The sequence below is a fragment of the Ipomoea nil genome, unplaced genomic scaffold (genome assembly GCF_001879475.1).
Source record: "Ipomoea nil cultivar Tokyo-kokei standard unplaced genomic scaffold, Asagao_1.1 scaffold2115, whole genome shotgun sequence".
NCBI lineage: Eukaryota > Viridiplantae > Streptophyta > Magnoliopsida > Solanales > Convolvulaceae > Ipomoea > Ipomoea nil.
The window spans coordinates 321727-393815 of record NW_017618543.1 but is presented as its reverse complement, the minus strand read 5'-3'; the positions used below and the strand labels follow the sequence as shown (position 1 = coordinate 393815).

The 72089-nt window shown below is 36.7% G+C and overlaps 5 protein-coding genes, 1 long non-coding RNA gene and 1 pseudogene across 11 annotated transcripts; 3 read left to right on the top strand and 4 right to left on the bottom strand.

Annotated features, from left to right (window-relative positions):
- Positions 1 to 17188: 17188 nt before the first annotated feature.
- Positions 17189 to 17925, bottom strand: LOC109148484 (annotated as a pseudogene).
- Positions 17926 to 20878: 2953 nt separating this feature from the next.
- Positions 20879 to 53810, top strand: LOC109148488 (bifunctional epoxide hydrolase 2-like). 3 transcript variants are annotated; one of them, XM_019296237.1, is made up of 5 exons: positions 20879 to 21054; positions 41238 to 41716; positions 44522 to 44686; positions 44827 to 45324; positions 53581 to 53810. In XM_019296237.1, exons 2-4 carry the CDS (start codon positions 41240 to 41242, stop codon positions 45313 to 45315), a joined length of 1131 nt encoding a protein of 376 aa, XP_019151782.1. In that variant the 5' UTR covers positions 20879 to 21054; positions 41238 to 41239; the 3' UTR covers positions 45316 to 45324; positions 53581 to 53810. The 3 variants fall into 3 exon arrangements, with proteins under 3 accessions (XP_019151782.1, XP_019151781.1, XP_019151783.1); XM_019296236.1 differs by lacking the exon at positions 20879 to 21054 and having other exon boundaries at positions 41124 to 41716; XM_019296238.1 differs by lacking the exons at positions 20879 to 21054; positions 44522 to 44686 and having other exon boundaries at positions 41134 to 41716.
- LOC109148490 (bifunctional epoxide hydrolase 2-like) lies at positions 21024 to 24831 on the top strand. Its single transcript, XM_019296239.1, has 2 exons — positions 21024 to 21531; positions 24219 to 24831. Exons 1-2 carry the CDS (start codon positions 21055 to 21057, stop codon positions 24702 to 24704), a joined length of 963 nt encoding a protein of 320 aa, XP_019151784.1. The 5' UTR covers positions 21024 to 21054; the 3' UTR covers positions 24705 to 24831.
- Positions 53052 to 53552, top strand: LOC109148482 (bifunctional epoxide hydrolase 2-like). The gene has a single exon (XM_019296232.1). The coding sequence runs from the start codon at positions 53052 to 53054 to the stop codon at positions 53550 to 53552; it is 501 nt and encodes a 166-aa protein (XP_019151777.1).
- Positions 53811 to 54490: 680 nt separating the features above from the next.
- LOC109148481 (uncharacterized mitochondrial protein AtMg00810-like) lies at positions 54491 to 55006 on the bottom strand. The gene has a single exon (XM_019296231.1). The coding sequence runs from the start codon at positions 55004 to 55006 to the stop codon at positions 54491 to 54493; it is 516 nt and encodes a 171-aa protein (XP_019151776.1).
- A 2471-nt stretch (positions 55007 to 57477) lies between these two features.
- Positions 57478 to 58509, bottom strand: LOC109148480. The gene is made up of 2 exons (XM_019296230.1): positions 57886 to 58509; positions 57478 to 57831 (listed from the first exon to the last, which is right to left on the bottom strand). The coding sequence occupies exons 1-2, from the start codon at positions 58507 to 58509 to the stop codon at positions 57478 to 57480; spliced, it is 978 nt and encodes a 325-aa protein (XP_019151775.1).
- Positions 58510 to 60812: 2303 nt separating this feature from the next.
- LOC109148491 lies at positions 60813 to 66744 on the bottom strand. Of its 4 annotated transcripts, none has more exons than XR_002048802.1 (5): positions 66101 to 66744; positions 65758 to 65908; positions 62602 to 62699; positions 62334 to 62454; positions 60813 to 61133 (listed from the first exon to the last, which is right to left on the bottom strand). It is a non-coding gene; the product is annotated as an uncharacterized LOC109148491 (long non-coding RNA). The 4 variants fall into 4 exon arrangements; XR_002048803.1 differs by having other exon boundaries at positions 65758 to 66155; positions 66269 to 66744; XR_002048801.1 differs by having other exon boundaries at positions 62602 to 62712; positions 65758 to 66744.
- Positions 66745 to 72089: the final 5345 nt, after the last annotated feature.

The following is a 72089-nucleotide window of genomic DNA, read 5'->3' as shown; positions in this document are numbered from 1 at the left end:
AGGGTGGAAAAAGACACAATACATGGGAAGAAGGTCAATACATTCTAGAGGGTTTGGACTTAATTTCTCATGCATTGCCCTACTTGTTTTCACATGATTATGTGTGCCTTGTTCTTGCTTGGACCTTTGAGAATGCCCGCCATCTTGCGGCATTTCTCACTTCTAAGGTGGATCACATGGTCTCGTCCCCATCCGTGTGTGTTTTCAAATGTAACACACGTTTTCGTCTAGCCAAAGATGGTAAACGTAGCGTTTCTTGGGAGGCAACCCAAGTAATAAAGTGTTTTCTTTGATTTTTACAACATTCTTTATGTTTGTAGTTGCTTTGTAGGTTTGTTTTGGAGCTAACTTTTCAGGTTAAACACTAAGGAAGCATCAAATGAGCTGAAAACAAAGTCCACAGAAAATGGGAAGCCACAATGAGGTCACAACACACGTTGTGACACTGGCCGAATGATCAACGAAATAGGGGAGAATCACAATGCCACGTTGTGATCCACGTTTCAAAGCAGAAGAAAAAGAGGGAATTCCAGAAAGTTCAACGTGCTAGCAACGCACGTTGCAACCTGCATTGTGATGAAGGCCGAAGGTTCAACGCACCCTCCAACGCAGCAGCAACGCACGTGGAGAAGAGGTGTGACACCCCGAAATCCAAATTCAATTAAGGGATTAATTAAGTAATTCATCCTATTTCAATTTGTAATTTGATTCCTTAAATTCCTGAAATTTAATAGTTGGGGACTAGTAATTGACTAGTCAACCCCAAAGTCAAAGTTGTACCTTGAGCTTTGAAAGGAGTTCCCTTGTTCCTTACAATTCCTTATGTTAGTAAGGGTATTATTGACCTTTCACTTGTTGTTAGTATTGTAACCTAACCTAGTAGACCACCTTCATTTTCTCCTTACACTTTCTAAAAATCTAGCTCCACCTTCTCTCTGAAAAGGTGAGTAGCTTCTCTTCCAAGCCAAGTTGGAGCCTTGCCAAAACTTCAAGAGTTGCTTCCAAGATTAAACCTATCATATATTTGGGCATCTAGGAGGGTAAGATCTAAGTTCATCTTGTGTTTTTGGTTTTATCTAAGGTGTCTTTTCTTAAAGATAGGATCTTTATGATCTTTTTGTGTGTTCTTGAAGTGGGTTTGGAAGGTGAGCCTAGTGAGGAGCTTATTAAGGTGTAAAGTGAAGTCTTTAGTCTACAAGAGGTAACCCATGCTCTACAAAATCTATTTTGCTTATCTATATGAATATTTCTTGGATTCTACATGTGTTTTGCTATGAAATGTGAGTGTTTATGCATTGTCTGTGAAAATGCATATCTAGAGCTTGTGTTTAGGGTTCATGTGTGCCATTGCTTGGCTATTCCTTTGATTCAAGTCATTTTGTTGTATTTGGTGAGATTTGGCACGTTTTGGACTTGAATTTGAGTTTGGAGATGAAAATTCGCGAAGGGATTTATTGTGGTACAGGGGTGTACCCGCGGGCGGAACGGCGGGTAGGGGTCCAACCCGCCGCCCACCCGCGGGGTACACAGGTTGGACAGCCTGTACCCGCGGGTAGAGGCCAACCCGTGGTCCTACCTGCGTGTACGTGTTGTGATGGTGGCGGGGATTTGTTCCCCGTGATTCTTTTGACTCGGTATTTGGTCTTTTGACTTCCCGATGTTCTTTTATGGAACTATTTGAGTGTCTTCTTGATGTTTCGTATGTCTAGAACTATATGGTAGGATTCCATGTAGGTTTTGGTGTCTTGAATCGTGCTAAGTGTTCAACATTGTGTTTCGTTGAACCGTGATGAGTCTTGTGTGTTCTTCAGAACTACGTTTGGTTTACCCATTTGATAAGCATGCTAGTTCGGTGTTTAAATGCTAGCGTGTATGTTGTTTGTACCTTCCGATTGGTTGATGATAACTTGTGTTATTCATCGTTGTTGTTGTTGGACTGTGATCCATTCCTTGATTGAGCATGGTTTCATATCTTCGTTGTGATCCGTTGATTGATTCCTGTTGAGGTGTGATGTGTGTGTGGCTGTACCTGGATTGCACGATTATTGGTATGAGACACTAGTCACCAAGGTATTGCAGCGGTCCTTGTGGTGGCCGTGACGTGATTATGGAGTTTGTGACCTTTGTGTAAGGTTCACGTGATTCTTGGGTGGCATGTGTTGCCGTGTGTGTGATCGGTACCCTCGTGTACTATGAAATCGGTGGTTCTGTTGGAGATCTGTTGGAGAGGGGACGACGGTCCTCGGAGGGAAAAGGTTGGACTTGGTGTACAGGGGTCCTGGAGGTAAAGGTTGGAACTAGATATAAGGTTGGGGGTAGCCATAAGGTTGGAACCGAGCTTAAGGAAGGCATATCAACTCGTGATGGGTGATGTCACGAGGGCTTGTGTAGCCGTTGTTGTGAGTTCTCTTCTTGTGACGTGTGTAGTCACAAAGGCATGTGTTGCCTAGGCATGTGTTGCCATCGGTCTTGTCTTTATCCTTTGTGTTGTGGTTATCCTTTGTGGTTTTGGGATGTGTTCCCGTATCCTTGTTGAGAGTGTTGAGTCTTGTGTTGACTATTACTCTTGGTTTTGCACTTATATATATGTATTCCGTTTCGAAAATGGTTTTACAAATGTATATCTTATCTATGTATGATATTTCACATGTATTGGTGGGTTACCAGCATTATTCGCTGACCGGGCATCGTCCCATGTTTTATTGTGTTCTTTCAGGTGATGTCTAGACGAGTGCGCGGTCTAGTGCTTGCTAGTATATCTTCTCCCTCTTTGTTTTGTGGCCTGTGTGCCAGTTAGATGTAGCACTTTGAGACTATGGGTTTAGATGTAATTGCAGATGTTGCCGTAGCGTTCATCCTTTTGGTGAACGTGACATAACACCCCGTGTTTCGGATTATGTTTATCTATCTATCTTTCAGTCTTCCGCTGTGTTTGTTGTTTAGTTCAGTTATCTGCATGTTTAAGGCTTTTAAATAACATGTTTTTAGGGGGTGTTACAAAAGGAGGAAAAGAGGAAAATTCCAGTAAGTTTAACGAGACTCACAACGCACGTTGTGAGCCTCGTTGTGAAACAACTCGAGAGCTCAAATCGAATGGCAACGCACGTTGCTACGTCCGTTGCGACGTCAGAATTCAGGAGTCCACCTTTAAACCCTACCTAAACCCTCATTCTCCCATTCTATTATCTCAACTCACCCAAGAAAGCTCTCAAAACACAAGGTAACCTCTAACCTTGCTACTTTCTTCCTTCTTTGAAGAAGTTTTCAAAAGCAATTTTGTGTAGATATCTTCATCATAAGGTACAAAGCTTATAATCTCTATTCTCCATTGATGAATCTTCTAAGCTTTCTCTCTTTAAGCATGCATGCTAGCCTATGTGGTGTTATGTGTGATCTTGCGTTTAGGCATGTCTAGAGCTTGTCATTAGAGCTTATTTGATGGGATCTTGATGTTCCTGTGATTCTTGTTGTCCTTGCATGATTAGAAATTGATTCTTGAATCTTGATATGTTAGGAACATGTATTTAGGATTTGTTTGTGTTGGTTTCTTGGCTTAATTCCTGTGGTTCAAGTCCATATTATTGTTGATGTGTATTGGGATGTATTTGGACTTGGTTTTGGGTGTAATTGAGGAATTCCCGAGTTGGGAAAAGTGTCAAGTTACCATTCTACCAGCGGGGGTCGATGGGGGGACGAACCCCCACCTGACCACCCGCCAGTTTTTGCCTGCCGTACCAGTGGGTGGCCGGCGGGTGGTTGACCACCCGTCGTGCACTCGCTAGTACATGGCCGTACACCCGCTGGAACGGGCGGTGTGTTGCGACGTTTTACCCCGTTTTGTGTTTCTCTGTGCTCCGTTGTACCACATTTGATGTTTATGAGTCTCGTACGATGTTTCTAAGTACCGTTTTACGAGTTATGTGTGTGCGGTTATTGTTGTAGTTGAACTGTGATTGTTGTTGCTGTTGAGCCTTAATTATCATTGTTGATTGAGTGTTGTTAATCGTTGTTATCACAGTGCACCGGTGGTTGTGATGGATTTGTCCATGATGGGAAATGTGATATGATTGGTGGAAATGATTTGTTGGCGGTTAGCACAATGAGTGCTCGGTCATTGTGCTATAGCCACAGACCACCCTTTATTTGCTTACTAAAGGCATGGATCAAGTTTTAAGCACTGGGTGCCATGTCTTCGTGCTAAAGGCAAGACCCCTTGATTATTGTGCTATAGGCACAGATCATGTGTTAATGGTACTGCGGCGCTATCAGATCGGTGGATTTGTTGGAGGCAGGTTGGAGGGGAGCATGCGTGCTCTGGAGGGATAAGGGAGGCGTTATAAGGGTGGCCTGGAGGTACAGGTTGGAACTGAAATAAGGATGAAGAGGAGTAAATGTTGGAACTTGGTATAAGGTTGGATAATGGATGTGCTCTCTATTGAGTACTTGTGGTGATTCATTGTTGTTGAGCTCCTTGTTGTCGTTGTTTATTGTTATTGAGCTTTGTTATTATCTCATTGTGCGAGCTTAGGTGCATGCTAGTATCACTATGGAGTCAACTTGTGGTTGTGTCTTGAGTCTTGATCTTAGTTTTAAAGTTAGCGTTGCTTAGGGTTATATATATGTATTCCAGTCCCAAAATGATTTCCTATACTTATACTTATTATACTCGATAGGTGGGAGTGGGTTACTCAGCCTTATTTGCTGACGGTTGTTACACCATATGTTTTTCAGGTACAGATCAGTAGCTTCGGAGTGCGCTAGATGGATGCAAGGACTTAGCTTAGATAGTTTTAGTCTTGGTAGATGACCTGCGTGCCTTGACTTGTATTTTGGGTATTGAATTTGAATTATATTATGTTTAGTTAGTTAGCCTGTGCATCTAAGTTCTCAAGCTTGGATGTGGCATAGCACCTCGACTTTTATGCTTAGTTCTGCTCTGTTTGGGTAATTAATGATAGATTCGTCTTTATTTTGTAAGCTTTAAATGTTTTAAAAATTAGGGGTGTTACAACTACCATAAAATACTAGTGTTTGTGAGTGAACTAGAGAAAATAAGACTTCTTGAGAAGAAACGGACAGCGTAATGGTCTTTTATTACGTATGAAAAGAGAGATCCCTTACATGGGGACCCCGTGAGGGTATTTATACAAAAAGGATGAGCTTTCTACAAGGAAAGTAGGGCAAATGTGGAGCCGAATCGGCTATGGAATCTGCTATAATTAATGCAATAAATACTTAAACTGAGAAAGGAAGTTGTTCGCTGAATAAGGAAAGGAATCTTCGGGGAATCCGCTGCTAAATGCCTCTGGGCATGCACTTAGTCGGGGACGCACCGACTGCCTGACGAGGTAACCCGGCTAGGGAGGCTGTGATACTCAAGGCAGGGACACACCGACCGCGAAACCTGGTCGCCGATCCGAATCCTCAGAGAGAACCCAGCTGGGGACACGCCGCCTTCTGCGCCTGGTCGCGCATCCGAGTCCCTAGAAGGGACCCGATCGGGGACACACCGACTACCGAGGCTGGTCGCCCATCCGAGCCCGCTGAGAGAACCCAGCGGGGACGCACCGGCTGTAGGGCCGGGTCGCGTTACTTGAGCCAGCCGATCTTTCGCCTGGCACGCACTCGTCTGCTGGTCTAGACTTCCGGGTGCTTCGCGTGGCGAATGGGAAACGCGAGAGGAGTCCTTCCTCTTGAATCATCGAGTGTTATGTCGCACTCGAGCTTGACTGCTTTGCCATACCCTCTAAACCGGGTGCCTGATATGGGGTATCAATCATATACTATTAATAAAAACAAAATCCTCTATTTTAACTTCCTGTCCAAAATAGTCTTATACTGTTAAGGTTTGTCTAATATTGTAAAATAGTGCAATACAATTCCTAATAGAATATATTGTTTCCTACTCCAATTCATATAATATAGAATGATTTTTTTTTTTTGAAGTCCATATAGAATGAGTTTAATATTAAATAGATTGCATATATAATATAATATTAAAACAACTAATATATTAAAATTAATGAGTTTAATAAAGAAATTAATTGCACTAATAATTATTATTAGTTTATTTATAATTAGGTATAATAGTATCAGACCCAGGACTATGTGATCTAATGGTATTCGGGTTGGACTTTAATTTGAAAAGGTTGTGAGTTCGAGCCTCAGTGGAGGCGTTATTGGTTCTTTGTGTTTCAGTAGTATGAGAACAATGTGATAGAGCCAGAGCCAGTAGTATGAGAACAATAGCACAATATTAATATATTTACTTAATAATTATTATGCTAATTGAGGAATTAATTACACAGACATTAGTATAAAAATAATAGTATGAGAACAAAATAAATTATTATTCTCATTACTCCATGTAATTTATATGGTAATTTTATATTAATTATGAGAACAAAATAAATTATTATTCACATTACTCCATGTAATTTATATGGTAATTTTATATTAATCTTTCTATAATTTTTTTATTCATAAGGTGTAATAGTATAAATTATAATAGCACAATATTAATATATTTACTTAATAATTATTATGATAATTGAGGAATTAATTACACAGACATTAGTATAATTGACTAATAATTATTATGATAATTAACTTAATAATTACCTTAATAATAGTATAATTACAATTAAACATAGGTTGTTGAAGTCATTATTACAATTAAATCTATGATAATATATATATATATATATATATATATATATATATATATATATATAGGGTTGCATTCACATACAAACCCCCTTAAAATACAAACTTGAGGACAAAATGTAGCCATAGGATATGATTAGATGGATGGATTAGATGCAATGAGAGTAATTAATTGGAGATTCCGTTTGATTGTAAATAAGGGCAATAATGGAAATGGTTATACAACGTAAATAAGGAATAGGGGATATTTAGCAAGAATTAAGGAGGTTTAAGTATGGTAGGACTTAAACACATCTCTAGCAACGCCTCCTATTTTACGAAATAACTCCTGGCAATATTTTGCATCGTGCAATCAACGAAGATAACACAGACACTATGGACGACACAAACCAAATGAATTTTGATGCCAACACAAACTCAATGGACGGTGCAAATGCAGGTAATTAAGCCGTAAAACTGAGCACTATTATCAGAATTCAATTGACTAATTATGAAATCTGTGCGATTTGTATGTGCAAAATTTTCTGTTGGGGTCAAACGTAATGCATATTACACTGGGGCGGAGGTTTATGAAAATGGTGAATACAAATCCGCATGATAGTGAATGGAGGGGGGGGGGGAGGGGTAGGTGGACGTTTTGAATAGCATGTGCACACACTATTCATCGGATGTGCATATATTTTTTCTTTATGCATAGATACCCTAAATTACAGCTTCATCACAAAATATGGTAATGGTGGTCATAGATTCTTGATGATACAGGCGAACAAAGTCCACCAAAATTTGGTAAACCTATGCACGTTAGATTATATTAAGGTTGTAGCCACGACACCTTATTTGGAATGTGCACACGCATTTATTCAGTTGTACACACATGCAGCATAGGATGCCGCATAGAAAATTTGAAAGAACATGTGTGCATTTTTTGTTATTATTTTACTGATTATAGTGTCTGCAAAACAATCAATGTTGCCAGTGATTTATAGAGCAAGTAATGTTAACGCAATAACACTGTTGATTTACAGGCGATGACCATATCAGAGAAGGAATAACGGACTGCGACATGGTCATATTACCAGATGGACCGAAACAGTGGTTCCCTACATGCAAATACGAAATCACACTGTATGTCGGCCAAGAATTTGAAACATTAGAAGAAGGAATAGAATTCTACCGTGCATATGAAACCATTGCGAAGTGTGAATTTTATTAAGATATGAGGGTAGTTTAGTATTTTTTTTAGTGCACACATTAAACGTACAAAGTTTTCTAAAGTGTGAATTTTATTAAGATATATGTGCACATGGTTCACCCGCAAAGTGCACACGTTTAGTGTGAGATTGGAATGAAATTGTTCACTTATTATTATTATTATTATTATTATTATTATTGTTATTATTATTATTATTGTTATTATTGTTATTATTGTTATTATTATTATTGCATTAAATCATATGCTTTAAGAAACTTATGTCGTTATCAATTTATTTACTGGAAACCACCAAATTGGTCAAATAGATATTAAGTAAGGATCACACACACATACACTAGTGTGCACACACGAACGCCTAATCAGTAGGAATATGAAAACGAAAACTGAATGCTGTTTCGACATGCATGCACACATGTGTACAACAACATTCACACGTCCTGCAAGTTGCATTCACCATAAATTTAGAATAATTAAACTTGTACTAGAAACGGGCACGATGTTATTAAGGTGCACAGAACCATAAACTGGAGTGCACAAATGAAAGTTTAACTGGTTGGAATATTAGAACGTAAAGTGAATATTATTTAGATATGGAGTTAACAAGCTACACCATAAAGCACAAATCAAAAGAAACCTTGGGTAAATTATCAATCCTTTAAGTACATTTATCAATGTCATTTAAATTTTATTTGATAATTATAAACGGATGCAATATGCACAATAATAATAATAATAATAATAATAATAATAATAATAATAATAATAATAATAATAATAATAATAATAATAATAATAATAATAATAATAATAATAATAATAATAATAATAATAATAATAATAATAATAATAATAATAATAATAATAATAATAATAATAATAATAATAATAATAATAATAATAATAATAATAATAATAATAATAATAATAATACAAAAAATACACTGGACATAATAAAAAAGCTCTCAAATAAAGGCAATGAAGCAGACATCCACTACAAAAGCTTTACACTACAACAATGAATGTCCCAAAAACAAAGAATAAAATCTGCCACAGACAACCTCTACTGCCACAATAGCTCAAAATTCATTCGGCCGAAGAGTGCAAACAACCATGGCATAATGTCAAACATAAATGACCAAGTTCAACCACCAATATAGATAGAGAATCAACCAACATCATTACTCAAAATGAAATAAACAATTGACTTTGGAAATAATTAATAAGATTAAAAAAAATGCACTGCTACTCTGCAAGTAGAAAAGCCAACCAAGGTTGAACAACCATCACCAACCGCCCCACTTAGACAGCGTTATCTACCCCGAGACCCCCTCAACCAGATTCTTTCGAACATCCCCCTACTGACGCATATCCCTGCACCACCACACACCTCCCAAAAGACCTAAAATTGAGCAAAAATATACTACACCAGTACATAAAAAGGAAAAAAAGAAAACCCCCAAATCTATTACACCCGCCGTGAGCAACCGTAAACTCCACCCCCCCCCCCCCAACTCACACACAAATCGCCTGATGAAAGAAACACACATGAATAATCACCCTCCCCCACCAAACAACAAACAAGCCAAAAAAACCCGAGGCTAAAAACAACAAAAAAAAAAAAAAAAAAAAAAAAAAGCAAAAAAAAAAACAAAGGACAAATGGGCCTGAAAAATTACCTCGACCTACATCCCAAGATGATGGTCCCCGCCGCTTGGCCCTATTGCGGTCGCCACCGGCGACCATCATCCGGTTGCTGATGAAGAACGCGAATCAATGGCGTGGGAGAGCCTTCGCAAACGTACGGAAACGAGAGCGAGAGAGACTGGAAAAGACGTGGAATCTGATGGTGATTGAATTTGCCTAGGATTTGATCCTATTAAACAATAATAAAAATCCCAAAATACCCCCCTAACATAAAACATGCGAACGATTATTTTTAAATCACTATAAATAATTAAATAAATCCTCGACATCCAATCCCAAAATCCAACGATCTAAATCAGTCCACACGTTTGTATTTTAAAAACTGTTTGTATTTGAATATAATCATATATATATATATATATATATATATATATATATATATATATATATATATATATATATATATATATATATATATGTATATGTATCTATGTATGTATATGTATCTATGTATGTATGTATATGTATATATGTATGTATATGTATATGTATGTATATATGTATGTATATTATATTTGTTTTCTCTCGCCACCTTCGCGAGTAATTTCCTTCTTCTCTTTCTGAGAGTGGTTTCATCTGTTTTCTTCTTCCTCCGTTAATGGATAGTGCGACGTTAGCCATGGCATCCTTGTCCTTTGCAGATCTGGACGATGATGGTGATGTGCAGCAGATTGGTAATGTATCGTTGGGATCGGTACAAGAGAGTGATGAGTTTTTTGCAGTTGGACGCTTAGTGAGTGAAAGGCCGGCGAAGTTTTTATACTTCCGTGATACCATGGCGACTGTATGGCAACCAGCACTGGGCATGAATGTGAAGGAACTACCGTCAAAAAGATATTTGTTCCGGTTTTATCATGAAAATGATATCACTCGGATTGTGGATGGTGGTCCGTGGGCTTACGAGCAGAACCTTTTAATCCTTAAGCGTATTTCTCTTGAGGAGGATCCAGATTTGATCCCATTAGATCACACTCAATTCTGGGTTCAGGTTCATGGAATTCCGGCGGGGCTCCGGTCGGAAGCTGTGTTGCAAGCGATAGGTTGCTATATTGGCCGAGTGACTGAACTTGATGAGCGTAATTTTGATGGTACCATGCGAGTCTTCTTCCGGATTCATGTTGAGCTTGAGATCGCTAAGCCATTAAAAAAAGGTATGAGATTGAAACGTGACAGTGGTGACTGGGTTAGGCTGGACTTTCGTTATGAAAGGCTGCCGACATTTTGCTTTGTCTGTGGCATCATTGGCCATGGTGATCGGGTTTGTCCTTTGAAGGTGCAAGGCTTGAGCTTGAATGCAGAAAAACAGTTTGGTCCGGAGCTGCGAGCGGGTGGCCGGCGAGCTCAACCGACGGGAGGACAGAAATGGATTGCTCCTGAAATTACGGCGGAACGTCGGCAATGGACTGCGCCTGGCACGAAGTCTGATAGGAACGCGAAAGGAAAGGATCCCATGGTTCACGCTACAAATCCGCTTACCATTAATGTGACTAGTAAAAATATGGATGCTATGTATGGTAAGTCTGACAGCAGTGTGAATGTGATCGGACAGGGATATCTCATGGAATCTTCCTCACATGCTGTGATCTCTGATGATTCCCTTTCCACCGTTGACCCGAAGCGACGACGTACTGAATTATTTGAGAATGATACAGGTCTGTTGGACGCCCCAATGATTGTTGAGAACATGGATCCAAAAAACTTGATATTGGCGGGAACTGGTGTTGCCCAGTCCCGCCCATCCCAATGATTTCCATTTGCTGGAACTGTCGTGGAATTGGCAACCCACAGACAGTTCAGGAATTATTGGCCTTGGAGTGCAAGGTCAAGCCAATGTTTATTTTTTTAATGGAAACTAAGGTTCGTCGTGATCATGCTGAAAGATTGAGAACGAGGTTGAACTTTGATGGTCTTTTTTATGTGGATAGTGGAGGGTTAAGTGGTGGTCTTGCGTTGTTTTGGCGTGAGAAAGGGGTTGCTAGCCTCATTAGTTATTCTAAAAATCACATAGATGTTCAGGTACAGCTGCCTGGCAGTAATCCTTGGAGATTAACGTGCTTTTATGGATTCCCTGAAAGAAATCGTCGTCAACAATCCTGGGATTTATTGCGGTCCCTCCGTGACAAATCTGATTTACCATGGTTAGTTGCCGGCGATTTTAACGACATTGCGTCCCAAAACGAGAAGCATGGCCGGCATATTCATCCGCAACCCCTAATTGAAGGTTTCAATCAAATGTTAGAGGATTGTGGCTTAGTTGACCTTGGTATGAAAGGTCGTAAATTCACGTGGGATCGTGGTCGTGGTACGGAGAACTGGGTTGAAGAACGCCTCGATCGAGCAGTGGCCGGGGTTGACTGGTGCAACTTGTTTCCTCAAGCGACGGTTTATAATAAAGAAGTCATAACATCTGACCATGCGGCTTTATATATTGAATTGGAAGGTCATCGCATTGCTCGACAACGCCGTATGTTTATGTTTGAGAATGCATGGCTTACGGAAACAGGTTGCAAGGAGGTTGTTTTAAATGCTTGGAATGTTTCAGCTGGAAAAGTGGTACCTACACGGCTAGAGATCACAGGTAGTCACCTACAGAACTGGGGTGGTAATTTTTCCAAAAGGACGGAGAAGGAAATAGCTTCCCTACAGTCTCGGTTAGTTATGTTACGTGAAAAGCGTGATGCTGATTCGCTAAAACAATTCCGTGATGTAGATGGCAGGCTCCGGGAATTATATGGCCAGCTGGATATATATTGGAGGCAAAGAGCAAAGCAGTTTTGGCTCAACAAAGGCGATAGAAACACCAAGTTTTTTCACCATTATGCAACGGCTCGTAAGAGGAAAAACATGATAGCCAAGCTGAGGGATGAAGCTGGAGATTGGGTTGAAGGCCCTAGATTGCAACTGTTAGCCCAAAGATATTTCACATCCATATTCACGGCCAAAGGGACGCACATGGGTAATGAGCTGCATGGTTTTGTTCCAAAAATTTCCCCTGATGATAATTCTAACCTCCTTCGACCCTTCACTGTGGATGATGTCAAAAATGCTCTTTTTAGTATGGCACCGGATAAATCCCCAGGTCCTGACGGTTTTAGCCCGGCTTTCTTTCAGCATTTTTGGAAAGAAATTGGTGATGAAGTTGCTCGGTTTATTATTGATTGTACGAGAGGCAGTAACTTCCCAGAAGGTATGAATGACGCGATTATTACTTTAATCCCTAAGAAAACTGTGCCTTCTACTATGGGTGATTTGCGCCCAATTGCGTTATGCAACGTAACGTACAAGATTCTTTCTAAAATGTTGGCAAACCGAATGAAGGAGGTGTTGGAAAAGGTAATATCACCCTCTCAGAGTGCTTTTTTGTCTGGACGTCTTATAACAAACAATGTTCTTGTTGCCTCGGAGGTCATACACTATCTAAACCGAAAGAGAGATGGGCGTGATGGCTGGTGTGCACTCAAACTTGATATTGCCAAGACCTACGATAAAATGGAGTGGCCTTTTTTGAAGAAGATTATGACTAGAATGGGTTTTTCTGTTCAATGGATAGACCTTATTTTTAAGTGTGTTACTACAGTTCGATACAGAATCCGTGTCAATGGTGAGCTTACTGATTCTATCTTACCAACATGTGGACTGAGGCAAGGGGACCCTTTATCCCCATATCTGTTCATTTTATGTGCCGAAGGTCTTTCACATCTTATATCCGAGACTGTACAAAGGGGTTTTATTTCGCCATGTGTTGTGGCAAGAGGTGCACCGGGTGTTTCTCACTTATTCTTCGCCGACGACAGTCTGCTATTTTTCAAAGCAACAGTACCGGAGGCGAATGCAGTTAAGAGTGCTCTAACTTGCTATGAACGAATGTCAGGTCAAGCAGTGAATTATGGGAAATCTTGCATTATTTATAGCAGGAACCCGGCATTGGCGAGAAGGAATGAAGTGGCCTCAGTTTTTAATGTTGAGCCAGTAGGTAATTTTGACAAATATCTTGGTCTACCTATGGGGATAGGACGCAATAAAAAGGAAGTTTTTTCTTTTATTGAAACTAAGCTGCTTCAACGCGTGGGTGGTTGGCACAAAGAGATCTTGTCTAGGGCTGGGAAAGAGATTCTCCTGAAAAGTATAGCCCAAGCGTTACCAACGTATACAATGAGCATATATCTGTTACCGGTAACGTTTTGTGAACGTTTGGAGAGGATAATGAACAAATTCTGGTGGGAGTCAAGCAATAGACGTGGAGGAGGAATAAGGTGGATGTCCTGGAGTCGCATGTGTGAACGGAAAGTCGATGGTGGTTTGGGTTTTAAGAGGTTAAGCAGATTCAATGTCGCGTTATTAGCCAAGCAGGGTTGGCGACTTCTGACTAATCCTAACACATTGGTTGCTCGGTTATATAAAGCTCGCTACTTCCCCAAGTCGGATTTTATGAATGCTAATCTGGGAGCGAATCCTAGTTATTGTTGGCGATCCATCCTTGTAGGCCAAGATATTCTACGGCGTAGTTGTATCCGTTGAATAGGCAATGGAGCTTCTACGTTGGTTTGGCAGCAACCATGGTTGCCAAATGATGAGGATCCCTATATAACTACTGCTGTACAAAACTAAAACAGTGACATGCTGGTTAGCCACTTAATTCTCAATGATACTAAGGAGTGGAATATTGCTTTGCTTAACAGCCTCTTTGTCAGCCGTGATGTGGAGCTTATTAAGAAAATACCAATAGCTCCTTTGTATGAGGATCAATGGTGTTGGAGAGGTGATTTACGTGGAATATATTCAGTTAGCCAAGGGTATCGGCTTCTTTCAGGAGATGTGACTGGAGGTATCCAGTCTAATGCTTGGCAGGCTGTTTGGCAGTTGAAGATCCCTCCGAACATTCAAAATTTCCTTTGGCATTGCTTGCATGGTGCGGTGCCTACATTGCTAGCGCTGGCAGATCGCCGAGTTGAGATTGATACGGCTTGTCCTCTTTGCCGGCAGCATCCTGAGTCTCTAAAACACATCTTATGTGATTGCACGTTTGTTAGTCCACTCTGGCAGAATCACACGGACTGCCCTACTCCTGCAATGGACATGGATTTTGGGAGATGGCTTTCAGAACGGCTGGTGGCTGCTAATAAATTGGCTATGATTAAGTGTGCTGCTATGTTATGGAGTATTTGGCGAGGTCGCAATGCTGTGGTCTGGAATCAAAAAGCTTGGCATGCACAATCAGTTTTACTGGAGATGACTCGGACGCTAGGTGATTGGCAGGACATTGGATTGCCATCAGTTTCCCATGTGCAACCGACAACGAACTTAGGGACTCCTTTAGTTATTCCGGATGATAGCCATGCAATTTATGTGGATGCTGCAGTCTTCCCCGAGAGTGAGCAAGCGAGCTATGGGGTTGTTATTCTAGATAGCAATGGAGGTTATGTGGCAGCTAAAAATGGCCCTATACGATGTCTCAACGATGCACATCTAGCAGAAGCCCTTGCAATTAAGGAAGCGTTGTCGTGGGTAAAGGACTATGGTTTGCAGAAAGTGATCCTCTTCTCGGACTGTCAAGTGGTATGTAAGATGCTCAACCATTCTTCTATGAATTATTCCTTTGCGGGTTGTGCCATTCGTGATTGTTATGTTCTCAAACGACACTTTGTTTCAGTGTCTATTAACTTTGTTCCTAGATCAGCGAATAAGCTTGCCCATGTCTTGGCCAGGGCAGCTCGTTCTAGTACTGATTCCTCTATTTGGTTGGATTCTATTCCTTCTTGTATTGCTTCTTTGATTTAATAAAATTTTATGAATTCCTTTAAAAAAAATAAATAAATAAATAAACTTATACAGAGAATTTACATAATTACATTGATTTATTTTTAATTGTATTTCATCTATATTATAATTTTCACAATACGAATAATAACTAAGATAATTACATTTGGAAAATTTTAAATTTTGTATGAGTAAATTTAAACTCTAATTGAACACATTTTTTATATGATTATATAATGTATAGCTATTTTATTTTTCAAAAGTACATTTTTTATATGATTATATAATATATAGCTATTTTATTTTTCAAATGTTGTGCTTTTTTTTTTTTTTTAATAAAGGATGTTGTGGCATTAATTGTAACATTAATTACTTCCCAAACCATATAGCTTTATTATAGTTAAGATTACTTAATAATTATTATGGTAACTAAAAGATTAATTACACAAATATTAGTATAATTGATTAATAATTATTATGTTAATTAAGCTAATAATTACAAGAATATTAGTATAATTACAATTAAATATGGTTAGTTGAATTTTTATTTTTTTTTTGTATAATAATTACAGTTAATTCATTCATATAGAAAGGATGAGGGAAAAAAAAAAAGAGTAAAGACGATATGGTGGAAAGGAATAAACTTAATGTATAAAAGTATAATTGCACATATATTAGTATAATTAACTAATAATTATTATGGTACCAGGACTATGTGGTCTAATGGTACCTGGGTTGGACTTTCAAGCCGCAGTGGAGGCGTTATTGGCTCTTTGTGTTTCAGTAGGTCGGGATAGAGCTAGTAGCATTCAAAAAAATTGGCTCTTTGTGTTTCAGTAGGTCGGGATAGAGCTAGTAGCATTCAAAAAAAAAACCTAATAATTATTTATGGTAATTAAGCTAAACATGGATCCTTGGATTTATTGAGGGGGCGTGTTAATTTCAGTACTTGACATTAAAAACTAACAATTTAGTCCCGTAACTATGTAATTTTAACACATTTGGCCCCTAACAATTTAGTCCCGTAACTATGCAATTTGACATTAAAAACTAACAATTTAGTCCCATAACTATGCAATTTTAACACATTTGGTCCTGCCGGCTAAATATTGTCGAAAAAAAATGTAAACTATTTGTAATTATTTAATCAAAGTGGCAAAGTACTCATTTTATATTTTTTTAAAAAATAGGAAAAATCAACTTTCAGCAAGGCAGTAGTGATTCACCGGGAAATTTTTTTTGTTTCATCTCACTGCCTGAAGGGGGAGGGGATCGTCGTCGTCGTGTTTCGCGGAAGGAAAAAAGTTGAGAAGCAGAGTAAAGAAAGAGCAAAATGAAGTGGCAAAAGAGCAACACCACGAACGGCGGCGATGCGGCGGAGGTGGGGGATGCTCGGAGCGGCGCTGATGGCGGGATTTGAGGCGCGTGTTAGACATTTTTGAGGACCCAATAGCAGGAATAAGGATTCAGGTGAGATCAATCAGACAACAAACACTGTGAATAGTGAATTCTATTGATTTGTTTGGAGAAAAGGGAAAGCTTTATTCCAACGCCACCGTCAACGCCCGAGTGAGTGGAGAGAGGGGAGACTGGCATTAAAGTTCAGAGAGAGAGACTGTATATTTACAATTTTTGAACTTTATATTTACAATTTTAGAAGAGTTAATTTCAGCAATGGTCATTTGACTATAGTGATTTTTCAAATTTGGTCCTCGCCTTTTAATTTGGACGAATTAAATCCTTAACTATCAAAATCGTTCCACCATTAATTTTTCCGTGAACCTAGCGTTAATTACAAGTTAAGAGTGGAGGTAAAAATGTCAATTCATTTGTTGGATTTATATGAGCTTATGTTTGGGAGCTGTTGGCGACACATGCCGGAGCCTCTCCGGTTAAGTAGTTGAAGGAATAGGTGAAGTTTTGTACGCAAGGAAGTTGGCAACACGCTGGTTGGAATGACGCCGGTGAGGCGGTTGTGGCCAACATTCAGTTGCTCGAAACTCTTCATGCTCCCAACGAAAGACGGTAGCGGCCCCTAAATTTCGTTGAACCCCACATCAAACACCGTCAACTTCTTTAGCATTCCAATTTGAGGAGGCAAGATCCAGTGAGATTGCCATTCAAGAGAATGAGTTCGTTCAATGTGTTCCCCATTTTGGCAATACTGGATGGAATGCACCCCCCGAGATCGTTATTGGCAAAAACCAAGACGGAAACCGGTGAGTTGCCGAGATTCGATGGGATGTCGAAACGGAATCGGTTATCTTTGAGGAATAAAGCGTCTAGGTCATTGTCGAAGAGCTTGGAAGGCACAGGGCCCTCAAACTCATTCAAACGGAGGTCTAAAAACTTGAGAGAAGGCATTGAAAGCATGACCTTAGGGAATTCGCCTGCAAAGCGGTTGTTACTAAGATCCACCTCCATAAGAAGAGTCATATTTTTTAAGCTCTGGGGACCATACCGCAAAAGCGATTGGAGTTGAGGTGAAAGAGGGCGAGATCAGAGAGGAGGCCAAGATGCCCCGCAATGACTGCATGGTTGAGGTCGATATCGGCCACCACTCTCACAGATGTCGTGGGCAAAGGGGAGCAGTACACACGTCCGGTCCAATCCAATTAAGCGTGAAGTTTAAGGGGTTGAAGAGTATTATTGCCTTCCATGATTAGACCTACCGATGATTAGCGGTGGCAGGATGAATTGGGTCTAGCCGATATCCACCGCTTGTGCGATAGCGGTAGGGCTGGAGTTATAAGATCATTCGGTTGAGAAATGGATATACATCGGGGGGCTCTTTTCCTCCTGCAATGCTCGCCCATGTGCTAATAAAGCAGAAGCATGCAGCTTTGGTCGTCCACAACAACGTGGCAAATTGCGAAATTGAAGCCAAACTTTAAGGCACCAGAATTGCTTTGAGATCGTCTGTACCTCATCAAGCATGTTTACCAGCTTTGCATTCCTCATTTGAATTTCCTACCTCTCTGCGGTAGTGAGCTCGGTGATGTGGTTACCGTTGCTACTCTCAACTTTGGTTTGTCCCTCGCCGGCGGTTTCCAACATTGGAGTAGTCGCTAGCGATACTTTGGCTTGAGAATTAGCACATTTGGCTGATTTAGTGCTGATTTTATTCCTTCACAAACATTAACTACCTCCTTATGGAGCTCTTGCATTGTGCTGCCTTCAAATACTTAGAGCTTGCTTTGAACGCCGTTCAGGCCATTGGAACAAATGGGAAGAAGAGACCCATCATATGAATGCACACTTTTACCCCTGATTTTAACGTCAAACTAATAGTAAATTCACGAAAGGACTAATGCTGGAACAAATCTGAAAGTTGAGTGTCTTTTCGTCTAAATTAAAAGTCGAGGACAAATTTTAGAAAATCGCAATAGTCGGAGGACCATAGCTGGAATTAACTCATTTTAGAACTCTATATTCACAATTTTAGATCTCAATATATAAAATTGCAGAACTCTATATTCACAATTTTTGAACTCTATATTTGCAATTATAGAACTCTATATTCACAATTATAGAACTCTATATTCACAATTAGAACTCTTTATTCACAATTTCATAACTCTATATTCACAATTAAAGAACTGAATATTTACTCGCTGAATTGTTTAATAATTATTTTTTTTAAATCATTGGCTGCAGAAACGGTGCCACGTACTAACAGCACCGTTATTTTCACACGCACTGACTGCGTCGTTTTGGACCGGGATCCACCTTGCAGGGTGGACCCGGGTCCATGACATAACTATTGATGGATGGCATACAAGGGTCAGGTCACACGGACCGACCCAAGAAAGTAACTGGATCAAGAAAGTCCAAGAAGGATACACAGTACGGAGCAACTTAAGAGTTTGATATGGATAGGACTTAATATTCATAATGTAATAAAGATTTGGCTTGATTATTCCTATTGTAGTAAGATTAGGGCTTATTATTCCCAATGTGATAATATTTAACTCTCAATATGAGGCAGTCTAGGATTCTTATTGTTTTTAAGGTTTTAAGTCCAAAATATGTATAAATAAATCTGATCTCCATACATAGAAGAGAAAACACTATTCACAAGCAATATTAATCAATACAAAATACTTATATCTCTCCATATATTTTTACTATAACTTTCGTATATACTTGTTGTTTTGACCATAATGTTGGTCATTCGTTGACTATTCAAAAGTCATAAAAGCAACACCAATATTGATATCTTATGTGATTATAAAATTACTTATATTTATTTACTGCTTATGATTACCCAATTCAATAATAAATTTAATAAAATAAACTTATTAATTAAATTATAAAAAATAATGCAATTGAGTAGTATTACTCTTTAGAGAAAATATTTTTTGGCCCAAAGAAATGTTTCTATTTTTTAGTGACGCAAAATTTAATATTTACTAAATTACAATTTCACATGCTAAACAATATCTTTAATTTTATTTTATGACTAAAAATAATAATAATGTCAGGTGGGATATGCGTATTTAGCTCACATTAGAACCACATTTTAATGTGGGGCATGTCTAGCCTGATATATGTGGATTGAGACTCATTCACATTACTAGTATTACGACTGTTATTAGTATTAGGAACTAGAACAAGAGGTACTATTTATAAACTATCTATAAATATAATAAATATTAATATTTTGTTTAATATTGTTATCTGAGAATTTACGATATGCATTTCACAACAAATGAAATATGTAGGGGAAAAAATTATTATTGCCAAATATCGACAAGTGCTTACAAGATAAGAGTTCGTTATAGAACTAAGATCCCAGTCATATATACAACAATGTAAATTAATAGTTTCTTACGCTATATAATTTCATTACATAATGTTGCCCTCTATACTACCACCAGTAATCCAATTGGACATGACACACTATCAATACAAAAGAAGACGATGCCTTTATACTACCACCAGTAACCCAATTGGACATGACATACTAACAATACAAAAGAAGAGGATATGTACGGATGAAGGCAATGACAATGCTACCCAAAAGAGAATTGAGAAGATTAAGAGAAATTTCAATAAAAATAATACTCCGTATTTATTTAGAATATTTTTTTAGACTAGCGTTTTTACAAAGTTGCAAACAATTAATTTAGTGACAATTATAATCAATCTCAAATATATTATCTAACATAGAATTATTCATTTAAATAAATAAATTTAACATTCAATTACATATGCATGAACATCTCATGTATAATCTTGTATTGATATATATATTTTGAAACACTTATTCAAAAACAAATATTGGACATTATCTTATCCACCTAATGCCGGTGAAAAACTATTCACTTGCTAAACAATATCTTTAGTTTTATGCAGGACTAAAAATAAAAATAATGTCAGGTGGGCTATGCATATTTAGCTCACATTAGAACCACATTTTAATGTGGGGTCATGACTCATGTCTAGCCTGATATATGTGGATTGAGACTCAGCTCGTTCACATTGCCAGCTTGATCAAAAGGAAATCACTGCTTTTGTTTGGTTTTGCTTTTCATATTTTACTTTTTGAGAATTGTTATTCGCCAATTCAACCATATCCATCATTCTGACGGGACTACTCCTTTCGTTTCACTACAGAACAATGATGCTCTGATCGGTACTATAAAGCTAAGTGCTTAATTACATCTAATCTCCCATATCATAAGAAAGAATACGCAGAGAGAGAGAGAGAGATGGAAGGAATAGAACACATTTCCGTAAGTGTGAACGGAATAAGCATGCACGTCGCCCAAACCGGCCAAGGTCCGGTGGTTCTTTTCCTCCACGGTTTCCCGGAGTGCTGGTACACGTGGCGCCACCAAATGTGTTTCCTAGCGTCGCAGGGATACCGAGCCGTGGCTCCGGACCTCCGCGGGTACGGCGACACCACCGGAGCTCCCACCGACGACCCTTCCAAGTTCACGAGTCTCCACGTGGTGGGCGACCTGGTGGCGCTCTTAAGCGTCGTGGCGGCAGATGAAGAGAAGGTGTTCGTAGTGGGACATGACTGGGGAGCTATGATGGCTTGGGCTCTGTGTTTGTATAGGCCTGACAAAGTGAAAGCTTTGGTGAACATGAGCGTTTGTTTCACTCCAAGAAATCCAAAGAGCAAGCCACTTGAAACGTTGCGTGCCGTTTATGGAGATGACTATTATATCTGCCGATTCCAGGTTCTCCTTAATTCATTTTAACTTTTTAAGACAATACACAAATTAATTCCAAACTAACCAGTGCAGGGTACTATGGCCTATGGCCTACGGTATTCGACGACTAAGAGCAACCACACAAATAACTTTTACTTGATTTTTGGAACAGTACAAATAAAATGGATTAGTTTTTTATTAATGTGAGATGAGGTTTTTTTGTGCATTATTCTCCTGCAAAATCTTAAACTTTGTCAGAAATTCAAAAAAAAAAAACAAAAAAAAAAAGACAGAAAAGAAAGACAGTGAGACGCAAGTTAACTCGGCTGGCGCGTGTGGTAAACACGTCCGCTGAGGTGATATGATTGATAGGGCTGTTAACGAATCGAACATAAACGAACGGAGGTTGTTCGTGTTCGTTTGTTAAGGAATTTGGAGTGTTCGTGTTCGTGTTCGTTTGTTAAGGTTTTTGAAAATCATGTTCGTGTTCGTTTGTTAAGAGTTCGTTAGTGTTTGTTAACGTTCGCGAACATGTTCACGAATGTGTTCGTTAACGTTAACGAACATGTTCGCGAACGTGTTTGTTTACGTTCGTGAACACGTTCGCAAACGTGTTCGTTAACGTTAACAAACACGTTCACAAACATGTTCATTAAACAGCACGTTCACGAACATATTCATTTACGTTCATGAATACTTAATAAACAAACACCTGCACATGTTCATGATTACAATTCGTTCGCGAACAATAAATAATATATGTTCACGAACAATAATCAAACAAACAACACAACTACAAAACTAATATAATATAATATATTTTTGTGAACATGTTCACGAACATTATTAAACGAACGCAAACGAGTTTGTTCACGAACATTATTAAACGAACATAAACGAGCTTGTTCACGAACATTAGTAAACGAACACAAACGAACTTGTTCACGATCTCTTAGCAAACGAGCTTACAACGGTTCAAGCTCTGTTCGTTTATTAACCGAGCTCTAATTTTTGTTTGTTAATGTTCGTTTACCTTAACAAACGAACATAAACGAACGCTTACCGAACACGAACACGAGTAGTTTGCCGAAAGCTCTGTTCGCTAACACCCCTAATGATTGAGACCAGAGTGGCCATCAGCCGGCTGCCACTCTCAATTGAAAACTTTTTATGTTCTTATTTTTAATGATTTTATTTAAAACATAATAGCCATCCCAAACCAGGACTATGTAGTTTAATGGTACCTGGATTGGATTTCCATTTGAAAGATTATGAGTTCTTTGTGTTTCAGTAAGTTGAAAAAGTATATGAACAGATACTACAATGTAATAGAGCTAGTAAATTTTATTTCAAAAAAAATAATAGCCATCCCAGCTTCTTGTTTTCTTTAAAAAAAATAATAATTAATTTAGTTTTATTAACACTTATTTTTTTAATTTTTAATTTAATTTTATTCAATTTTTTAATTTATTATTGTTATTATATTTATAATTATTAATTAAATTAAAATTTCTTAATTATCAATAATATTATTATTAAATTTATAATTATCAATGATATTGTTATCAAATTTATAATTATAATTACAATTATAATTTTTAGAATGATAATAGATAAAGAAATAATTAAAATATAATGGAGTAAAATGGTGAGTCCACAAAAAACTGAGAAAAAATCTAAAACTAATGTGTAAAAATTTTGTGATTGAGTGAGATAGTTGATGATGAGATGGATATTAGGCCCACAAAAAAATAGAAAAAAAAAATCTCAACTAGTATGGATGTTCTAATTTTATTATATTTTCGTACATTTGATTTTCAAATTTAAAATTCTTCAGATCTAATTATATTATGTTTTTTTTTTTTTTTTATATAGATATGAGGTAGTCAATCATCAAGTTAACATAACCTAATTGATAGAGAAAATTAAATAGATACCAATTGGTAAAAATATTAGAGTTTTTTGGCCGTATCAAGCTAAAATCCAAGACCTTTGTAAGTAATTTTATACATGTACAATTATGCTCTCTTATCCCTTTCTTTGTCGTTGACTATGACCTTTTATAGTAGAAGAAATACAATATATACATAATAGAGTCTTATGGTAATTGGCGACAGGCGACCAACAGGTCGCTAGAGAAGGCATCATATTGGTTGCCTTCTCTAGTGATTGAAGACAGCAATCAAACTGGTCGCCTTCTCCGTTGACTGGACAAGGCGACCAAACTGGTCGCCCTCTTCGTCGACAGAGAAGGTGACCAAACTGGTCACTATCTCCATCGACTGAAAAGGCAACCAAACTGGTCGTCATCTCCGTCGACAGAAAAGGCAACCAAACTGGTCGCCATCTTCAACGATTGGTCCTATGTAAATTTTTAGAAGAAAAAATAAAAATCATCACATTTCTAATTCAAAACCATACATTTATATACAAAAGGGTCAAGATATTAAAGTTTGTATGATATTGAGCTTGGAAATGTGATGAATAAAAGCCATTTTCTATCAAAAATTTGGTCATAATGACTATACTTGACAAAAAAAAAAAAAAATCATGTACCAAATATGGCAAAAATAATACTTGAGGACGAAATGTTGAAATAACTTAATAGTTGTAGGAACAAAAATAGAATTCATTGATTCACTATGCAGAATTGGGGAAAAAATGAAAATAACTCTTTAATACTTGTTGTATTTAATGCACTAATGTTATTACAGGAGAGTGGAGAAATAGAGGGTGAATTTGCTGTAGCTGGCACCAGGAAAGTTGTTGAACGTTTCTTATCATACCACAGCCCAACTCCTCCTAAATTACCAAAGGGAAAACCAATTGAAGCCCCAACCCGGAGTTTGCCCTCATGGTTTTCCCAACATGATGTTGATTACTATGTCTCCATGTTTGAGAAGGCAGGCTTCACCGGTGGAATGAATTATTACAGAGCATTAGATCTTAACTGGGAGTTGACTGCAGCCTGGACTGGAGCAAAGGTGATGGTACCGGTGAAGTTCATTGTGGGTGATTTGGACATTACTTACAATTCTCCTGGCACCAAGGAGTATATACACAAGGGTGGCCTAAAGAAAGATGTGCCCTTACTAGAGGAAGTGGTGGTGTTAGAAGGGGTAGGCCATTTTGTCCATGAAGAAAAGCCTCATGAAATCAACACTTATATCTACGACTTCTTGCAGAATTTCTCTTCCTGATCGATGATGAACTTCCGTTTAGGATTCCTAATTATGAAATTGATGTATGTTTTGGTTAATTGTGCGTGCAGACTGCAATGGTATTTTAAAGGAAGAAATTAATGTATTCCATTATGGATTGTTGTGTGTTTCTGGACGTAGAATGAATATGACTAAGATTACTATATATATATATATATATATATATATATATATATATATATATATATATATATATATATATATATATATATATATATATATATATATATATATATATATAGGGTCGCACTCACGTGTGGAGACCCCTTCCCGTGTGGTCATGTGGCGATTTTCAGAATACACCAATAGTTAAGTAAGATATACACCATCAACCTCAGGAAATGCACCACAAAAAACGCACACAAATTAGGTATGTATCACCAACACCACACAATTAGGTGTGAGTAAAAACACTATACAGTGTTTGAAAATACATCATTGGGGTTGGTGAGTTATATGGTGTATTTTTTGGTGTTTTTTTGCATTTCATTGTGGTGTGTTTTCGTTACACCGTTGGTGCATGTTGTTAACACTGTTGGTGTATTCTGAAATTCCGTCACACGACCACACCTAACAACATAACCACATATGAACATTATTCTATATATATATATATATATATATATATATATATATATATATATATATATATATATATATATATATATATATATATATATATATATATATATATATATATATATATACCTACTAGTTTGACACGCGGCGATTGAGTTAATGCTCAATGTTTATAATTAAATAAATATTTGAAAGTATATCATATTAATGCTTATATATGAGAAGTTCATACATAAGTAATTTAATAACGAATTTGTTTATTTAAATATGTAACTCATAGTATATGAATACAATATAATATAGGAGATTCATTATAATTGTTTACTAGACTTTTTTAAAATAGTAACAAAGTATTTTTGTTGCAAAGGGTTCTAATATATTTAATGAATGCACATACAAAAGAAAATGTTTGGTTATTCAATAGTTTGAAACAACAATTTGTTCCAAACTACTGAAAATATAAACACTGCTGATAGATACCCCCAAAACGGACACCCGACCAGGAATGTGAGGCCAGGCGGTTAGATGTGAACGCGATACGACACGTAGCAAATGGGCAACACCCGAAATTCTAGGAAGAGTACTTGGAGACCATAGCCAGCCGGCTCGCAACGACCGACCACCAGGGAGGACGGCTGCCAACCCATGTGAAGGTCAGTCGGCTCTAGCAAAGTGGGCAGATGCGACAGCCGGTGTGTCCCCAACCGAACGCCTTACAGAATTCGGGCGAGCGACCAGGCTCCGTAGGCAGCGTGTCCTAGGCTGGGAACCATCCAGGAGATCAGTCAGGCGACCAGGTTACACGGTCGGGACGTCTTCGCCCGAGCACCGCAGCCCCCCGGGGTCTCTTCAGCAACTAGGATTGTGACACCCCGTAAATCCAGACACTAATCAAGGATTAATTAAAGAATTAATCCAAGTTTCCTTGCTAATCTATTCCTAAAAATCCTGAAATTTAATAGTCGAAGGACTAGATTTTGACTAATCACTTAAGTCAAAGGGTTGTACCTTGTGCTCCTTGAATTGTGCCCTTGTTCCCTTGTCTTTCCAACATTAGTAAGGGTAGGAATGTCTTTCTACCTAAGGTTGGTGATTCAAGCTAACCTAGCAATATTCTTTCATTTTATTCACCCTTCAATCTAAACACAAAAACCTCTAGCCTCTCTCTAAAATGTTTAGCTTCTTCTCCAAGCTAGAATTTGAGCCTCCAAGTCTTGCAAGATTGTCTCCCAAGATTCCTACTTTCTTCATCTTGAGCATAGGGGAGGGTAAGATCCTTGGTCTTTTGGTGTTTTTAACCTTCTTTTAGGTGTCTTTTTCTAAAGATAGGATCTTTGTTGTGTTTTGGTTTGTGTATGCAGTTGGTGTGGAAGAGGAGCTCTAGGAAAGGCTTTTTAAGGGTGAAAAGATGAAGTTATTAGGCTACAAAGGTAACTCATGCTTTACAAAACCTATTTTCTTACTTATATGATGATTTCTTGGCTTCTACTTGTGATTCTTGTGTTGATTTGTGAGAGTTGATGCATTGTCTTGTGGTGATGCATGTTTAGAGCTTGTTCTTAGGGTTCTTGAATGCCATTACTTGGCTATTTCTTGGGCTCAAGTCATATTATTGTTGTGTGTGAGATTTTGGGTGTTTTGGACTTGAACTTGGCCTTTTTGTTGAAAATCCCCGAAGGGATAATTTTGGAGCACAGGTGGTACCCGCGGGCGGAACGGCGGGCAGAGGCCTACCCGCCACCCCACCCGCGGGCGGAACCGCGGGTGGGGCCACGGTACATTGTGGGTTGTTGTCGGGGATTTGTTCCCCGTGATTCTTTTGCCTCGGTATTGATGTTTTGACCTCCCAATGTTGTTTTATTGGGCTATTTGTGAGTCTTCTTGATGTTTCGTATATCTAGAACGGTATGTTAGGAATCCATGTAGGATTTGGTGTCTTGAATCGTGCTAAAGGTCCAACTTTGTGATTCGTTAGGCTAATGGGAGTCTTGAATCTTCTTTGGAACTAGTTTTGTTTACCCGTTTGATAAGCATGCTAGGTTGATGTTGATATGCTAGTATGTGTGGTTTGTTCCTTCATATTGAGATTGCCAATTTGTGTTGACAATCATTTGGTGTTGGATTGGAATCCTTTGTTGATTGAGTATGGGCTCATGTCTTTATTGTGATCTCTTGATTGATTTCCTATGATATGGTCGTGTGTAAATCGTTGTACCCTTTGTTGATACTTGATTGAGGCTATTGTTGAGTCTTAGTCTTCTTGGTAATGATGATGACCTTGTGTGATTATGATTGAGATTGGTGGTTTGTTACTTGAGCGTTGCTCACGAGTTTGGCGGTTTTGTGATTGTGAAGTTAATGGTACCCTTGTGTACTGAGAGTTCGGCGGATAAGTAGGCGGTGCAGGCGGGGGAACGACGGTTCTCGGAGGCAAAAGGTTGGACTCATAAGTACAGGGTGGCAATAGGAGGTAATGGTTGGAACTGAAATAAGGCCGGGGGTAGCCATAAGGTTGGAACTATGATACTTGTGACATGTAGTTGTCACTGTGGCATGTAGTTGCCACTGTGTGAATGTGAATTCCTTGCTTATGAGCATGTCTTGATGTATTCTACTTTGTGATCAGTAGAATGCGTCCTGAGTTGTATTGTCTTTCATGTTTGTTGTCTTGTCGTTATTGTGAGGATGGTGATTCCTATTTCTTTTGAGAGTGTTTGATGAGTCTTTGAAGTTGACTTCTCTCCTTGGTTTTGAAATGATATATACTGTATTCCGTTCCAAAATGGTTTTGATTATACTTATCTATATATGTTATTTAACGCGTATTATGGGTTACTAGCAATATTCGTTGACCGGGTGTTATCCCCATGTTTGTTCCCTTGTTCTATAGGTTTTGAGTAGATGTCTGAGAGCGCTAGACGTGGATCGCTAGATAGTTTAGCTGTCTTGTGTAGACGTTATCTTTTGGTTGGCCTGTGAGCCTAGTATAGCGGCCTGTGTGCCTAGATACTTTATGTTTTGATGATTTGATTGTTTTTCCGCCTGTGCACATATGTCTGAGATAGGTGTGGCATAACGTTGTCCCGATTTTATATAGCTTCCATTTGCTTTATGTCTTGATGATTAGATGTTTTCCTATGCAATTAAGTTTTAAAAATATGGTAAAAATCGAGGGTGTTACAAGGATACTCCGCGATCGAGTACTCCCCCGAGGCGGTTACAGATATGTTCCGCGGAGATTTACTTTCCTCGTTTAATGCAAGTAGCTTCCTTTATTAATTTAGGCAACTAGGGCGCAATAAAGGTCAGCTTCCGTAGCTGATTTGGCCCTACGCGTCAGCCCTACTTTCTTTGTAGATTTTGGCTCTATGCTAACCCTACTTTCCTTGTAGGTTTTGGCTCTATGCCAACCCTACTTTCTTTGTACGGGTTTGTATTCTTGTATAAATATCCCCTTGGGATCACCGTGTAAGGGGATCGATTATTTTGGCTTCTCTTGGCACTTAAGCGGCCGAAGCCCTAGAGAAATAATATCGCATTATTCTCTCCACTATTTTATTCTTTACCCATCATAAACTCTCATTTATAGTATTTTACGGTAGTGTTGGCCCGCCGACCAGCACCCAAAGCCGTAAAACCAACAACTGCCATTTACAATATTTTCACTTAACGTTTTGAAAAATAACAAGAGCCAATTTAGCTAGCTCACTGCTTACCCATCAACGGATTGGCAAGCTTAATCTTTAAATTGGAGCCTTGAGGTTCCTTTTATACGAACCTCAAGGCTCCCATGTCACTTTTCCCACTGATGTGGGAAAAGTGGCAAAACTAAGGGGAGCCGAACGTTCGGCTCCCCGTGTGTTTTATTATTATTACTAACCGCTAACTACTGATTGCCAAACAAGGACATTGCGAGGTAGTTTCCCACTTCAAATTGTTGTGTGATTTGAATACTCTCTTTGTCGACAAATCCCCCAAGTAGTTAATATGATTGGTTTAATTATATTTTTTTTTAGTTTTTCCATGGTATTAATAAAATACTTGGTAAATAAATATATAGCATTATTTTGTATTATAGGTTTGATATTTAATTTAAAAAAGATTGTACAAAATAAGATAATAGATAATATAGTGAATATAATCCATTGATGAATTTGAATGTAAAGAATTTTTATATTGGAGAAAAATAAAGACAATATAACTAATAAAATTATTTCTCTTAATTAATTTATTGATAATGAATAATATTTTTTGATTAAAGACATTGTAGCGAATATAAACAATTGATGAATTTTTTTTTTGAAAGCTACTAGCTCTATTACATTGTAGTATCTGTTCATATACTTTCTCAACCTACTGAAACACAAAGAGCTAATAACGCCTCCACTGAGGCTCGAACTTACAACCTTCCAAATGGAAGTCCGACCGGGGTACCATTAGACCACATAGTCCTGGTAACAATTGATGAATTTGAATGTAAAGAATTTTTATATTGGAGAAAAATAATGACAATATAACTAATAAAATTATTTCTCTTATTTAATTTATTGATAATTAATTTTTTTTTTTTTGAATAAAGGCGCTGTAGACATATAATTCTAAATTAAAGAAATGCAAATGTATTTTTTTTTTTTTTTGTAGCTACTAAATTATTTAATTTTTAATTTAATAAGAGTAAAATAGAGTGCTAATTATGTCAACTTTGATTGGGATGAGGTTCGAACTTAAAACCGTTCTTATTGAAATCAATAAGTAAGTTAACGGAGAATATATTTTTTAATATATTCAATGGCACTGTTTGGCAAACCTAGCTGAAAAGTTATAAACTAGGAGCTGAAAGCTGAAAAGCTATAAGCTCGGAGTTGAAAATTGAAGAGCTGTTATGATTGAAAGTGTTTGGTAAATTAGCTTTTTGATAAGCTGATAAATATAAAAAGACTAAAAAGGACATCTTCATAAAATATAAATTAGTTTGTTTACATATTAAAATTTAACATTTTATCCTTTAAAAAAATTAACATTTTGAAATAAAACTATTAGCATAATCATGATCTAGCATCTCATAATGAAGTAGCAATATTGTTGCAAATCTCATAATAATAATAATAATAATAATAATAATAATAATAATAATAATAATAATAATAATAATAATAATAATAATAATATTTATGGTGAAAGTTGCGGATAAAAGAGAAGAGAAAAGTATTTTAATTGAGAAGGGTAATAAAGATAGAAAAAACGTTAGAAGCTAGGAGCTGATTTTGAAACGCTACCTAAAGTAGAGTTCCAAAATAAGCTCTTATTTTAAACTAGGAGGTTATTTTGGGAACATTACCAAACAGAGCTTATAGCTTATTAGTAGCTTAAAATAAGCTATAAGCTCCTAAATAAGTTCTGCCAAACAAAGTCAAAGTCAAAATTTTCTTAAAAAATATATTCTCGGTTAACTTATTCATTGATTTCAATGAGAAATATTTTAAATTCGAACCTTATCCCAATCAAAGTTGGCATAATTAGTACTCTATTTTACTTTTATTAAATTAAATTAAATAATAATAAAAAATAAGATTGTTTAAAATAATGGGTGTCATAATTACTTTTAGAGAGATAAAATTTTTATGACCCAAAGAAATGTCTCTATTTTTTAGTGACACAAAATTAATATTTAATCAATTACAATTTCACTTGCTAAACAATATCTTTAATTTTATGACTAATAATAATAATAATGTCAGGTGGGTTATGCGTATTTAGCTCACACATTAGAACCACATTTTAATGTGGGGTCATGTCTAGCCTGATATTTGTGTATTGAGACTCGTTCACATTATTGCCAGCTTGACCAAATTAAAAAGAAATCACTGTTTTTGTTTGGTTTTGCTTTTGATTTTTTCCTTTTTGAGAATTGTTGTTCGCCAATTCAACCATCCATCTATGACGGGAGTGTTGGAAAAAATATTGCTTGTAATCTGTAATACATTTGAAATACAACAAAATACAGAAAATAACAAGGAACAAAACTGGATCATTTGATATCTTCAGGCATGTAATCACTTTCCTATAAGCTTTAAATCTCCCTCTATAAAAGTAACAAGGTTCAAGATTTAATCTTATAGGATACAAGAAGATGAATATTGAAATTCTCAAGTTGCTTTGTTTGAGAATTTCCTGTTAAGATGTAGAACTGTGAAATATCCTAGTGTACTGCAATTTTGCTTTTGCTATCTCTTATCCAGATGATTCTCCAAATATTTATAGATGCAAATAAACCAGTTTGGAGAAGTTACCTGGAAGTTAATTATTTAAATTTAAAACTTAACTTCCATAAAATATATCTTAAATGATATATTTATCATAGGAGAATTATATTAATTACATAAATCATGTTCAACATGAATATATATGTAATTATGAACCTGTGTAAGGTTATGAACCACATGCAAATAACCGTGCAAATATATTTATTATAATTTTCTAGCACACTTGTGCATGTAAGTTTGGGAAAATTGGAAGCTCACATGCTGTGTAATCATTTTTCAAATGAAACAAACAATTCCCCTATATTGGGTAATAAACTCCAATGTTGGGGAATAAATCCCAATGTTGGGGAATAGACAAAGTCTTCCAACAAACTCATTCTCCAATTAACTTTCTACCAAACTAAAATAATATTTATAACTCCACAACTCCAAATATTATTTTAAGCTTTTCATGGTTGTAACACCCCCCCAAAAACACAAGGCCCAATTGAAGCCCTAACACAAGCAGATTAACAACAAAACTAGCACAGCAGAAGATAAACGGAAACTGGATAAAAGAAATCCAAAAAGGGGTGTTATGCCACGTATACCACACTAGGTAACGCTAAGGCAACAATCTGCAAGTGTATAATACTATCCCAATACATCAATCTAAAACAGTCTAAAAACATTGGCACACAGGCTACAAAAACACAAAGGTGCTAAGCTACCAGGCTCTAGACATCGCTCTCGTCTAAACATCACCTGAAAGATACAAAGATAAACATTGGGACGACACCCGGTCAGCAAATAATGCTGGTAACCCACCAATACCGTTAAGTATCATAAATAGGTAGATATAAGATATAAAAACCATTTTCGAAACGGAATACATATATATAAGTCAAAAGCCAAGATCACCAGTGAACACAAGACTCATCACTCTCAAGACCACACGGGAACACATCCCAAACCACAAAGGTTAACCACACACAAGGATAAAGACTCACCCAACGGCAACACATGCCAAGACAACGCAAGCCTCCGTGACTACACACGTCACGAGAGAAGATCACACAACGCCGACTTTACAAGCCCTCGCAACATCACCCATCACGAGTTGGTATGCCTTCCTTATGCCCTGTTCCAACCTTATGGCTACCCCCAACCTTGTATCTTCTTTCCAACCATTACCTCCAGGATCCCCTGTACACCCAAGTCCAACCTTATTCCGCCGGGACCGTCGTCCCCCACCTATAACCACCAACGAACCACCACCAATCATGGCAACACATGTCCGGATAACACATGTTATCCCCCAATCATGTGGACCCATCACTCAGGCCACAACTCCATAATCACGTCACGGCCACCACGAGGACCGCTGCAATACCTTGGTGACTAGTGTCCCATACCACTAATCGTGCAATCCAGGTAAAGCCACACACGCCACACCTCAACAGGAATCAATCAACGGATTGCACGATGAATAACACACTCAATCAATCAATGAAACACACTCAATCAAAGAACGGGTCACAACCCAATCAACAACAACGATGAATAACACAAGTTATCATCAACCAAACGGAAGGTACAGACCACACACACGCTAGCATTAAGACAACAAACTAGCATGCTTATCAATGGGGAAACTCAAGATAGTTCCGAGGAACACACAAGACACATCTTGGTCCAACGAAACACAATGTTGAACACTTAGCACGATTCAAGACACCAAGGTCCTACATGAATACCTACTATATAGTTCTAGACCTACGAAATATCAAGAAGACACTCAAATAGTTCCACAAAAGAACAACGGGAAGTCAAAAGATCAAATACCGAGACAACGAATCAGGGGGAACAAATCCCGAACCAAACACCATCGTGTACCCGCGGGTGGACCCACGGGTAGTGCCCCACCCGTGGTCCCGCCCGCGGGAACACCATCCCACGAGGCCTGTACCCGCGGGTTGGCCGGCGGGTGGTGCCCCGCCCGCCGTTCCGCCCGCGGGAACATTCCTGTTCCACAATAAATCCCTTCGGGGATTTTCTTCTCCAAACACAAATTCAAGTCCAAAACATGCCAAATCTCACCAAACACAACAAAATGACTTGAACCAAGGAAAATGCCAAGCAATGGCACAAAGGAACCCTAAACACAAGCTCTAGATATGCAATATCACAAGATAAATGCATAAAACCCTGACATTTCATAGCCAAGAACAAGTAGAATCCAAGAAATCACATATAGGTAAGCAAAATAGGTTTTGTAGAGCATGTGTTATATCTTGAAGACCAAAAGACTTCTCTATACACCACAACAAGCTCTCCACTAGGCTCACTTCTCAAACCCACTTCAAGATCAAACCAAAAGATCATAAAGATCCTACCTTTAAGAAAAAGACAACTAAGATGGAACCAAAAAGACTAGACAAGCTTAGATCTTACCCTCCTAGATGCCCAAATAGGTGAAAGGTTGAATCCTAGAAGCAAAACTTGAAATCTTGACAAGGGTCTCAACTTGGCTTGGAGAATAAGCTACACTTCTATTCTAGAGAGAAGGTAGAGATATTTTCTAGGAATTGTAAGGAATGAAATGAAGAAGTCTTCTAGGTTAGGATACAATACTAACTCTTGGTGAAAAGACAAGGCTACCCTTACTAACCCTTAGAAAGTGTAAGGAACAAGGGAACTCCTCTCTAAGCACAAGGTACAACACAACTTAAAGATTGACTAGTCAAATACTAGTCCTTGAGTATTAAAAATCAGGATTTTAGGAATCAATTCCTCAAAAGAATTAGAATTAATTACTCAATTAATTCATGGATTGGAGTGTGGATTTTTGGGATGTCACATCCTCTCCCCCTTCAAAGAAGTTTCGTCCCTGAAACCTGGGTACAACGAATTAAAAGCAAATGGTAACAAGGAAACGAAATTGTGACAAGAAATTTCAAGAACAACTCTTTTGGTCAAAACTCCAAAAGTACTCACAAGGGTTCCAAAGCAAAGAAGAAGACATTACGAATTCAAGGATTGATCAAGAGTTAAAAGAACGGATAGATTGAGCATCAAGAACTCTAACCTCAACTCAACCACCAACTTCTAGACAACAACCAAGAACTCAACAACTAACTCCAAACACCAACTAACACACTAGCTAAACAACAAGCAAAACAAGCAAGCACACAAAGCACACAACAACCTAACACCAAGCTAACAACGGCCAAGAAAGAAACAACAAGAAAGAAGCGAACGGGGTTACCGCAACACAAACTAGAACTCTTCACTCTCCGACTCCTCGGCCTCTTCAGACTCTTCCTCGTCTTCGTCTCTGTGGCTAGAACTGGCTTCAATCTGGTCCAGCCTCTGATGCACTGCGACGAACTGCGCCTTCACAAACGCAAAGCCCTCGGCAATCAAACTGTTCTGCTGACAAAGCAAAGAGACGACGTCCTGCTCTCTCTTGGTGCGAGCTTCCTTCCTTCTCCGGCTTTCCTCACTGTCTGATTCACTTACTTCAGCTTCGGCGGTCTCCGCTGCTCCTACTTCTTCTTCTTGATCCGCTTCCTCCTCAACTTCTTCGTCACCACCCAAACTCTGGACTGCGAGGCTCAACTTCCCGGCATGGATCCCAAGCTCAGCAGCTAACTCCGCCCTCTCAACAGGTGCTTTCCTTGCAACCTCTTCTAGCGTGATGTACTCACCACTATCCAACTGAAACAGATTACAACTCCGGAGATTGGCGGTATCCAACACCATCTTTCCCACGGCCTTCGGGAGACAACCGTCCACACTAACACCCTTCTTAACCAAGATCCAACTCAGCACCATTCCATACGGCAAACTCTTCCGGTTGTGATCCCGGCAAAACACCATGTGTTGCATCATCAAAGCAGGCAGATTGAACTTAACCATATTCTTCAGACAGAAAGCAAAGGTGCACTCCAACTTACCTAACAAACTACTCTTGTTGTTATTGGGCAACAAACAATCGGACACCAACATCACCAAGATCATTTGTTCCGCAGACAACCACTTCTTCTCTGGCCTAGAAGCTTGAGTGAAACCACTCGTACGGTCCAACAGATAGCTCAAATAGTCACGGTACCCCATGGTATCCGTACTAATCCAAGAATGACCACTGTACTGAGCCACTCCGGTAGCAGACAAACTCAACAACTGAGCCAACCTCTTCTCAGACAACACAACTTTCACACCTCTCACCTTAGAGGTGATCTCAAGCCTTTCACCTTCCTTCGTCACAACCATGTGACGGTAAAACTCTTTCACCAAGCTCGGGTAAGTCTCGGCCCTTATGGTGAGAAACCCATCCAACAAACCTTGAAACTTAAGCAAATCCAACAAGGAACTTGAAAAAGATTCCGGATCAAAAGCTTTACCTTCAAGCACAAGGTAGTGGGCATCCACCCATTCCGCTTTCCTAGCCAAACTTGACCTTCTAGGCATGGTAGGAGATGATCCAAAGCTCAACAAGCAAAGCCCACAACTTCTTCTTCACACCCACACTCTCGCTGCTCCTCTCTTTCTCGCACGCTCTCTCTCTCTCTCGCGCTCTCTCTCGGCGGCACAACAACAGCGGCTCGGCGGCGGTAGCGGTGCGGCGAAGCTCCGGCGAACGGCGACGGCTGCGGGTGGCGGTTCGGTGGTGGCCGGCGACGGGTGGAAGGGATGCTACGGGTTGGGGATGGGGTTAGGGTGGTTCACGGGTAGGGAGAAGGAAAAAGGAGAAGAGGAGAAAAATTTTGGGGATTTAGGGATTTAGGTGAAATTGGGGAAAAAGATGATTAAATTTGGGGATTTTGGGTAAAGAGGAAAAATATGGATGAAAAGGGATTAGAATTGGGTAAGTTCCAAGGAAGATAATTAGCTCATGTGGTTTAGGGGTTGGGTAGAAAAGAAATAGGCTAAGGTTTGAAACTCAAAGACTACAATTAAACATTAGGCTTGGCTTTTAAGCTACACAAGGAGAGGTTTTTGGTATGGATTTGCTATTTTCCAAATCAAAGAATACTTGGAAAAATTTTAGGAAATGCACAAGGAATTGTTGCAAGAGCAACCAAGTACAAGGGTGGAAGAATTGATCTAAGCACAAGATAACTCAAGGATAGATGGCTACCACAAAACAAGATATAGAAGCCAACTAAAGAAAGCACTTAGCAAGAAAAGAGTCTATACTAAGCATCCAACGAATTACTAACAAGGAAAGCATGCCGAGGATTGCCAAACAAAGACAACTACGAAACACAAGATAGCACTCAAGGCAACAAAGGACACAGCACTCTCGGGAAACAAGGATAGGCTCGAAAACAAGGGTTACCTGCTAACTCTTCCTCCACCAGACCCTCCGACTCCGCCTGCGAACGCGCCATCACGAAGACCCTCCCAGACGGCCTAGCTCTGACGGCTCCGCGACCTGAACTCCCTCCTGGTGCTCCTCCGGCTCTCGGGGGTGGCGGCAACGCTCTCTGACCGGCAAGCTGGGGACGCTCCGCGACTCGGTGACCAGCAACTCCACAACGAAAACACCTAAACGCCTGGCCGTAACAATCTTGGCCCGCGTGCACTTTCCCACACTTACGACAACCAACCGACTTAGCTTGAACCTGAGGCTCCATTCTGACAGGTCCTTGAGAAGATGACGACACAACTCTAGCCGGAAAACTCGGTCGGGGCTTCTTGAAGATAGAAGAACCTCCACTCTCAACTCTGTTCCTGGCCAACTCCAACGAACCCCTCTGAAGCTGCTGAACGCGAAACAGATCCGCGGCACACAGATACGCATCCTTAAGGGAACTGGGCCTACTCACCGTCAACGCTTTTCGTGCCTCATAATTCAGACCGGCAACGAAACGCTCAACCTTAGCAAGCTCTGTAGGCACCAACATCCTCGCGAAGCGCGCCAGCTCCAAGAACTTCTTGTGGTACTCAACCACAGATTGAGGTCCTTGCTGCAGATGAAGGAACTCATCAAACATGGCGGCTCGCACATACGCTGGGTAGAACCTTTCGCGCATTCTGTCCTTGAGCGCGGTCCAATCAAACCCAGGCTCTTCAAGGAAGGTCGGACTCTCGTGAACCCACCACAGATCAGCTTCTTGGTAGACGTAGAACGTTGCCAGTTCTACTCTCCTCTCTTCGGGACAGCCCACCACGGTGAAAATCTTATCAAACACCCGTAGCCACTCTTCAAGGACTACAGGGTCTTCCTCGTCAGCGAAGGATGGCGACCGATGCCCTGACACCAAACGACCTATATCGCGATGCCCAGCAGGAGGCGGAGGCGGCACAACTTGATTGTTGTTCAACAAGGCTTCACTGAGCGACTGCATCGTCTGTGTCAGCTGATGGAGATTCTAAGCGAGCTGCTCGTTGGTCGGGGTCTCTGGGGTGCGAGCGCGGGGACGAGGAGGCATCGCAAACTTCTACAACAACAACGAGATTACCAAAAAGAGCAAACAAGCAAGACAGAAAGCAACACACATCTCACCGCGCAACCTAGAGTCCTAAGCCTAACACTTAGCTTCTTAAGGTCGCTTAGAGGTCTCAAAACACACTTAACCACTTAGAAAGTCTAGACTTAACTCATCCTAGGCTCAAAACTTAGGCTCTGATACCAACTGTAACACCCCCCAAAAACACAAGGCCTAATTGAAGCCCTAACACAAGCAGATTAACAACAAAACTAGCACAGCGGAAGATAAACGGAAACTGGATAAAAGAAATCCAAAAATGGGTGTTATGCCACGTATACCACACTAGATAACGCTAAGGCAACAATCTGCAAGTGTATAATACTATCCCAATACATCAATCTAAAACAGTCTAAAAACATTGGCACACAGTCCACAAAAACACAAAGGTGCTAAACTACCAGGCTCTAGACATCGCTCTCGTCTAAACATCACCTGAAAGATACAAAGATAAACATTGGGACGACGCCCGGTCAGCGAATAATGCTGGTAACCCACCAATACCGTTAAGTATCATAAATAGGTAGATATAAGATATAAAAACCATTTTCGAAACGGAATACATATATATAAGTCAAAAGCTAAGATCACCAGTCAACACAAGACTCATCACTCTCAAGACCACACGGGAACACATCCCAAACCACAAAGGTTAACCACACACAAGGATAAAGACTCACCCAACGACAACACATGCCAAGACAACGCAAGCCTCCGTGACTACACACGTCACGAGAGAAGATCACACAACGCCGGCTTTACAAGCCTTCGCAACATCACCCATCACGAGTTGGTATGTCTTCCTTGTGCCCTATTCCAACCTTATGGCTACCCCTAACCTTGTATCTTCTTTCCAACCATTACCTCCAGGATCCCCTGTACAGCCAAGTCCAACCTTATTCCGCCGGGACCGTCGTCCCCCACCTATAACCACCAACGAACCACCACCAATCACGGCAACACATTCCCAGATAACACATGTTATCCCCCAATCACGTGGACCCATCACTCAGGCCACAACTCCATAATCACGTCACGGCCACCACGAGGACCGCTGCAATACCTTGGTGACTAGTGTCCCATACCACTAATCGTGCAATCCAGGTAAAGCCACACACGCCACACCTCAACAGGAATCAATCAACGGATTGCAATGAAGGTATGAAACACACTCAATCAAGGAACGGGTCACAGCCCAATCAACAACAACGATGAATAACACAAGTTATCATCAACCAAACGGAAGGTACAGACCACACACACGCTAGCATTAAGACAACAAACTAGCATGCTTATCAACGGGGAAACTCAAGATAGTTCCGAGGAACACACAAGACACCTCTTGGTCCAACGAAACACAATGTTGAACACTTAGCACGATTCAAGACACCAAGGTCCTACATGAATACCTACTATATAGTTCTAGACCTACGAAACATCAAGAAGGCACTCAAATAGTTCCACAAAAGAACAACGGGAAGTCAAAAGATCAAATACTGAGACAACGAATTACGGGGAACAAATCCCGAACCAAACACCATCGTGTACCCGTGGGTGGACCCACGGGTAGTGCCCCACCCGTGGTCCCGCCCGCGGGAACACCATCCCACGAGGCCTGTACCCACGGGTAGGGCTGCGGGTGGTGCCCCGCCCGCCGTTCCGCCCGCGGGAACATTCCTGTTCCACAATAAATCCCTTCGGGGATTTTCTTCTCCAAACACAAATTCAAGTCCAAAACATGCCAAATCTCACCAAACACAACAAAATGACTTGAACCAAGGAAAATGCCAAGCAATGACACAAAGGAACCCTAAACACAAGCTCTAGATATGCAATATCACAAGATAAATGCATAAAACCCTCACATTTCATGGCCAAGAACAAGTAGAATCCAAGAAATCACATATAGGTAAGCAAAATAGGTTTTGTAGAGCATGTGTTACCTCTTGAAGACCAAAAGACTTCTCTATACACCACAACAAGCTCTCCACTAGGCTCACTTCTCAAACCCACTTCAAGATCAAACCAAAAGATCATAAAGATCCTACCTTTAAGAAAAAGACAACTAAGATGGAACCAAAAAGACTAGACAAGCTTAGATCTTACCCTCCTAGATGCGCAAATAGGTGAAAGGTTGAATCTTGGAAGCAAAACTTGAAATCTTGATAAGGGTCTCAACTTGGCTTGGAGAATAAGCTACACTTCTATTCTAGAGAGAAGGTAGAGATATTTTCTAGGAATTGTAAGGAATGAAATGAAGAAGTCTTCTAGGTTAGGATACAATACTAACTCTTGGTGAAAAGATAAGGATACCCTTACTAACCCTTAGAAAGTGTAAGGAACAAGGGAACTCCTCTCTAAGCACAAGGTACAACACAACTTAAAGATTGACTAGTCAAATACTAGTCCTTGAGTATTAAAAATCAGGATTTTAGGAATCAATTCCTCAAAAGAATTAGAATTAATTACTCAATTAATTCATGGATTGGAGTGTGGATTTTTGGGGTGTCACAATGGTAGTACATCTGAAACTTTAATCTCCATTACTATATAAATTTCCAACAGGGAGTACCCCTTTCGTTTCACTATAAAACAAGAGTTCTACTTATGTACTCTCAAATTTTACTCTCTCAAATTTATTATTTATTGTGGTGAGTATTTATAGACTATTTTTTATGTAGATCCCTGTAAATGTGTTTACATTAAAATTTTAAGTCTAAAAGTAAAAGTTCAATAGTTATTCCGTGTGGACCACGGTTCAAAAACAATATCATTTTGCTTAATTTTATTTTTCGAGGGCCTAATTGCAACATATAGCTTTATAACTTATAATGTATATTATTCTAAAACATAATATACATTATTTTAAAGCATAATGTACATTATTTTAAAACATGATGTAAATTATACTATTCCAAATGTTTCATTCGTAGTATACATTATTCTAACACATAAACTACATTATTCTAACATATAATATACATTATTTTTACTCATAATATTCATGACATTATTTTGGACCGCAGTTCATACAAATTTATAATTTGCTGTAGAAGTTAGAAATACATATAGTATTTTCTATAAAGCAAAGATGCTCTGATCTGTATCATACTATAAAGCTAAGTGCTTAATTACATCTAATCTACCATATGATAAGAAAGAATACGGAGAGGGAGAGAGAGAGAGAAAGAGAGATATGGAAGGAATAGAACACATTTCCGTAAGTGTGAACGGAATAAGCATGCACGTCGCCCAAACCGGCCAAGGTCCGGTGGTTCTTTTCCTCCACGGTTTCCCGGAGTGCTGGTACACGTGGCGCCACCAAATGTGTTTCCTAGCGTCGCAGGGATACCGAGCCGTGGCTCCGGACCTCCGCGGGTACGGCGACACCACCGGAGCTCCCACCGACGACCCTTCCAAGTTCACGAGTCTCCACGTGGTGGGCGACCTGGTGGCGCTCTTAAGCGTCGTGGCGGCAGATGAAGAGAAGGTGTTCGTAGTGGGACATGACTGGGGAGCTATGATGGCTTGGGCTCTGTGTTTGTATAGGCCTGACAAAGTGAAAGCTTTGGTGAACATGAGCGTTTGTTTCACTCCAAGAAATCCAAAGAGCAAGCCACTTGAAACGTTGCGTGCCGTTTATGGAGATGACTACTATATCTGCCGATTCCAGGTTTTCATCTCATCTCCTTCATTCATTTTAATTTTTAACTTTTTATTTGTGGTCACATTATGATCCATGCAATAAGGACCCTAGTATCTCTACTGATTTTTTATTCTAAATTTGGTTCTTTAATTTTTTTGCTTTATACATTTGATTTTCAAATTTAAAATTCATCAGATCTGATGATATTCTTTTTTAACTAGGGAAATCAGATTTGATTATGATCTTTATTATTGAGAAGAAAGTATCAAATAAACCACTAAAACTTCTTATTTTTTGTGCAATTGAGTCATTAAACTTAAAAAGTGTGCATTGAACTAACAATTAAAATATGTACAATTGGGACATTTTTTACTATTTAGCGTATACTATATGGTAAGAATATATTGACTAATATATTACAAAATTTATATTACGTAATAAATGGAATCTCTTTTTAAGGACATATTTGGTTTCCATTTTGTATTTTCATATTGACGGAAGAAAAAAAAAAGGAATGGAAGACAATTTTGAAGGAAAAATGAATGTTGAAATCATAGGAAATAGTTATGAAGGAAAAAGAAATGGACATCAATATTGTCTAGCTTATTATATTTTTGACAATTAATTAATTAATTATATACCGCAATTCATAATTAATTAATTATATTAGAGTTTATTAATATACTATTTAAGTCAATACGTAATAAATGGAATCCCTTTTTAAATACATATTTAGTATTCGGTAAGAATATTTTTCAAAAATACATAATATTATATTACCATTTGTCTGAAATACTAATTAATAGTATATTATTTAAGTCAATACGTAATAAATGAAATCTCTTTTGAAGTGCATATTAGTATACGGTCATAATTTTTTTTTTATTACTATTTAGCGTATACGGTAATAATATATTGACTAATATATTACGAAATTTGTATTACGTAATAAACTGAATCTCTTTTTAATCATATATTTGGTTTCCCTTTTGTATTTCCGTATAGATGGAAGCAAAAATGAATGGAAGTCAATAACTTTGAAGAAAACGGAATGTTGAAATTTTAAGAAATAATTATGATAAAAAAAAAAAGGAATGGAAATCAATATTGTGGTAGCTTATTATATTTTCGGCAATTACTTTTTTTTTGTCATTTATTTTCGGCAGTTACTTAATTATATACGCAATTCCTAATTAATTAATTATATTAATAAATACTAATATTTAATATTTAATATTTAATAATTTTAGTATACGGTAATTGATATTCATATGTATTGACCGAATATATAAGAATCACGAACTCATTCATTTTCTACCATTATATACTTTTAATTCTTCTCTTATATTTCTTAACTTTCTCTTCATTAATTAGTAATGGAGTCAAATTTTCTCAGTGCATCCGATCTCTCTCCTAGGACAAGGAAAACATCTATACGCATTATATCTACATGTTGGCTATTAATTGGCAATTATTTGCTCAAATTCAAGCATTAATGATAACATCATACAACATAATCGATCCAACTCAATTATTCAATTACATTATATAATATTCGAAGTTATAATTTACACAATTGTATATCAATCTAAATATATTCTTAACATATTATTACAAATCCATTCCGTGCAACGCAGAGTGAAAATACTAGTTGAATTAAAAGAAATTAGAAAAATGTTCTAATTGCACATTTTATTTGTTTTATAGTTAGATTACACACTTTTTTAAGTTCAATGATTAAATTGCAAAAAAGTAATAAGTTTAGTGACCTATCTAACACTCTTTTCTATTATTAAAAATTATTCACTTTTTTTACTACCTATAATACATGGAAAATTATAAAATTATAAGAAGCGTTTTGCTTTTCATAGATTCCCTACCAAAAATTCAAGAATGCATTGTTGAAAATAAAATACTCTCTCCATCCCTAAAACTTATATATTAGCTGATAGTTGTTTGCTAAATTAGCTTATAGATGTTCGGTATAATTTCTTTTCTTAAAAAATTAATTGAAAAAGTTGTTTTGAGCAGTTTTTTGAATTTTAGCATTTTGGAGTTATAAAAAGCTAATTAACCAAACATTTATATTGATTTTTTAACCAAGTCAAACAACTAAAGTGGTCAAATAAGCCAAAATTGGCCTATAGGCTAACTATTTTACCAAACAGGGCCTATAAAAGCTATAACGGTAAGGGTATTGTTGTCTAAAAAATTATATAATATAACTCTTAAAATACAATGTACAAAAAAGTTTGTACTAAAAATACGGACATACATCAGGGATATAAATTAGATTGAGACTTACTATATTTTTAGATTTTAGACAAAAGATAAATTCTCTCTTTATTTGTTTGAATTATTTGAAGTTGTTCATACTACATGCATGCATGACCACTTATAAACTAGTGCAGACAATATAGTTAAGGGTTAATTTCATATTTTATCCGTTGAATATTGTGTTTATTATTATTATTATTATTATTATTATTATTATTATTATTATTATTATTATTATTTTAAGATAGAATATTTTTTTTTATTTAATCTTTGGTTTATTAGTTAAAAAATTATCAAATTGGATTTTTTTACTACTGAGAATGTGTTATTTTTAGTATTCATTAAGACGAAATGTGACATATTCTAAAATTAAAAAAGATAAACTTTTAGGAGTAAAAAATAGCTGATTTTAAAATTCACTATATATATATATATATATATATATATATATATATATATATGAGAACGCGGAGAACCTATCTTCAAATGTGAACTTAAGGACCAATCTAAGTCTTTTATTTTCTAATTCGGTCCCATTGCGTGTTGTTTTGGTAGAAAAACACGGTTAATACGCAAATCAACAAGAAATTACACCCTATTGGACGAAGGTCAGAAGGGGCATGTAGTGCATCATCATGTTGTCAGTGTAGATTTGACATATGGCACTGGTTACTATGCAAATACAAGGAAATAAAATTGCGCTTTCTGTTCAGTTGGCAGGTGCCCGGAAAATTTTAAATTTCCCTTTAACTCATCCGAAAGTGTTTTTTTTTTTTTTTTTTAACATTTTTATCTTCGTCTTGTATAAAAATTGGGCCCTTTTTAATCTTGTTTGTTGTATTTATGTAATGTTGTTCCAGGAGGGTGGAGAGATAGAGGGTGAGTTTGCTGTACTTGGTACTAAGAAAGTCCTTCAATGTTTCTTAACATACTACAATCCCAGTCCACTTTACCTACCGAAGAAAGGCAAACTATTTGAAGGCTCAACCGATGATTTGCCCTCATGGTTGTCAAAAAATGATGTTGATTACTACACTTCCAAGTTTGAGAAGACAGGTTTCACCGGTGGAATTAATTATTATAGAGCACTAGATCTGGATTGGGAGTTGAGTGCAGCCTGGACTGGAGCAAAGGTGATGGTACCAGTGAAGTTCATTGTGGGTGATCTGGACATTACTTACAATGCCCCTGGCGCCAAGGAGTATATACACAAGGGTGGCCTAAAGAGAGATGTGCCCTTGTTAGAGGAAGTGGTTGTGTTGGAAGGTGTTGGACATTTCATCCATGAAGAAAAGCCTCATGAGATCAACACTCACATTTTGAATTTCTTGCACAACTTCTCTTCCTGAATTTCTGTTCACAACTCCATCTTTTAAATGTCTTGATTATATTGCTTAATTGAGTACGTGTGGTTTTAATTCTGATCTTTTGAAGGAATAAGAAATTTGTTACGGATTGTTGTGTGTTTCTAGACATTGACAATGACTATGATGACAAGGAATGTACTAAAGATTATATTGCTTTGCGTCAATGTCTTGAATTGCTTTGCCTTGGCTTGTTTAATTTTTTGTTTTTCTTTATCCTTGATAAAGAAAGGAATCTTATTTTGGTAAAATAACGTGTACATCTTTGCTTTACAAATGTCTAAACAATATTGTAAGAAGGTGAATAAAAAGTTTTTGAATTGTTGTAATTAAATAGAAAAATACGCCAAAGGCCATGTGATCGAGCAGCATAGCTGTGGCCCTTCAAATGAGAGGTCTCATGTTCGAACCTCAATGTGAAGGCACATATACTACATTGTAATAGAGTAAATAGTATTCAAAATATAAAAATAGAAGAATACAGTCTAATATATACATATCTGGGTCTCCTTGAAGAACAAAGTCTAGGGTAAAGAAGGAAAGGTAGAGTGGGTGCACTTTTGCAGTCTAATTACATATCTGGATCTTCTTGAAGGAAAGGTAGAGTGGGTGCACTTTTGCTTTGCTTGGATTGGCATGGCTACCCCCTCAGGATCGAGAGCCGGATGCTTACCTTATTATTATGAAATGCAAAAGAGAAAGTTTTTTCTTTTTTAAGATTAAGAGGTGAGTAGGGGGAGGGGGGGAATTATTGTGTAGACCATGGTGCACACAGTACTAATGTGGATGCTCTTAAAAGAGCGTATAATTTGCCTAATACAATTTTATAGCCTTTCTAGCTTTTTTTTTTTCGTAAACTGCACCTGAACTTAAAAGAGCGTGGATAGATTCCTTCTTTTCTTGTCTTGTTTGTACTACCCATACTTGACTTGATCTTGTATTTGCGCGCTATTAGACAATGTAATGGTATAGATGTGGAATAAAGTGCAGTTGGAAAGTTGGAGAGGGGCAGAGGTTATCTGTCCTATAAATTCTTTCATTTAATTTATAGGCTTTAATTTCTAGCCCGAGAAATAAGCCACTAGAAACTGATGCGTGAAAATTTACCAGCGCTTAAGAAAGAGTAGTTACTAGGCCACCAGGTAATAGCTAGGACTTGAGGATTTCGAATTCAACTTAGAAGGCTATGTCTCTGCAGGCTGCTATTTGTTCAATTCTTTAAGAGCTCGTTTGGTTCGCGAAAAATATTTTAAGGGAAGTGGAATTGGAATTTCATGGAAAAACAATTACTAGGAAGATGAATTTCATTGTTTGGTTGGTGGAAAAAGAATTACTAGGAATACAATTTTATTGTTTGGTTGGATTTGGAATTGTAAGGAATAATTAGTATAAAGACCTATATGCCCCTATAAATTAATAAAAGTAATATAATTAAAAAAGAAAGCAAGGGTAAAATAGAAAATCAATTCACTTTTTTTTCCCATCTTTCATGGAAAACAAAATCCTTGGCCAACCAATGATTTTGTTTTCTTCAAATTTAAGGAATTCATTTTCCATAACCAAACACTAGAAAACAACATTTTCCTTCACTTTAAGGAAGTGGAAAACATTTTCCATGAACCAAATATCCCCTAATTGTTGTTATATTTAGTATTTAAAATTTTATATGTTATTAAATATTTATCTGTTCTTAGATGCATATCGAATACCAATTTTAATTTATGAAATTATATTTTAAAAAATGCTCTCTTCTCAACGTTCAGTCGAGGATCAAGATCTACTTAAACGAAACACCAAGAAATCTAAGCATGATACCGGCGATGCGTTGGAGCCTGCGAGGATGGCCATTGAGATGGTGCTGTAGACGCCTTTGGAAGATATGGCAACATTCAATTCGCAGGGCGGGTTAATGGTAGTGAAGCTCTCCAACATCATCATCTGGGGGGAGAATCATAAAGCAGTGACACCAATAAAAGGAAGAGAATAAGAAATGGAAAAATTACTAGAAGGAAAAACGTTGTCTAGAAGTTTCAAGCAAAAAGATTTGGAAGAGTTAGGGTGTGTTTGGTTGGTGGGTTTTGCCCATAGGAATGACTATGAAAGTGATTGTTGTCATTTGGTTGATACGTTTTTAGAACACTATTATGGGTTTCGAATACCCCATCAATTGAAAAATCCATATCCAAATAAAATAAGGATTTCATTCCCTTATTTATTCGCAAGCACTACTATTACTAACCATTCTTATTCCATCCTACTACCAAACATGTTTAATATTTTTACCAAAATCCATTACCATTATCAAGTATTTGATATCCATTCCAATTCCGATTCCTATGTGCGAACCAAACACACCTTTAATATTGTAGAGTAATTTATTATATTATAACAGCAGAAAACTAGACTATCACTTAAGAAATCATTAATGCTACAGCTGAACAAGAAAAAAAGGTGTAAACAATAATAATAATCCTAGCTAGAAGAGTGGGAAAACAACGTAACATACCCATTATCAAGAACTCCATAAGCATATGGAGACCAGATCCGATCCCACAAAGAATCTGTTTCCCTTTAGACGCCCACCTTCACTATCCACGTAATAGAGTGCTGGACCCTACACCCATCATCATGCAATAATTTTTAGATCAGAATAGGAATTTTGGTTCATTTATTAAACGATTATGCACCGTGCGTTAAAACGGCGCCGTTTCTGTAGTTATAACAGAGTGATATACAGTGTGTTTATACCGACACTGTCTCACGTATTATTTTTATATTATCAAATGAAACTGCAGTTATAGCAAAATGATATTGTAGTTGTGGTGAAATGAAACTACTGTATATATAAAATGAAATTGAATAACATTTCACATATTTGAGTGTATATTGTATAATGAAACTGTAATTATATTGAAATGATCATGTAGTTGTGTTTTAATGAAACTATATTGTATATAAAATAAAATTAAATAACATTTTCACATATTTGAGTGTATAAATATTGAATGAAACTGTAGTTATATATATCGAAATGAAACTGTAGTTGTGTTGAACTGAAACTGCAGTGTATACAAAATGAAACGAGTTAATACCCAAAATCGTCCTCGACTATAGTGGTTTTTCTCAATTTCGTCCTAAACGACTTTGGTGACCTAATATCGTCCTAGACTTTTGTGTTTCGTTCAATTTAGTCCCAGACTTTTGTGTTTTTGCTCAATTTAGTCCCTCATTTGTTATTCTGTCCATTTGGTGTTAAATAAATAGACAATTCAGTAATTTTAATATGGCATCTCTTTACTCATAGACATGTGAACTGCGAAATCCTTTTTTTTTTACGAATTACTCCCAGAATTACTCCTAAAACTGCGAATATAAATTTTGATTTGCAGGTCCAGGGGTAATTCTGGGTGTAATTCGTACAAGAAACATGAATTTCGCACTTCACAAGTTGAAAGTAAAGAGAGATTAATATTGACATTACTGAATTGTCCCTTTATTTAACACTAATTTGACGGAATAACAAATGGAGGACTAAATTGAGCGAAACACAAAAGTCTGGGACGATATTAGGTCACCAAAGTCGTTTAGGACGAAATTGAGAAAAACCACTATAGTCAAGGACGATTTTGGGTATTAACTCAAAATGAAACTGAAGAACAGAGTTATTTTTTGTGAAGATTCTGTTTTTTTTCATTAAACAAAACGACGTCGTTTTGATGCGCGGTGCATGATCGATCATGCACCGCGGTGCCCAATATAATTTGCGTTCATTTATCATACCGTTTCATCCCAGCCAGCAATCATAGTTCCAACAGACAAGCCCATTATATTCCGCGGTAAGAATATAGAATGTTTGCCAACAACTTGGAAGCTCCAGCAACTGAAATTCTTCTTTTATTCGCCAGTTCATGGAGATGACACTACACCAATCAGGACCAACATTCAGCGCCTCCTTTTCTAAAATATTAATCCGGCCAGATAATGCAATATTTCTTTAAAAGGAAAAAAGTACACTCCTCTGTCACATTTTATTTATCTAGTTTACTTTTTGATTAAAAAAATGGTTCTTCTTTATTTAACTTTTTCTTTCTTTTATAATTTTAAATTCTATTTTTCATTTTGATACAACTTTTAATATAAATTCTAAATATCTTAAGTTTATTTGCTAACAAAAACTAAAATTATAAGCAATCAAGTTGATATCGAGTTCAGTCAAAACCTTGTTTTTCAAACATATAAACAAGTTGGGAATGGGGATATAAATTGCATTCTAATCCAATTGGCAATAGTGCAGCAGGGTTAGCTAAGCTACACTCTCACTTCATTCTCTAATCCTAGGTGCATGCACATGCACTCTTCAAATAGTGTCACCTTCAGTGAATACAAATTGATGCATATATTATAGTTCCTAAATTATGATGTGATAATCTTGGAACTACTAGAGCTGTTAATGAATCGAACATAAATGAATGAAGGTTGTTCGTGTTCGTTTGTTAAGGTTTTCGGAGTGTTCGTGTTCGTGTTCGTTTCTTTAGGTTTTTGAAAATTCTGTTTGTGTTCGTTTGTTAAGCATTCATTAGTGTTTGTTAACGTTCATGAATACGTCACGAACGTGTTTGTTAATATATATTAACGAACACGTTCACGAACATGTTCGTTAACATTAACGAACATGTTCACGAACATGTTTGTTAACAAGCACGTTCATGAACATGTTCATTAATATTTGTGAACATGTTCATTCACGTTCATAAACACGTTCGTGAACAAAAAATAATATATGTTTATGAAAAATAACCAAACAAGTAACACAACTACAAAGAGAATACAAACAAATATTAAACGAACACAAACGAGCTTGCTCGCGAACATTATTAAACGAACACAATCGAACTTGTTCACGATCTCTTAGCAAACGAACTTACAACTGTTCAGCATCCGTTTGTTTATAAACCGAGCTCTAAATTTTGTTTGTTAATGTTCGTTTACCTTAATAAATGAACATAAACGAACGCTTACCGAACACGGAACACGAGTAGTTTACCGAAAGCTCTGTTCACTAACACCCCTAGGAGCTACATATATGTGTGTCAATCACATCTTTCATGCTCGCACCAAACATGTAGAGATAGATTATCACTTTGTGCGAGATAGAGTTGCTGTGGAAGAAATTCAAGTTAACTTCATCTCAACAAAAGATCAACTTGCAGACATATTTACCAAAGCATTGGTCCTAGATTTTCTTTTCTCATAGACAAGCTACAAGTTACAAGTATACCATGTGCTCAGGGACGGAGCCAAAGGGGGGGCAAGGGGGGCAGCTTCCCCCCCTCACCCTTTCCCCACCCCACCCCATATATAATATTTGTATGTATATATATATATGTAATATATGTTTTAGTATTAGTATAAAAAAACTAGTAAATGTCAAAATATAGGAAAAAACCCGCACCTCATAAAAGCAATTTGGGGGTTCATCTTCCCCATAGCAATTTTCAGAAAATCATCATCAGTAAAGGAAAAGGTTGCATCAGGCTTCCCATCCTCATATTTCCCTAAATCCATCCAAAGATTCCATCAACTTCCAGACCCGAAATATTCAATAATTTCAAGTTCACAAAATCAGATCGAAACTACGGTCAAATTATAAACCCTAACCTTCCTTAACCTCCCCTTTCTTCAGATCAACAACATAAATCTTCTCATTAAATCCAAGCTTCTGTCAATCAATCAACCAACAAAACTCAAAGTTCAACAAAATTTGGTTCTTTTTTTTTTTTATTTTTTTTTCTTTACACATTGGATTTTCAAATTTACACTTTGTCAGATCTGATTATATATATATATATATATATATATATATATATATATATATATATATATATATATATATATATATATATATATATTTTTTTTTTAACGAGGGAAACCCGATCTGATTATATTCTTGATTATTAAAAATGATTCACTTTTTTTTTTTACTACCTATAATACAGAAAATTAAATTCAAGAATGCATTGTCTGAAAATAAAATACTCTCTCCATCAATAAAACTTTTATATTTAGATCGAGACTGCATTAATAGTATGATTAAACACAAAAAGAATTAAATTTACAATTATTAAGAAAACACTAATGTTTTAAAGGAAATAAGAACAAAGGAAGGAAGGTTATAATGTGTTTTCCAGGTAAGATGTCGATTACCAAAAAAGGTAAGTTAGACATTTAATGAGTTATGAACTTGTGATGTTTGGTGCAAATGTAACTCTAATTACCAAAGAATATTTAATTGTTCCAAGAAACATGTTGTATTTAATTGATAACTTTAATTAATGTATAATATTTGTAGCGCAATATACAACTCAATAATATAATTATAGAAATATAGACACAAATCATGAGTAATAACCCTAGTTCACTCTTAGAAGTTTTTTTTATTTAGATTTTAGATAATAATAATAATAATAATAATAATAATAATAATAATAATAATAATAATAATAATACATTATTATTATTATTATTATTATTATTATTATTATTATTATTATTATTATTATTATTATTATTATTATTATTATTATTATTATTAATGTAATCATTTTTAAAATTTGATATTTATATTTTAAAAAATAACTAACAAATCCTTCCTACTCAAATTCTAGATGAAATCAAATTTATTTATTATAGTACTCCAATATACAATGTCTAAATATATTATTACCCTTAAAGAATATAATAAAAGATATGATGGATGCATGTGCATAGTAACAATAACAGAAAAGATAACGGGAGTTATAATAATGGTAGAGATATTTTTATCCAAAAAATTGTATAGTACAACTCTAAAAACACAATGTACAAAAGGTCAATACTAAAAATATGGATTGGGCATACATTAGGGATATGATATAACTTGCATTGAGACTTACTATATTTTTAGATTTTAGACAAATGATAAATTATCTATATATTTGTTTGAATTATTTGAAGTTGTTCATACTACATGCATGACCACTAATATAAACCAGTGCAGACAATATAGTTAAGGGTTAATTTCATATTTTATCCGTTGAATGTTGTGTTCATTTAATGTTCGTTTTATTTAAAATGTGTTATTTTTACTATTCATTAAGACAAAATGTGACATATTTTAAAATTAAAAAGAGAAATATTTAATTTAGTAGTAAAAAATAGCTTATTTTAACATTCAGAATATATATATATATATATATATATATATATATATATATATATATATATATATATATATAGGGAAGGGCTCATGTGCGAGTATAGGCTTCCCGTGTGGTTGTGCGGTCGACGCACCTTAAAGCATTAAAGTGACACACCTTAAGTACACAAACCACGCACACTTAAGACTTTTAAGCCGACGCACCTTAATTAAGTACGCAAATCACACACTTTAAGAACACAAACCACACACCTTAATATAACAAACCACGTACCTAAGGTTTTAAAATGGCGCACCTTAAGTTTCAACAATTCATGCACCTTAGGCATACAAATCACGCACCTTAAGAAGAAAAACCACGCACCTTAAGAAGGAAAATCTCTCACCTTAACCACCAATAACGCACCTAATGTTTTAAACTTCTCCTGAACTCATCTGAAATTGTTTTTTTTTTTTTTAAATGTTAATCTTTGTGTTCTATAAACAATGGGCCCTTTTGAATTTTGTTTGTTGTATGTATGTAATAATGTTGTTCCAGGAGGGTGGAGAAATAGAGGGTGAGTTTGCTGTACTTGGCACTAAGAAAGTCCTTCAATGTTTCTTAACATGCCACAATCCCAGTCCACTTTACCTACCGAAAGGCAAACCATTTGAAACCTCAACCCAAGATTTGCCCTCATGGTTCTCTGAAAATGATGTTGATTACTACACTTCCATGTTTGAGAAGACAGGTTTCACCGGTGGAATTAATTATTATAGAGCACTAGATCTGAATTGGGAGTTGACTGCAGCCTGGACTGGAGCAAAGGTGATGGTACCAGTGAAGTTCATTGTGGGTGATTTGGACATTACTTACAATGCCCCTGGCGCCAAGGAGTATATACACAAGGGTGGCCTAAAGAGAGATGTGCCCTTGTTAGAGGAAGTGGTTGTGTTGGAAGGTGTTGGCCATTTCATCAATGAAGAAAAGCCTCATGAAATCAACACTCACATTTTGAATTTCTTGCACAACTTCTCTTCTTCCTGAATTTATGTTCACAACTCGATCTTTTAAATGTCTTGATTGGTTAATTGAGTGTGGTTTTAATTCTGATCTGTTGAAAGAATAAGAAATCTGTCAAGGATTGTTGTGTGTTTCTAGACATTGACAATGACTATGATGACTAGGAATGTACTAAAAGATTATATTGCTTTGCGTCAATGTCTTGAATTGCTTTGCCTTGGCTTGTTTAATTTGTTTGTTTTTCTTTATCCTTGATAATGGAAGGAATCTTATTTTGGTAAACAATAATGTGTACATCTTTGTTTTACAAATGTCTAAACAATATTGTAAGAAGATGAAGAAAAAGTTTCTGAATTGTTGTAATAAAATAGAAGAATACAGCAGGAAGAGAGAGCAAAACAGAATGGAATGAAAGAATGAAAAGTGTATTTCGTATTGCATGAAGAGGAGCTGGCCAACTAATATAGATGGCATATGGATGGCGGTTATAACAGAAAAACTAAGCCTTCTTGAATTACAAAAATATCCCATTTTGTTATCTATCCTCTATTACCCCCCCTCCCCCCCTCCCCCCCCCCCCGGTAAGCTGGAGAGTGGAGATTCTAGACTCCCAGCTTAGATACAAACGTAGCAAACATCTGAGTAGCTAGAGGTTTAGTCATGCCATCTGCAATCTGATTGAGTGATGAAACTGGAAGCAGTTTGATCAAGCCTTGAGCAACTCTTTCCCTTACCACATGGCAATCAATTTCGATGTGCTTAGTTCTTTAGTGAAAGACGTAGTTCTCAAAGATTGCAATAGCGGATTTGTTATCGCAAAAGATAATAGCAGGATCAGTTACCTCAACATGAAGGTCCTGGAGAAGGAATTTGATCCATTGTAATTCGCATGCAGTGGAGGCTAATGCACGGTATTCTGCTTCGGTAGATGACTTTGAAATCGTAGCTTGCTTCTTCGAACGCTATGAGACTAAAGATTCCCCAAGAAAAATACAAAACCCCGTGAATGATCTGCGAGTTTCAGGGCATGACGCCCAGTCCGAGTCCGAAAAGGCTTTAAGGCTAAGTGTGTTGTTTGTAGGATAAAACAGTCCTTGTCCAAGAGTTCCTTTTATATATCGGAGCACACGATGCGCAGCAACCATGTGCATGTCCGTAGGGTTGCTCACAAACTGACTGAGATGATGAATGGCATATGCGATATCAGGTCTGGTTGTTGTCAAATACAGGAGCCTTCCAACCAACCTACGATAGCCACTTGGATCCTCCAAAGGCTTGCCAACTTCACGTGATAGATGAGAGCCTGGAACCATCGGTGTGGTGGCAGGTTTACATTCTATGAAGCCAGCATCACTGAGAATGTCGAGAGCATACTTCCTCTGGCAAAGATTTAAACCATCATCATTCAGCTTTGCCTCAATGCCAAGAAAACATCCTAGAACTCCTAGATCTTTGATCTTGAAATTAGTATCGAGCATGTCCTTGAGTTCCTATATTAAGATCATATTGCTACTTGCCACAATGATATCATCAACGTAAACAAGCAATATAATGAGTCTGTCAGCACTGCCCTTTGTAAATAGAGATGGATCAACACTTGATTGCTTAAAACCGGCACTTAAGAGGGCAGTAGTTAATTTGGCATTCCATTGCCTGCTTGCTTGCTTCAGGCCATAAAGAGATCGCGTGAGTTTGCACACTTGATTGGGTTTAGCTGTTTGGAAGCCTGGGGGTAGGAGCATGTATACTTCTTCGTCAAGATCACCATGAAGAAAGGCATTATTGATGTCCATTTGATGGATATGCCAGCCTTTGGAAACAGCCACTGCTAGGAAAGATCGGATAGTGGTTAATCTAGCTACGGGGGAGAACGTCTCTGTGTAGTCGATTCCCGGTTGTTGTGTATAGCCCTTAACCACTAATATGGATTTGTAGCATTCCACTGAACCGTCTGCCCTAAGCTTGACCTTGTATACCCACTTACAACCGATGGGAATCTTGTCTGTAGGTAGATCTGTAACTTGCCAAGTATTGTTTGCCTGGAGAGCCATGATCTCAGCTTGCATGGCATCCTTCCAACAATCCATTTTGATCGCTTGGTTGTACGTTCGAGGTTCGGTTATGGATGTAACAGCCATAGTGAGAGCTTTGTGTGAAGGCGATAGATTGTCGTAGGAGATGACCTTGGACAAGATATGAGGGGAAGCTCTCTGTCTTACTACCGAGTCACAGTAGTAATCACGCAGCTTGGCAGGCAAGTGTCTATTCCTGCTCGATCGTCGAGGAGAAGCATGGTTCACTGCCTCTTCGATCACATTATCTTCCTCAGTGGATTGACTATCATATACATCATCAAGTGGCTGAGCATCATTTTGCATGCTACTGGGAGCAGACAGTAGGTTGTCACTGGTAGCAGACAATAGATGCGGCTGGCTGGTGGATATCTCATTTGAGATATGTGTGTTCTGCTCAGCATTTCTAGATAGTAGGTTGTCACTTCTGACTTCATCTACATAATCCATCGTCATAGAAGCATGGATGTTGGGCAGAGGGGGGTTAAACAATTCATCATGGCTTGTAATATGCTCAGAAAGAGGGAATTGCAGCTCATAAAATACAATATCATGAGATATGAACACCGATTTATCAAGAAGATCATAGAGAATATACCCTTTGATGTTGGCAGGCATCCCTATAAAAATGCATTTTCGACCCCTGGGCTCCATTTTGTTTCTTGTGTGAGGCAGTGTAGATGCAAAACAAAGGCATCCAAAAACTCTGAGTGTGGCAAGGTTTGGTTCTTGACCATGCAGTCTGTAATAAGGGCTGGATCCGTCGAGTACTTGTGAAGGGAGACGGTTAATCAAGTAGGCGGCATGCATGACACAGTGACCCCAGAAATCTAGGGGTAAATTAGCTTGAAACCGGAGTGATCTTGCCACGTTAAGCACATGTTGATGCTTCCTTTCCACTACTACATTTTGTTGGGGTGTATTTACACATGATCTTTGATGAATGATTCCCTTGCTTGCATAAAAATCCTTCATGTCAAATTCATTTCCATTATCACTTCGAATCACTTTGATTAATGCTCCAAACTGTGTGGAAACAAGGTTGTGAAACCTTTTTATCAACTCCTATGTTTCTGATTTCCTTTTCATCAAATGCAACCAAGTGTACCTTGAATGATCATCAAGTAGTGTTAAGAAATACTTTTTTCCTTTCATGGATGCAACGGGAAAAGGCCCCCATATATTAGCATGTATTAAATCAAAGCAAGCAATAGATGATGAAGTACTTAGAGGGAATGGGGATCGTTTGTGTTTGGCCAAATGACAAATATCACAAGCTTTGGTTGAAGTGGAAAATTTTGGAACATCTTTGAGAAGATGTAGTTTATTCATAGTGAAATGCCCTAGACGTTGATGCCAAACATCAACTCTATTACACTGCAAAACAATGGTTTTAGAACTAATTTCATACTGCAAAGGTTTCATCATCATCTTTAAATTGAAGTGAAAGGTTGGGATATGCATAACATCCTTTAGCCATAGATCTCAGCCTAGTCTCACATTTCCTCTATGCTTAACAGCAATTCTTTTCCCATTAGGCAGACTGACCTCATCTCGCTCAACAGCATAATATTCATCAAAAGAGTCAATAGAGTAGGCAATGTGATCTGTAGCACCAGAATCTAATATCCAAGAGTAGTTGCATAATGATAGGAAATTAATGTGAGAAATGAGAGACTTGCCTTCATGATTCTCATCAAATTTTGGAACCAGAGTCACAACAGCTGCAGTGCTTGAACCAGATTGGCCTAGCTGGTTTTGAATGGCCATCATAAGCTTTTGAAACTGATCAGTTGTGACTCCAAACTCAGAGGTACCACTCACAGTAGATGTAGTATTTTGTTGCTTAGCCTTAGATTTATAGCCTTGCACCCACCCTAGGGGTAGCCATGCTTTTTGTAGCATTTGTCTATGGTGTGCCCATTCATTCCACAGAAGATACACTTTGGCTTGTTACCACTTCCATTACTGGTGAACTTCCTGGCATTATATGTGTTTACTGTTGCAACTAAATCATCTGTGGATGTTTGAGGACTCTGAACTGCATTCGCCTGACTGAAGTCCATTGTGTTCAGGCTTACTGCATTGATTTGCCTCTCCAATTTTTCATCCATGACATAAATCTTGTATACCTCTGGTAAGGGATCCAGAACTAGGATATTAGATTTCAAGCTTCCATACTCATTGTTTAAACCTTGCAGGAAGCGGATGACTTGATTAACATCACGTTCCTTTCAGATTTGTTCGATGAGATTGCAGGAACAACGTGGATCGCATTTGCAAACCGGAAGAGGTCTCAATGTGTTCATCTCCTCCCACATTGTCCGGCATTTCGTGTAGTACTCACTGACTGTCATGGAGTTCTGTTTCAAGCCGTAGATCTCATTCTGGAGGGCAGAAATTCTCTGAGCATCATACTGAGCGAACCTTCTCCTCAGATCCTCCCACACTTCATCTGCTTTGTCTAGATGCATTACGCTTTGAGCAATAGATGGATGCACTGCTTTGAAGATCCAGGAGCACACCATCAAATTGCAGCACCTCCATGCCTGGTACTGAGCGTGCTCTCTGTTAGGTGTTGCAACGCTTCCTTCAACAATGCACCATTTATTTTTCACCTCAAGGGCGATCTTCATGGATATACACCAGGAAGTGTAATTCGAACTGCCTATGAGAGGAGGACTCACAAGCACAGAATTCAGATTCTCAGCTGGGCTGAAATAGAGAGGATTGTTCAGATCCTCCATCGCCTGGCTTCTTTGTGTCTGCGAAGGAGGAACTTGTTGCGTATTTGAGGTAGGAGTTGTGAGAGCCGGCGATCCGATCACCGGAGCTCCCGTCTGACCTCCCTGACTAGCCTCACCGGAGGCAGCGGCGACGTAGGACCTCCACTGCTGCTCTGATGCCATATTGCGATTCAAAAGAAGAAGCGGGAAGAGAGAGCAAAACAGAATGGAATGAAAGAATGAAAAGTGTATTTTGTATTGCATGAAGAGGAGCTGGCCAACTAATATAGATGGCATATGGATGGCGGTTACAACAGAAAAACTAAGCCTTCTTGAATTACAAAAATATCCCTTTTTGTTATCTATCCTCTATTAGTAGCTGTGCCCCCCCTCAAATGAGAGGTTTCAGGTTTGAACTTCAGTGTGGGCGCAGAGATGAAAAAAAACTCTCTTAAAAATTATATTTTCCGTTAACTTAGTCATTGATTTCATTTCAATAAGAAAGATCTTAGGTTTGAACATCATCCCAATAAAGTCAATAATAGTATTCAAAATGAAAATAGAAGAATTCTCCTAAAAATTATGTTCCCCGTTAACTTACTCATTGATTTCAATAAGAAAGATCTTAGGTTCGAACCTCATCCCAATAGAGTCAATAGTATTCAAAATAAAAATAGAAGAATACAGTCTTATGAAAAAAATTCTCTTAAAAATCATATTCTCTGTTAACTTACTCATTGATTTCAATAAGAAAGATCTTAGGTTCGAACCTCATCCCAATAGAGTCAATAGTATTCAAAATAAAAATAGAAGAATACAGTTTTATGAAAAAACTCTTAAAAATTATATTCTCCGTCAACTTACTCATTGATTTTAATAAGAAAGATCTTAGGTTCGAACCCCATCCCAATAGAGTCAATAGTATTCAAAATAAAAATAGAAGAATACAGTCTTATTAAAAAATTCTCTTAAAAATTATATTCTCCGTTAACTTACTCATTGATTTCAATAAGAAAGATTTTAGGCTCGAACCCCATCCCAATCAAAGTTGGCATAATTAGTAATCTATTTTACTCTTATTAAATTAAATAATAATTTAGTAGCTACAACAAAAAATAATACGTACGCATTTCTTTAATTTAGAATTATGTGTCTACAATGCCTTTATTCAAAAAAAAATTATTCATTACCAATAAATTAACTAAGAGAAATAATTTCATTAGTTATATTGTCTTTATTTTTCACCAATATAAAAATTCTTTACATTCAAATTCATCAACTGATTATATTCACTACATTGTCCCTACAATGTCTTTATTCAAAAAAATTATTCATTAGCAATAAATTAATTAAGAGAAATAATTCATTAGTTATATTTGAAAATTTATAAAGCGCAGCACCGAAACTGAAGTTGTAACACAAACAATCTGTAATGCAGTTCGGGCAAACAACCCTAATCTGCGAGGCACTTCTCAATTTGAGAACTTGCCTAAATCCACTAAAAGCTCAATATTTAAAGTACACTGTTTGGAACCTGAGATTACACAATAGAATGATCTTTCCTACCAAACTATTGAAACCTAAACACATGTACTACTTTCTAGGGGAATTTAGTATCCTATTCTCAAAGACTCTCGTACCTCACAAGATTAATGTTGAATGCCTGAGATCTACAATAAAGGACATCCCCTATTTATAGTAGCTATTCCTAACAGATTCGTGAATAACAAACTATTCCTAATCAAAATAGAACTAGAAAATCTTCAACAACAAATCCCCTTAGAACTAGTATTCTTCAATAACTATTCCTCTTAGTGCTGATATTCCTTTATAGAACTGGAATTCTTTTTGCACATAACTTTGACAAAATACTTTGAGTCAACAATATTGTCTTTATTTTTCTCCAATGTAAAAATTCTTTATATTCAAATTCATCAATTGATTATATTCACTACATTGTCTATTATTATTTTTTGTACACTATTTTTTAATTAAATATCAAAGTTATAATACAAAAATAATGCTATATATTTATTTACCAAGTATTTTATAAATACCATGAAAAAATATAATTAAGCCAATCATATTAACTACTCAGGAGATTTGTTGACAAAAAGGGTATTCAAATCACACAACAAATTGCAGTGGGAAACTACCTCACAATGTCCTTGTTTGACAATCAGTAGTTAGCGGATCATGTTATCAGTTAGCATATTAGCGGATTTGACCAGCGAATTATATCAGTAGTTGATAAAAAGATATTTGGCAAACTTACTATTTAGATTAACATGTAAAATGACCTAAAAGGTATACATATATTTCATAATAATAATAATAATAATAATAATAATAATAATAATAATAATAATAATAATAATCTATCATTATAATAAAGCACTAAGTTTCTGCCTAAACCAAACTCCCGCCCAATTAAAATGAAGTCACTTTATGTCCACAAAAAAAGATCTTAAATAAATGGTGCTAAACAAAGCTTTACTCGTGGAATTTAATTGTGCCGGCTACTTTTTGGTAATACCAAGCAAAATAAATCAATTTAAATAGACTTCTAATAATTACAGACTTCTAAACACAGTGTTCATATTGTCGTGCACTGCTTCGAAAACATATTTCTCAAACTGATTTAAATGTCTGCTCAACATGGTCTTGGAAACTGAAAGGTCGACAGCACCATTCATACTTCCAAGATAACATTCAAGATTTTGAAATCCATAGTTTTACATTCTATATAAGCCTCTGTCGATGGAGAAATCCCCTCCCAACTTCACCATATCTGCAGTTCGTATCACCTGCCAATTAGAAAAAAGAGAACCAAAATATCAGCAACTAAACCATGCCAATGTATGTTGCTGTAAAAGACATTGGCCCTCTCGATAGGGAGAAAGCAATAAGAGTCAAGTGTGTTAGATGCTACGAAATAGCTGAAAAGAGAAGATCTACAAAGATCAAGAGTCGAGAATTGTTGGCCTGGGATAAAGAGGTATTTTAGTTCACTGTTTAATATTTTAGTTTACTGTTTAAGCTTTAGGCTTTACACAGATTTATGCTCTACACATGTTTTATCTATTTCACTAATCTTATGTGCATGGAACTTTCATACATTTGAACATGCAAAACAATGATGTCAAAAAATACAAAAATGTTTTCATTGAAGGGAAGCTCTATTCAGTAAAAAAAATTTTGGTGTTCACCCACTATTATATGTACAAAACTTGTGATCACAAATATATGATTAGGCTAAACTATAAGACTCAGGTAAAGGCAATCAAATCCAAAGGTTTTCCTAATAAGATGTTTCAGCTAAAAACCTATGACTCTTTGAAAGACCCTACTCAAGTCAATGACAAGGTGTTGTTTGGTAAGTATTTTGTTCTTATTTTTGCTATTTTTCATTCAACTATTTTTGTATTTGATCTACTATTCAATTAATTTGTGTTGATACAGATTTAATAGGCAGAGTTGTCGAGATCCATGCTACTGTTGACAAAATCATATGAGGCAGACCAGCCAAACTTCTAGACTTTAAAATTGCTGATAATGAGTAAGTTTCGTACTAACAACTATGTTCCTATATTTCTAATGATTATATTCTTTCTAACACACTTGCCTATAGGGGAAATACCTTACAGTGCACTGTGTGGGATAGTCATGTTGGTGCCATGCTACCATACTATGATTCTGGTCTTAAAGAACCACTAATTTTGGTTCTTCAGCTTTGTCGGGCAAAAGTGGTCAATGGTAAGTTATAATGATAGATTATTCTTTTACATTATTTCTAGGTTTTCTAGTGTTCATTAACATCTATCATGCTAATAGGTGAAATCAGAATTACTAGCTGCTATGATGCTACCCAACTTCATTTGAATGCATCTTACTAGGAATTTGCTGATTTTAGGTCTCAGTAAGTGCCTGAAATTTATTTTTTATCTACACTCTACATTTTCTAAACTATTGTATCAGATATTTATACAACTTATTCTTAATTTTACCTGTAGGTTAACTGCTTCAAACAGCCCTTTACGCAGTATCAATATTGCAATAGTGCTGTCTCAATCAACAGGAATTGATGACTTCACCAGTGGTGCTTTGACTGTAACTACGGTAGGTGATCTGTTGAAAAAGAAGCAGGTTAGACTTTATACTTATAAAAACCATGAATACAGTCCACAAAACTGATTATAGATTTAATAAGCTAGATTACATAAGACAGAGTAACCAAGCTACATTCTGTATGGCAGAATGGGGAGTTCTATGTACCTGCTGAAATTGTGGCCATTGAAGGTTCTTTTGGATGGATGTACATCTCTTGCATGTCACCAGGATGTAACGGAAAGCTTTATGAACAATCAGGTGATCTGATTTGTACAACTTGTGATAAGAAGTATAAAGAAGGCATGACAAGGTATCGGGTCAAAGTTATTGTTCTAGATAAAGGTCTAGGAGATGCTCCCTTCCTTTTATGGGATAGGGAGTGTTCTGAATTAATGGGTATCCCAGCACACGGTTTGTACACGAAGTATAATAAGGTAAAGTTACATTACTATAAAATTTAACACATACATATGAACTCTTTTAGTAGTTGTCTTTTTTAAAAGTATGCTATTTTCTGTATTTTAGGTTTCTGACATTCCAAATGAATTGAAATCCTTAGTTGGTATGAGAATGGTATTTAAGATATCATTAAAATGGAGTTCATGAAGGGAGCTAATTCAACCTACACTGTTATGAGAGTTCTAAGGGATGAAGTCTTAGTGTCAGCCTACTGTTCTAAACTGATTGAAGACCAAGACAAGGACTTGATGACAAAAATGATAGATGAGGACGAGGAGGAAGAGGAGGAATCTGATCAGGTTGTTATTGTTACTAAAGTAAAATAAATATTTACATTTTTAATCCTATGTTTGACATGTTTTGGACTAAACCTTATTTTAATATACAGGAAACTTCTAATAGAGACAATGAGGTCAACAACCCATTAAGTATACAACAGTCTCAAAGTCTAGACAATGAACCTGAAGATTCTAATGGTGTGAAGATATCGCTTTTGGACCAATTCTCCTCCTCTAGCAAGAAGGGAAAAACTGTTGTTGTTAAACAGGAAAAACTTTAAGACTAGGATACTACAGATTATTACCACATTAGTGTGGTTTTTATCTTTTTAAACTAATCGCTTGCTCTGCTCAATTTCTCAATGTTTGTGCTGAACAATTTCAGTTTGTTTCAATCTATGATGAGACTCTTTGCCTTTGTTATTTACCTATGATTTCTTTTTATAAACATTCATAAATATCAGTTTATTAGTTTATATTGTTAGATATATGAAAATGTATGCAGGACAAGAAGGAAGGAAGGAAGCAAACAATCATAGAAGGAAGCAAACACAATCGCAATCAGTTAAGGAAGCAAACACAGTCAACCAGTGTACCACACAATGGTTTAAACTGATTTAATTATAGCCATCTGCTAAATGTGTATTCAAGTACTAAGTCTATATTTTAAATTATATAGTAATAAAACTCAGTATTTACACTGTATACAGACTGCTATTTTACTTTAAAACTCACACAGTTTAAATATCATCATTAGCAAACTACCAAAAAAGAATAACATCTCACAATAGTAAAACAGTAACACTTCATAGATAATCAATCAAACAAACCAATGCTGTAATTAAAAAAACTAAAATTGAAAGTAATCAAATATACATTCACTTTATAGATAGTCCTACATTCTAGACCTTTAAATCAACATCAACATTACTTTAATTTAGATATAGACTTGGTCAAGTTAAAATGTAATTAAACTTTAAGGATAAAATTCTAACCAAAATAATTGAATTGATCAGAGTATAAGTATATAGTCCTATATTACACACTTTTAAATGAACAGTACTTAAAAATTAAAACTGACTTGGTCAATTGAAAAGTAGATAGTCAATTTTATACCTAACTCAATTAAACCCTAAACCAGCAATCAAAACAAATTAAAGAAAATAAAAAAGTATTGGATTGCTCAAAATTTAGTTTAAACAAAGTTAGTGTTGAAAATCATAATACTGTGTATTTAGGTCTCCCTAATTTGAAATTCATAAAAGTATGTATTTATCTTTAAGTAACTAAAAACATACAATAGCATAGTATTAACCTCAGACAATAGTAACACATTCAGATTTAAATAAACATTAACTATATAAGTAAATAGTATAACTATAGACTATATAAGAATAACCATAGTATAAGTATATAGTATAAAAAAAAATAGTCAACATCAACTTACTTGGAAAAAAAAAGTCTAATCCTTTAAATAAACAGAGAAAATATAAGTACATAGTATAACTATATACTATATGAGATTTGACATAGTATAAGTATAGTATACAAACAAGTAAAAAAATTGTCAACATCAACTTGCTTGGAAAAAATAAAATGTAATTCAAATTTTCATACCTCAAATTTAAACCTTACTAAATACAATATAGTACTTAAAAATGGGGAAAAAAATTTTGGTTGTATTAAGCAACATTTTAAAAATGGGTACAATCACAACACATTCTTATTTGACATAGAGGAGTAACATTGTTGTTTTCACATTACAAAATACAAATAGCTGTTTTCACATTACAAAATAAAAGTTCATGTCATTTTCTCCAAAAAGTATACAATAGAGGACTAACACTGCTGAAATCACATTACAAATCACACTTCAAATAGAAACATATAATCTACTGCTAATGACAAAACTCACAAGTAAACAGTTCAAGAGTAAATCCGTGAATTTGGCATCAGGATTAGCATATCATCATCTGCCAGTACAGAGTATATAATCTACTGAAACATAAAAACTGACAAATAAATAAACCAGTTCACATATGTATCAGTTTGGATTCAATAGAAAGAACAAATTTAAACTGTGAGTTTTTAAAATGTGGAAGGTAGTCTTAAAGAACTAAGAATCTGGCATCACAATTAGCAGGCCATCATCTAACATGTATTAAACTGCTGTGTACAATAATGGCATCAGAAATAAAGATTCATCATTTACCAAAGGCTTTACAACAGTGTTAGTACATGTGTAAAAAGAAGAAGTGCAAAAATATAAGGGGGAACATGTGTATTCAATTACAGTAATAGTATATTGCATTGTGGTTTTCCAAAAAAAAAAAAAAAAAAAAAACTGAAGAGTCAAAATCATTTTAGGTTATGCCAAAACATTAATGATAATCAGCCAATAAAGCACTCAAGTTATAGCAAATATACATACTCCAACTACAATCACAAATCAGAATTGCAACATACAAAACAACATACCACATGAGAAAAATTATTTCTTCTACAATAATAGGGAGCAAAAGGAAGTAGATAATTGACAACAAAGGTAGTGTCTACACTATATAAAATTTAATTTTAAGTTTACCTTGCGATGCTTTTACTTCACTGCACACATTCTGTTCTGCTGCACAAATCTATAGCTATTCCTACCACAAATCGGAAGGCTATTTACCATTATTGATGCATGCTAAGCTTCCCATCTTTCTCTTATAGAAAGAAATATGAACAATGCACCCCTGAAAGTTAAGATTAGTGAATTTAGTTTAAACCCTAACTACTCCCTTCGGAAAAAAAATAATGTAATAGCCAAAAAGAGATACAAATTTGTAGACTATGCTAAAATACGAATTTAGAGATTTTTTTTTTTTTTTTTTTTTTTTTTTTTTTTTTTTTGTATTTCACTTATCTTAGAGAAGATTGCACGAAACCTGCCTTGAATGTCTATCTACAGTGATGAACACTGTACGGAGGCATACAGATATGCTAAATGTATAAATAAGAATGAAAATCAGATTCAAGAATATATAGTATACGATAGGATATAATAATAGATTAAAATGCCAATCTAAATAAATAAAAAAAACTGGGTAGTTTACTTATCTGAGAGCCAATGGCGTGAAAGAGGGTAGTAAGCAAAATCTAGATCATCACTCAACGTTAGAGCCTTCAAATTACCAGTGAAAACGAAGATCGACTAATCAAAACCCAAATCTTCGAGTAAAAATGAAGATCGGCCACTAAAAACGAAGATAGACGAGAGAAAACGAAGACCAGCCACTATAAACAAAGATCTTCGAGTAACAAACGAAGATCGGGCACTCAAAACCAAGATCTTCGAGTGAAAACGAAGATTGGCGAAGTAAAAGACCACCTAGGATTTGCGCATCTCAGCTAGGGTTTCAAAAATCCAGCCTCATCGGATGTTAAAGGTCATGAAGACCTTACAGACACATCCTCATCTTGGCTAAATTAAAGAGCTCAAGAGTGTGTTGTGAGATGAGGAAATCTGACTTCGGAACTGGAGATTGTTTAGGATAGTGTTAGAGATAAGATTAGGATGTGTCTGTAAGAATGCTAGCTGAGAGTGGTGTGGCAATAGGAGGCACCGAAGAACTGATCCGTATACTGAAGAATGTGAATAGTGGGCCGGGTTTGGGCTAGATTACATAGGTGAAGGTTGGGCTTTGCCTGAAATTAGAAAATGAATTCTTGGACATATGGGCTGATGCATTCAAAAATAATTAAAATATTTTAACCTAAGGTGCTGATGAATTCAGATTTAGTGTTTTAATTATTTGTGTATTTAATGTACATTATTGTTCTAATAAATGTACATTAGTTACATTTAGTGTTTAAATATGTTACCATTTTTACATTGCATTTTTAATTATGTAACACGGTACTGTGTGGACCATGGTTAATGTATTCACGATTTTAATTCATGTATTATTTCTTATAATTAAAAGCTTATAAAAATATTTGCCCAGTTTTAATTATTTGTTTATTTAAGGTACATTATTTTTCTAATAAATGTACATTAGTTACATTTAGTGTTTAAATATGTTACTATTTTTACATTGCATTTTAAATTATGTAACGTGTGGACCATGATTAGTGTATTCACAATTTTAATTCATGTATTATTTCTTATAATTAAAAGCTTCTAAAAATATTTGTCCAGTTTTAATTATTTGTGTATTTAAGGTACATTATTTTTCTAATAGATGTACATTAGTTACATTTAGTGTTTAAATATGTTACCATTTTGACATTGCATTTTTAATTATGTAACACGGTACTGTGTGACATTTTTAATTATGTAACACGATACTGTGTTAGGAATAAAGTGTAATGGTTTTGATATGCCAAATATGTATTTGTAGATCTCCCAATTTTATTTCTTAGGTCTAGTAGAGTCTTAGACCATGATCGAGAAATTATTTAAATTGGAAAAATGAAAAACAGACGAAGATGCATGAAAATAGAATAAGAAGATATAAAGCCTAAAATCAGGAATTTGTCTGGAGAAAATGACAAATTGAAGAAGAAGATGAATGATACAATATTCACGTCAATGCTACTCAAAGAAATATCCCAGAAGAATTTTCGTGAAAGAAAATTAAGTTTGGAAGATTGCATGAATTTGACTTGGAGATCAAGCATCTATGGAAAGAAAGGAGTACATCAAAGAAGATTGGAGATTTAATCAATAATCGTATGGACGAAGTGGATGATGCTTGATATGTTAGCCAAAATAGCTCAAGTTTGAATCTCACCATGTACCTTTACAAGGTAAAATTTGAGAAGCCAAATCTAATTCTCACTTGGGAGCTGATTTCATAGCAATGAAATTGGGAGCTAGTTTCAGAGGAATCCTTCAATACCAGGAGAAGTCTGGGAGCCAATTTCTTAGTCAAGGTCAACATAATTAAGTCAATACCCAGACGTGAAGATGAACTTACAGTAAAATATTCTCACAAGGAAAAATATGAAAAATACTAGTTTAACTAGTATGAGATTAAATTGAAGAATATTTTTAAATCCCAAAGATACAAGGACCACTTCAGAGCTAATCAGAGAAGCCGTTCTACACCCAGATATTTCCACTCAACGTAAAACCAGAGGAATGTCAGATGAAGTTTGAGAAACCATTCGCATGAAGTTCAAGCTCTCAAACGGCTAGCTTATCTTTTCTGACATCTTTGCAGAAGATAAGATAAGATCTCTGACAAAAAGATTCAAGATTTCAAAAATGAGAGCGTCTCTTTCCAACGGACAGATTCTCATTACCAGCTATAAAATGATGAAGATTTGAAGACTTGAAGAATACGGTGAAGAGCATAGAGCAGAGAATACGAGCATAGAGCAGAAAGCAAAAAAAAAAAAAAAAAAATACATAGAGCAAAAATCTCATTTGGTACAGAGCATACCAAAAATCTTCAAGTGAGAAGTGAGAAAAGAAAAAGAACTCAGAGAACTTCAAGAGAAAAATATTCTGAGAGTTCTTAAACAGAGCAAAACAGAGCAAAAATATCAAGTGCTTTACTTGATATATTCAAAGAGAGAAAACACTCAGAGCTATCAAGAGAAATCATTCCAGAGTGTTTATCTTCATCAAAGAGACCCGCGCATCATTGAAGATCAACTACAGTGTCTCAGAAGTTGGAAGCAAGACAACACTTGTTTTGGAGCAAAACAAGAGAAGGGAGGAAAGTAGCACGGAGCTGTGAAATCCTGGATTGTCACACGGAGCTGTGAGATCCGAAGCAGCAGTGTCGGAGGCACTGGCGTGATTAGTGCGGGCTTTGTGATGAAAGCACTAGATTACGAGATACGTTTCTACCGGAGTGTGGAAGACGGGGGAAAGTAACGCGGAGTCGTGAAATCCTGGGATAGTAGTGCGGCGACGTGAAACCGGAAGCAGCAGTGTGGTGTCACTGGGCGTGATTAGTGCGGGCTTTGTGATCAAAGCACTAGATCACGGAAATTCATTGTATCTTGGAACCAAGGAGTGGTAGATATAGTGAATTGCTGTTGGAGATAAGAGCAAGTGGAGTAGGAGGATTACACCACCTCGCGAACCACTATAATTGTTTTGTGTTCTTTACTGCTTTCTTTACTTACTGCTCTTTACATAATTGCTCTACACGATATATACTGCTCACACAATCTCACACACACTTTATCTTTATTTATTTCCGCTATGCACCATACTCTAACAATCTAGTTAAGAGTTTTGGTTTATCTCTGGCTTAGCAATTGTTGTGCTGTGCGAAAAAGTTTGAAAGTCTATTCACCCCCCCCCCCCCCTTCTCTAGACTTTCACCTTACCTCTTTTGGGACCAACAATTGGTATCATAGCCTGTAGCCTATTTGAGTTAGATTATTCCAACCTTTGGTATTAAAACACGTTGCCCAACTGGGTTAACTGTTTTTGACTGCTAGGTTGATCCATTCTACAAAGTGTGTGAATTGGATTAATCTTTCATATCTCTCGTGATGATGATGAAGAAAGATTTAGCTCCAAATCTATTATTCTCACTTGATAAATTTGATGATTGGAAAGTTCGTATGCAGGTACACTTATCGGCTTTACACGATGAAATGTGGGAAGTTATTTCCACTGGTCCTATAGAAATATTAAAAATCAATACGGCGTTTGTTATATTCCCGGATGCTCCACAGTATGTACAAAAGCCAAAACCGGAATGGACATCGGATGATAGAACGCGGAATAATCTTGACAATATTGCCAAGGATATTCTATTCAAAGCCGTTGATGATACAATATTTCCGAAGATCCGAAAGTGTGCTACTGCCAAAGAAATATGGGAAACTCTCATCAAGATTGGCGAAGGAGATGAACAAGAAAAAGACAATAAGCTCACAATCGCTATGAAGAAGTTTGAAGATTTCAAAATGTTCTCAAATGAAAGTGTTGCAGACATGGAAGCTCGAATGATCAATGTTCTTGGAGAGATTAGTGATCTTGGCAAAAATATTAGCCAAAAAGAAATTAATCTCAAAATCCTACGAGGCTTACCATCTGCATGGGATATGAAGGTTACGGCTATGCGCGATCACCGAGATCTAAGAATGTTGTCTACAGACAAATTATTTAGTGATCTAAAACCATATGAGTTCGAAATGAAGGCCAAAGATGATGATGTTCATGAAGCTCGAAATTCTGCTCTAATGGCCGAACAACCGTCAACCTCCAGGTCAGTAGAAAATAATGTTGATTTTATGACTGACGAACAATTTGCTCTTTTTGTCAAAAAGTTTAGATGGTTTATGCGAAAAGGAGACAACAAAAATTCTGCTCGTGGAAAATTCGTCACTCGCACCCCACAAGAAGAAAAAGTCGAAGAAAACAACAATTTATGCTACAATTGCCGCAAACCCGGACATTTTAAAATAAATTGTCCGTATCCGATCGTTAGCAAGTATCAAGACAAAAATGTTGAATCTACGCCAAACAAATCCGAAAGCAAAAGGTTCAAGCGCGACAAAAGAAAAGCTCTCGTTAGCAACGAACCAAATGAAAATGATGATTCGGAGGATTCATCATCAAGCGATGAAAGTTCATGTTCGGATGATGATACGGCGCTAATATGCAAGTCAATTGAGTTGAGTACAAGTGAAGATTGTCTTATGGCTCTTGAAGCAGAGGAAGAAGAGGTAACATCTAATTCTTTCAATTCTGTTAATTCTTCTTTTTCTCGTGAATCTATTGACAATCTAATGCAAGAATGTCAAGAGATTATGCTCACTCACCCTCAACTCAAGGAGCGCAATAATATTCTAATTCTTGAAAAAGAAGAAATGAATAAAAAATTACAAGATGCTTTACTTGAAGTGACTAAATTGAAGAATGAAAATATTCATCTTCAAGAAGAGTGTAAAGCAAGAGAGGTTAGAGAACATAACCTTCGGGCAACCATTGCTACGTTCACTAATTCGTCTAAAATAATAGATAAAATGGTGAGCATGCAAAAGCCATCAAGAGATAGAACCGGAATCGGTTATGACTCCACATGTTCTTAAACCCCTCAAAATCTGACTAATTCTACTACTACTTTAAATAATAAAGTTCAAGTGATAAAATTTGTTAAAAGTAAGAATTGCACGATGAGACAAGGACTTGGCTATCAAACAAAAGCAAATTTGAATGTTGAAAGGCCGAAACAATTCTACAGTACGGCTAAGCAACAAAAATTCATCAAGCAAAGATATGCCAAAGAGTCAAGTGCAAAAAGATTTCATAGAAAAGAGGGAAGCTTTTCTAGAAATAGAGTTGGGAGATTTTATCCCACTCAAAAGGATTGGTTGTGTAATAGATGTAATGCTTTTTATAGACCAAAACAACAATCCTCTTCCCAGGTGCCAAAATATAAAAATGTTTTTCAAAACCCGGCGCCAAAAATGTTTTCAAAAGTGAGTTATGATTATCGTGTCTCAAATGGTTACAAATCGCCCCATCTTAATTCAATAAGATCTAGGTGGGTTTGGTTACCTAAAATCACTAACAGTAAAGGACCCAAGCAAGTATGGGTACCTAAAGTTAATTAATCTTTTTTGTAGGATGTTTGGTACATCGATAGTGGTTGCTCACGCCACATGACTAGAAATAAATCATATCTAGTGAATTTCAAAGAAATCGATGGACCAAAAGTTATATTCAGAGGAAATCAAAATTATGGAATCACAATAGGAGTTGGCACAATCAAGAAAAATGGATTGAAGATTGAAGATGTTTCTTTCGTTGAAGGCTTAAAATTTAATTTGTTGAGCACTAGTCAATTTTGTGATAAAGGCTATCTTGTAGAATTTTCTAAAGATATTTGCCGAATAAAAAATGAGCTCACAAATGAGATTGTTCTCTCTGGAAAAAGACGAAAGAATATGTATGTTGTT

Coding starts and splice junctions, on each gene's coding strand:
- LOC109148490 (XM_019296239.1), top strand. CDS start 21,055: ATGGAAGGAATAGAACACATTTCCGTAAGTGTGAACGGAATAAGCATG. Junction 21,532..24,218: donor ATTATATCTGCCGATTCCAG/GTTCTCCTTAAT, acceptor ATGTTATTACAG/GAGAGTGGAGAAATAGAGGG.
- LOC109148488 (XM_019296237.1), top strand. CDS start 41,240: ATGGAAGGAATAGAACACATTTCCGTAAGTGTGAACGGAATAAGCATG. Junction 41,717..44,521: donor ACTATATCTGCCGATTCCAG/GTTTTCATCTCA, acceptor TTGTTTTGGTAG/AAAAACACGGTTAATACGCA. Junction 44,687..44,826: donor GCTTTCTGTTCAGTTGGCAG/GTGCCCGGAAAA, acceptor ATGTTGTTCCAG/GAGGGTGGAGAGATAGAGGG.
- LOC109148482 (XM_019296232.1), top strand. CDS start 53,052: ATGTTGTTCCAGGAGGGTGGAGAAATAGAGGGTGAGTTTGCTGTACTT.
- LOC109148481 (XM_019296231.1), bottom strand. CDS start 55,006: ATGCTCGATACTAATTTCAAGATCAAAGATCTAGGAGTTCTAGGATGT.
- LOC109148480 (XM_019296230.1), bottom strand. CDS start 58,509: ATGGCATCAGAGCAGCAGTGGAGGTCCTACGTCGCCGCTGCCTCCGGT. Junction 57,832..57,885: donor ACACATTGAGACCTCTTCCG/GTTTGCAAATGC, acceptor CAAATCTGAAAG/GAACGTGATGTTAATCAAGT.